Source organism: Camelus dromedarius, chromosome 6 (assembly GCF_036321535.1).
Source record: "Camelus dromedarius isolate mCamDro1 chromosome 6, mCamDro1.pat, whole genome shotgun sequence".
Lineage (NCBI taxonomy): Eukaryota > Metazoa > Chordata > Mammalia > Artiodactyla > Camelidae > Camelus > Camelus dromedarius.
Window position 1 is genome coordinate 23402985 of NC_087441.1, and position 72089 is coordinate 23475073.

The 72089-nt window shown below is 41.8% G+C and overlaps 1 protein-coding gene across 1 annotated transcript; it reads right to left on the reverse strand.

Moving 5' to 3' along the window:
• Positions 1–20108: 20108 nt before the first annotated feature.
• On the reverse strand, positions 20109–35415 carry TNFAIP3 (TNF alpha induced protein 3). The gene is made up of 9 exons (XM_010983739.3): positions 35194–35415; positions 31548–31852; positions 28052–28242; positions 27263–27410; positions 26922–27092; positions 25916–26096; positions 23855–24759; positions 23013–23194; positions 20109–22286 (listed from the first exon to the last, which is right to left on the reverse strand). Exons 2-9 carry the CDS (start codon positions 31840–31842, stop codon positions 22002–22004), a joined length of 2358 nt encoding a protein of 785 aa, XP_010982041.2. The 5' UTR covers positions 31843–31852; positions 35194–35415; the 3' UTR covers positions 20109–22001.
• Positions 35416–72089: the final 36674 nt, after the last annotated feature.

Sequence of the window (72089 nt, forward strand, 5' to 3'; positions counted from 1 at the left end):
ACAGCCCTTCACAATAAAACAGTATCTAGTCTAAATGCTAATAGTGTACCAAGGTTGAGAAACTCTAACAGAATGGGTACCCTTAGCCAGCTACGGAAGTTACTGTCTTGGACATACTCATCAGGGAGATGGTGAATCATAATAGCTATTATTTATTGAATGTTACCTGTGTTTTAGCTACTTCACTTACATTCATTTTTAAAATTAATAGTCCTTATTTTTTAGAGCAATTTTAGGTTTATAGAAAAATTGAGTGGAAATGACAGAGAGTTCCCATATTCTCTCTCACCTGCGCCCTCATTTCCCCTATTGTTAACACCTTGCATTAGTGTGGTATATTTAACACATGACAAGAGCCTGGAGACATGGAATCAGGCTAGCAGCAGCATAAGTGCTCTCTAACTTCGAGTTCCATCATTTTTAGTTGGCTGCCTTTTTGTCCTCATGCTTGTTGGATCATGATAGAAAGATGGCCAGGCCAGTCACCATGTCTACCTTCCAGGCAGAAGGAAGGGGAAGAGGGTGGCACTTGCCATATCTATTCCTTTTATCAGGAAAGGGACTGAGGCCGGCCTCCACTCAGACTCCCCTTTACATCTCATTGGCTAGGACTACCTTTAGGCATTCCAGCCTCTATGGTGGAGGGCTCGCAATGGAGAAGGGGGCTGGAAAAGGACGTTGAATATATCATTTAAAAGTTGTCTGCCTAGCTCACAGACATAGAAAACAAACTTATGATTACCAAAGGGGAAGGGAGGGAGAATAAGTTAGGAGTTGGGGATTAGCAGATAAAAACGACTGTATATTAAATAAACAACAAGGTGCTACTGTATAGCACAGGGAGCTATAGTTAATATCTTGTAATGCAAAAGAATATGCAAAAGTATACGTATAACTGAACCACTATGCTGTACAACAGAAACTAACACAACATTGTAAATCAATGACACTTCAATTAAAAAAAGTTGCCTGCCTTAGGAACCACTTCTAAAGATGTCATCCTATCTCTTGCCCCAACTCTTCCTGTGTACAAAACCGGTAAAACCTCCAGTATAGTGACTGCTTAAACTCCCCCTCTAATTCTCGCTCCTCTGATTGTTAAATACATTTTTCACACGCCTGTATATATATACTTAGGAAACCACTAGAATTATCCACAGGGTCCAAGTGAAGAACTAAATTGGCACTGATACTTTGAGACAGATGCCCTGCCCGTGGTCTTTCTTAAATCCTGGTGTGTTCACTTAGTATTCTCTTAGTGCAACAAATTCTTAAGCACTGCACTGGTGACAGGGAACGCAGCAAGGACAAAGAAGGGAAAAGTATACTAAGGGAAAAATGACCCAATTATTACATTAAATCTCAAATATGGCTTTCAATTCCTCTGCGGTCATCCTCAATCCCCAATAGCATACATACTCAAGAAATGCATTTCACGATCTTCTGACCTGATGTATACACATATCTTTTTTTGTCAGGATATCTAACAGGCAATTAAGAGTACTCCACATTGACAATAGGTGGGTCATTATATGAGTTCACTAAGAATACACGTGACTTTATACTGAACTGAGTGTCTCTATAGGTCAGAACTGGTCTATGACAGGGTCAGGTCAAATCCATCGCAAGACCATCATTTGCATACACCAATAGAATGATGAGCACATTAGTAGGGAAACAATATTGTCAAGTAGAAGGATTTCAAAGCATTACAGAACACAATGCAGTCCTTTTTTCAAGAAGCCTTTCTCTGATTTGGGCCATCACTCACACTAAATAAAAAGTCAAAGGGGGCACTGGGAATATAAATGCTAAGGAGGGACGTTGAAGGAGATCATAAAGTTAGATGCGCTTCATCAAATAAGTCTTTCATCAAGAGGTACATTTTCTTCAATTATACTGATGGACAAGACTTATTTTTGATATAGTTCCATTTGATTTCCAAGAGTTTGATTAAGAGAGAGTTAAAAGTGATGGTGGATACAGAAGGCGGACAAAATAGGAAGCAGTTGTGCTTGCAGGACTGATTCGTTAGGATGGCCTCAGGGCTGGCCCATGCACAATCTCTAAAAAGGAAATGAATTTAAATGAAAAGAATGGCCACCAAAGAAGAAGAGCTTAAGCGGCAGGAGAGAGGCAATTTGGCTCTGCAATTCTGTTGTTTCCCTAACGTATTCCCTGACTGTCCTTCTGCCAAGGGACCTGTTTTGTAGCCTAAAGGTGCTTCCCCAGCACAAATGAGCAGCAAAGATGCCAAAAAGGAGTGCAGCTTTAGCCATCAATCCTCACTTTCATTCATTTCCTAAATCTGCTTATTCTTCTGTTTGACTTGGTGGGAGGTGTGGGTTGTTTTTTTCAATTGAAGTATGGCTGATTTATAATATTGTGTTAGTTTCTGGTGTACAGCAAAGTGACTCAGTTATACATAGATATATTCTTTTTCATATTCTTTTCCCTTATGGTTTATTACAGGATATTGACTATAGTTCCCTGTGCTATACAGTAGGTCCTTGTTATTTATCTGTGTTATATATAGTAGTTTGTGCCTGCTAATCCCAAACTTCTTATTTATCCCTCTCCCATCTCCTTGCCCCTTTGGTAACCATAAGTTTCTTTTCTATGTCTGTGAGTCTGTTTTTGTTCTGTAAATAAGTTCATTTGTGTGTGTGTGTGTTTAATGAAGAACAACCTGGTGAGAGATTGTGACCGACTGAAGCCACAGAGCAACTTACTCTGCAGATGGAGTACCTGGTCTGGTTGGATCGGCTGCAACCAGCTGAAGGTCATATGGCCAAATGGGACATTTCAGACTCTTTGCTTCATTTCAATTCAATCATTATTTGTCCAGGGTCTATGCAAAGGGACCACTCTAATCTGGAGGTTAGGCTGGGCTCAGGGCTTATGAGGTGAATACAGCATGCTTGCACTGAGGGGTGCATGGCGGCGCCTGTAAAGTACAATGACTGGCAATAAAAAGGTGGAAATCATGAGAACACAGTGTGGGGCATGCAGCCCAGTTTCCAAACCTTCCGTCTTGAAACCCTTGGAGGATCGGGGAAGACTTCTTAGTGGGCAGTAAGCATTGAGTGCCCATAAAGAACACTCTCTAAGAATGAAAACAACTGAGCTTTTGTTTATTTATAGGAAAAGAAAATCAGAATAAAACATTGTCTGTTGCTAAATAGAATAATGTTGGGGTAGAGGGAGATTTTAAAGAAGTTAGGGAATTTGTGGATACATGACTAAACTGATGAAAGCAATAGGTAATCCTCCAATGACTTGTTCAGAGCTGCTGCAAGACTAGCCATAGCCACGTTATACTTGAAGCCAGGAGTTTTAAAGGTGGTAGATGCCAGGGAAGAGGCAAAGGACCTAGAAAACCTATTAGGTAAGTAATACTCCTGGGAAAACACAGTGTGGGTATTATAAAAAAATAATGTTTAAAAAATTCCTATGGATGTGCTGGCTTTTATTTTAATAGGTGGATAGTCCATAGGCTTGTGTTCCTATGAAAGGAATAGACTTTGGAAATCGTGCTTGAAGGCAGGAGGGAGGACAGGAGGACAGAAAGGGACTCTAGCCAAGAGAGGGCTGTGAGATGAAGTCCCTGTCATTTGGTTCCCCAGAGCCATTCTCAGCCTTCTTCTCCCCTTTCTCTTCCCATCACGGCAGCTGAACAGCCACAGAATCTCTTTCTCACAGTCTCTTGGAACTGAGAGTGGCCATTTGACCCATTTCCGATGAAGAAGGCAGTAAGTAGACTTGTACAGGGACTTTTGGGAAAGATAGTTTGCTTTCTGATTAAAAGGACAGAAACTTTCCCTCCTCACTCCCCACCAGCTTGAGATGCTGAATTGAGGACAAATTCTTACAACCATGAAGAAAAACCACAAGGACAAAGATGACACCTTGCGGTTGGCTTAACAGAAAGACACGTAGCTTGGGAACGTGGAAGTCATTGAGTCGCTTAGTGAACCATGGGCATGCTTAGCTCTTAAAAACAGTAACCTGAAATCATGGGTTTTCCTGTATCTACCATTACAAGCATTCTTAATTCCTATGGAAGGATTAAGAAAGATATCTGCTAATTGAGACCAAATTTTCTCACCTTGACCCTGTCCCTAAACACTTACCTTCTCTTTTACCACTTGAACTGAGGTAGCTAGATGGACGCTATATAAAAGCTACCTAAGTATATGTTGGTGCTGTGTGAAAGGAGAGCAATAGCTAATGCTCATTTCTAATTTGTGAATGCATAGACATTGTTAAAGAAGAGAAGAATTGAGGAAAATTGAACTGTAAGGCAACAGAGCACTGAGGAAAGTTACAGCATCTCCATCTATGACGTCCTAAGTGACTGCGGTCTTGTCTAAGAGCTGGCGGTTTAATTGCCTTTTCTTTTGAGACCCATTTGCACTACAAGCGTAGGAGGACATGTGGAAATGTGAAGGTCATGTCTTGGTGTCCTGAATTTTGCCCCATCTTTCTGTCTGAGGTGAGCCCCAAGCATTGGTGTTGCACATACCACGTCTTCAAGTCTCCTTCTTTCCCGTTGATTTATCACTCAATCCTGCCCGCCCCTCCCAGGGGTCTCCTCTCTGCCCTTCCTCTCTGTTCTTCTCCTTGTACTCTCCTGCTCTCTCGCCTGGTTTTACTCACACCTTCTCTCTTTCCCCTCATTTTTGCCCTTTACATTTTGTTGTGTCCTCTCTCCTGCTCTTTCCTTCCCCCATCATCCCTATACCTTCTCCCTTCCCTCCTCGTTGAAGGGAAATGAGAAATTTTATAAACTACGAAATTACACTTTTCGAAGATCCTCATGATTTATCAAGCCAATCTCTGGGCTGAAATGTGTGTTCCAAACACCGTGATGAAATGATGAAATTCTTACATTATCTAATCTAAAAGAAACCACCATGAGTTAACCTTCTAGACTTTAAAATCGTGTTTTGCTCCAAAAGGAGAGTCTTTCATGTCTGCTTCATGAGCATTCTCTCTTCAGCTCCATTGTTTTCCTTTCCTAACTCCATTCCCCTGTGCAGAGGCCGTTTTGACGACGGGAGTGGTGGAGGGCGGAATATACACACTGATGACTGGGGCTGACACCGCAGACCAGTTCCCTTTGAATCTCAGGATAGGGTTCAGAGATGGGCATTTAAAAAAGCTCCCTAAGTGATTTCAGTGTGTAGCCAGAGATGAGAACTAACATAGTAAAGCAAGCATTGTCCATGTAACACTACCCATTAAAACTGGGTAAGTTAAAGTTGGGCTGGGGATAGAAGAAAACCCCTCTTTGAGCTGAGAATGGTAAAATAAAGCAGAAAATAAAAGTCTCCTCATGAGGGTATCAGGACTTCCCAAAAGGGTAAGAGGAGGCTGAAATGACAGTGTGTGGGCGCTGCCCACGTTCAAGGGTATGCCCGATGTTAAAATTGTTTCCAAAAACCCCCGTGTAACCACAGACAGCACTAGGCTTGTCATACTTATATTTAGAAACAAAGCAATAAAGACATGAAGGAATTCCATCAGATGTGATAAAATTAAAATAAAAAGCTTCTCTCAACCTTAGAAAGAAAAATAACATTTTATACTCTAGTCATGTTGTAGAAACGTGCCTGGAAAAAACACTTTTTTTTTTTTTTTAACTCAGTGGGAGCAATCACACCAATTTCTGGGGTGGGTAATTTTGCAATTTCCCAGGTAGTTTTAGTGAAAATTTTAGGAAGTTTTTTGGTTCCATTTAATGATTCAAGTTCAGAGTCTTGAGGTGTGTGTGTGTGTGTGTGTGTGAAAGAGAGAAAGAGAGAGGATTACAGAATGGGTCAGACATACCGTTACTGACGGTTCATAATAGAGCAAAATCTCTGGAAGGCAATTTGGCAATACTATTTCTTAAAAAACATAGAATTTTGCATTCTACTCCTAGGAATTTTTCCAGAGGAAATCTTCATGGAATGGTGAAAAGTTACAGCTATTTATAGTAGCAAAACATTAAACACAGTATGTATGTAATAGAATAATTAATTTTAACATACATACATATATAAATTTCATGTACAATGGAATATACTATGCTTTCATCAACAGGAATGTTGCAGAGGAATTTTCAGTAATGTGAAGAAATGGCTACATGTATTGTTTGTAAAAAATACCAGGTTATATAATTGCATGTATGATATTACTTCATTTGTGTTACAAATATGTATTTCTCATTAGAAAAAGGACCAAATGAGTAGAACATCAAAATGTTTACTAAAAAGCCAAATCCTTGAAAAGAAAATTTCCTTGAAAAGGAGATTAAGAACTGCATTGGGATACACAGTAGGTTATTAAAATATTTATTGTTGACTTTTATTAAATTGTGTGGTAGGATTATGGATATTTTGATTTTCTTGTTAGGTCTGTTTTCTTTTTTCTCATCTAATAGATGTTACCCAAAAATGAGAAAAACATCAAAATTTATGCCATAGAAAATGTATGTATATGAACAAATTATGAAATAAATACACAAAAGAATTTAATTTTAAGTGGTAAAATAACAGAATAATGGATACTTTTTATTCTTTAATGTATCTTTACACATATGCTCAGGCACACACATGTACACATACCACTTGAAAGTCACACTTTTGATGATGTAATTGTTCTCATAGAGAACCCCAGAGAATCTATAGATAATTTATTTAAACAGAAAATCTGTACATAAAAATCAATTGTATTTTTATGTAACAGTAAACAAGTTAGAAAAGTAACCAAATTTTAAAAAAGACAGTAGTCACAAAAGCAATAAAAAAAACTAAGGTAATTGGAAATACCATTTTCAACAGAAAAGCATGAACGTAATGGAGAAATGTTGTAACATTTTATTTTTTAAATTTTTTATTGAAGTATAGTTGATTCACAACAGTTTCTGATTTACAGCAAAGCAATTCAGTTATACATATATATATATTCTCTATCATTTTCTTTTCCATTATGGTTTTTTACAGGATATTGAATATAGCTCCTTTTACAGGATATTGAATAGGCTATAAAATTTTTTTTTCCTCTCTGGCTTGTAAAGGTTTGTTTGTTTATTTTATTGATGTATAGTCAGTTTACAATGTTGTGTCAATATCTGGTGTACAGCATACTGTTTCAGTCATACATATACATACATATGTTTGTTTTCATATTCTTTTTCATTATAGGTTACTACAAGATACTGAATATAGTTCTCTGGGCTCTACAGATGAAACTTATTTTTTATGTATTTTATATATAGCGATTAGTATTTGCACATCTCACAACATTTTAATTATTGAGTCCAGGTGGTCTTACTTCAGACACTGGATCCCTTGAACCCATGGGAAAAAAAAGTCCTCACTGTTCTCTACCATATCCCCCATACAATTTCAGAGATATTCATGATTTAAATATGGGGAAAAAAGCTTTAAAAATGTTTAGATGAAAATATAGGATAACACGACATCTGGGAAGGAAAAGATACTGTGAGTAAGATTTTTGCTGATAAAGGGAAGAAAAGTTAAATTTGATAACATTACAACTAAGACTTTCTCTTTGTGAAAATCCAGCCAAAAATTTGGAGATGATATTTGCAACATATATGTTTAACAAAAAAATAGTAATAAAAATATATAAAGGCAGCCAACACATGAATAAGAAAATGGCAAACAGAACAGTAGAAAAACGATAGGGAAATGAACAAAACATACAAGCAGACTTGTCACAGAAGTGCAAACTCAAATGATTAATAAGTATATGAAAAGAATTTCAAGCTCATTAGCAATCAGGAAAGTTTATACCAAATTCAGAATTAGATATTATTTTATACCTCCCAGGCTGGCAAAAATCAAAAGCTCTTTTAACAACCTCAAGCATTGATGAGACGGTAGGCCAATGGAATACCCAAAATACTATGAGTATAAATGTAAAATTTTTTCAAAATATTGAAAAATCTGTGGCCTCATCTTGTAAGATTGAACATTCACATACCTTTCAACCTGTCAGTTTTATTCATGTTTATACATATATGGCATGTGTGTACATAGGAGACTTGGACAAGAATGGTTACTTATTTTTCATAACAGCAAACCCCAGAAACAACCCAAACGAGAGAGACTAGATACATAAATGGAGTATGTTCATTCAGCTGAATACTATGCAGCAGTGAAAATGAAGAACCACACACCATTCTTAACAACGAAGATTGTTTTGAAAGAAAAGAGCAAGTCACAAAAGACTAATTTGATAAAGTTGAAATCCAAGCAAAATAAAGCAATGCATTGTTTGTTTGGGGATAAATTCCTGTGTGGTAAATTGGGAAGAAAAACAGAAGAATCATAAACTCATAACCAAAAAAGCACAGTGCTTTTCTCAAGAAGTCTACTTTCTAACTAGGGAGATGGCTCAATCCCATGCACTAAAGCATCAGACTTTGAAATGATGAAGAAAAATAGGATTGGAGAAGGGTGCATGAGACTTCAAAAGTGTTGCTAATGTTTGATTTCTTAAGAGCAGTGGTAAGTATATACAAGTATTCATTTTATTATTATTCTTTAGATCTTATATATGTGTTATAAATATAATTTTTGTATTAAATATTTATTTACATTTTTTTGTTAAAGAATACAAAACATTGAAAATGAGAGAAAACTTTATTAGAGTTAGTTTGATGTTCCTCTTAGTGTAGCATTTCTTTTTTGAGATAGAAAAGCTATATTTTTAAATTTGGCTATGTGACATTCCTGAGCCAAATGGGGATAATACTTAACTCATAATGTATTGTTAATATTAAATTAGTTTTTTTTTAAAGCCCGGCTCATGGAGTGCTATGTAGTAAGTATGCAATATATGTGGTTTTATTCATTTTTATTTTTTTTATTTATTATTAAAATCTCATACTATAATATGGGAAAGTTCTTTATAAAGAAACAGAAATAGAAATTACAATCAGTCTTTTGAAATAAAATATACTGAGGTTTTATAATAAATTAGTGCTGCATTATTTATATTGATCTCAAATTTGAGGAATATGTTTCAACCAAATAATTCAAAATAATTGCTGCACATCATCTTAACTTTCTCACAGGTTATTTTGTAAGGGACATTTATTGACACATCATTTGCATTTTGTCCATCATTTTAGGCTTGATTACTTCTTAGTGACCATGGGTCTTCAGACAGCAGGCATTGAAGATCAGACGGGCTGGGAAGTGCTGCCTTAAATCACACACAGAAATGATGTCATTCAGGTGGAGGGCAGCACAGAAAAACCTAACCTCCGCAGAAGCGGTCCTTGCCTGCCTTGTGTAATTTAAAACGGCATTTCCCAGCCAAGTCTGCTCAGACCTGTCGCCTTCAGCCTCCTCTTTGAACTTCATCTCACTTTTCTACTTTGTCTTCTTTTGATGAGATGTGAACATTAATATGAATGATCTTCAGCAATTATTTTAAGTTTTTTTAAATTGAAGTATAGTCACATTGTGTCAATTTTTGGCGTACAGCATAATGTTTCAGTCATACATATACATACATATATTCCTTTTCAAATTCTTTTTCAGATCATGAATGTAATTTAACATTTCACTGGCATTTTGACCCAATTTATTTTATTTTTTAAAATTATTTATTTATTTATTTTATGGAGGTACTGGGGATCGAACCCAGGACCTTGCCCATGCTAATCACATGCTATATGACTGAGCTATACTCTCACACCCTGATAAAGGTTTTTTTAACAGCCTCAGAGAGGTGGGCTTGGGGTAGCTTCCACTGACAAAAGTCAGCTATTTAAACAACAAAAAAAAGTTACACTGCTAAAATTTCTGAAGCAAAAGGACACAGAATTTCCTCCAATAGCAAGGAACCAAGACAAATGTCACATTTCCTGGCTGCCCACTCGACTCACCACACCCCCTCCCCCAGCTCCCCTTTAGCCACAGAAAAAGAAATCACAGTAGTGAATTAATAATTCTGTGAGACAGACTTTCCTTCCCTCAGTGTGATTCAGCCCTGCAGCCCGGAGGAGGGGTAGGTAGCAAGTTCTTTAACTCTGCCCGCTCTGGACTGGCTTTCAGTATTAGACATTCGGAGTTTTTGAAAATTAACACTGGAACAAAAGTGACTATCATACTCCATGTCCCCTTCACCCGCCCTCAGTCAAAACTTTATTCAGGTTTCTTTAAGTTCGCTTACAAAAATAAAAAGAAAAAGAAAGAATGGGAAACACTATCTAGAAACGTAGAAATCAAACCAACATTAAAAGCTTCTTGTAGCAATTGCCACCACCTCTGATTGATTTTACTACAAACTAAAGGAAAAAGGTGTTTTACCATAAATGACACTCCTTCAACTCTGTAATCAGCCTCCTTCCCCCCTCTTTCCAGCGTATCTATCTAATCATGCATGACTGCAGCAAGGTGATGCAATAGTTTCAACGTAACTGCCTTATCTAGGCTTGGAATGAGAAACCTCGGGTGATTGAGTGAGAGTTTTTCCATTGTGGCCTTGCAGGGGTATCGGTGGCACCTGAGCCTTCTGGGAAGTGCCCCCCAATAATCCACAGACTGGATGGGAACCCCAGGGCCCTGGGCTGACTTCCCTGCCCTACACATTTCTAAGATGAGTCTAATAATAAATTCAGTTTCCAGTCCCCCATCTGCTTTCTGGGTTTTCAAAACCTGAAAAACTAACCTAAAGCAACATACTGGTCCAGGGGGACATCCTGTTTACCTGGAGTGGGGCTGAGGGCTCTCAGATGTTTTATTGACTCTAATTTTTCAGACCTCCACCGACATTCTTAGGATGGTATCCATTGGAGATCTGTTTCTAGTGGGGGAGCTTCTCACTTAATCTTCCAGACCACCAGAGTAAATTCAACACGTTGTCCTCAAACCTCACAGGACTCCCTAACCTGGGGAGGGTGAATTACTGTATTGATAACACAGCTGCGTAGACAGTTACATAGGATGGTTGTCCATCTGAGCAGAGAATGACAGAATCCTCAAAATGCAACTCTCTGGGACCACTTGAAATTTACATTATTGCTCTCCAGCCTATGGTAGAACACTCTAGAAAGTGCCCAAAGCTACTCACTCACAAAGGAGTAAAGGAACCCCAGCTATGACTTGGGGCTGAAAGATGTTTGGACAACTGCCCTCCTCTGAGGAGGAGAGCTTGGGCCTTGGGGCTCAGAGCAGCAGTGAGAGGTCACCTCACCCCCTTCTTACTTCCTCTAGACAACCCCTGCATTGGATTTTGACATCACAAATCAACACGGTCCCATCCATCACACTGTGAATTACTTGAATACAGCCTCTGCTTTCCAGTTATGAGTACGTTCCCACTGTTAAAAAATTGACCTCAACCCTTTCTTGACAATGTTAATATTTACTTGAAGGAGAAAACTGAGATTTGACCTTTGTGTATTTGATTTTTTTTCCAGCCTTCCCCAGAACTGGGGTAAATGAACAAAAAATTCTTATGATTTATTATTTCACTTAAAAATAGTAACTCTACTAGACTTGGTTGATATTTATGACTTCAGTGCCTTTTATGAAGGCATTTTTATGTGACTTTTATGTATGATGGTAACAGAGGGCACTTTTATTTTGTTGAACACACACACAGAGAAAATTATGATCATAGCAGCATGTACTATTTATCTACTTTTTCATTACTTCCTTAGCATTTTCCCAGGTTTTCTTCCAAAACAGAAATTTTAGTAATGGGATATTAATCTAATTATTAAAATGATTCCTCATTAAACTCCTTCTGAATTCTAAAGTGAAATTGTCATTTTTTTTAGGTGAGTAGTTGATGTTTAAAAACACAGTACAATAATATATTAATGTATATTTTTATTTCCTGTTAAATTTCAGGAACCTGCCAATTCTAGGCTGGACCCAGCTGTCCTGATCAAGCCTGGAAACAGGTGCTCCAATTCCAACCATAGGTATGATCTTGAATTTCTGTTGGAGCTAAGCCACTGTGCCTAGGGTGGGCTTCCCCGTTTTCAGCCCACTGAGCTGTGTGCCTTGTCCTCCTTCTTGCCTGCACTTGTCATTGTTGCCTGCAGTTGCTCAGCCCTTGTCACTGGGCAGCTCATCCAGATTAATACTGGTATTTCCCAGAAGGGCCTGGAGCCAGGCTATGAACTGGACTCAGCTTCTCTGGGGCCTTGACAACATGCTCTCCTACGGCCAGATATTTATTCATTTATTCTTTAGTCAGTTGGCCAGGTCAATAAAAGTATATGGCTTGCCTACTCTGTGCCAAGCTACCATGTGAAGGATGCTGCTGCCTGGACTTTGATCTGCTGTCGTGTTATCATTCCAAACAGATAGACCCCAGTCACCCCTGCCAAGTGCCTGATTCTGACAATCATCACTGCTTGGACTGTTCTGTTTTGCCCCAAATCGAACCTCTCAGCTATTGACACTATCTCAAATTTACTATATTCCTTTGGACGCTGTAACCAGCCATCCATCTTAGGACCTATTTCTATAGTCAAGTTGGTCCCCCATCAATTCTGGCTTCCTTTCCTATCCAAGTTTACAAAAATATCTTCACATTTATTTTCCCATTCTAGTTTTAAATCTTAAAATAACTCTGTGAGGTAGGAGGAAAGGCTTGTAAAATGTTTGTTTCATTGAAGAGGAAATTAGCTTTAGGAAGTGAAATGACTTCTTTATATTTACACAGTGAGTAAATGGTCTCTTTAGGAACACAGACCTTTTGTCTTACTGCAGTGTTCCTTCCACTTGACAGGGTTGGCGATGACCAACCTCCACTTTGAATTGACCTTATAATTTATCTCAGGAGGCAGTCAACTTTTCAGTGTGAAAGATTAATGTATTAAGCCTGCCAAGGCAACATTTTAATTTTCAAATAATTATTCAAAAGGTGTAAATATCAGATCCAGTACAGTTAGTAGGATAAAAACCGACAAAGGTGAAGGGCCTTTGAGAAATATCCCTTGACTCTCTCCTGGTCTCTTGTAACTAGGACCAGCCCCCATGTGAGAACATGGTTCTTACTGGGGACAGATCCGTCAAGAGGAAAGATCTGTACTGCATTTCTGCAGATCTAAGATGACTTGGCTATTTCAGAGTAGAGAAGTTATCCCAACATACATAATGGACAGGGAACGTTAGTTGCTACCATCTTCGCTGGCCCTTCCAAGCTCTCTCTTCTCTGCAGGGGCTGAAGGACTGGAAATGACATTTCTCAGTCAGTCTTGCTAGCAAGGTTCTTGTTTAGAGTGCCCCTCTGAGAGAACACAATACAGATCTAAAAGCCACAGACAAGGAGAAATCCTCAGGTGACAGCTGTCGGTAGGAGACACAGGCAGAATACAAATGAAATTCTTGCATTTTCCTACTTTTTGAAAGTCAATAGCGACTTTTTCTGAGCTTCTCTCCCTCAACAATCCTATCAGTTGTGTTAGCATTGCATTTCCTATATTAAATCTCTTCCGGCTTAGAATTCCTAGAGTGGTAATATTTCTCACCTGACCTAATTTTGACCGATTACAGCACTTTCCCCAGGGTGTTGTAATTTTGGTGTCCATCTGTGCTTCTTTTTCTGCATAGGTACTCTTGGAGACATAGAGCATGTCTTATTCATCTCTGTATGCCACTGCTTGCAATATGGAAGGCACTGTATTGTTAAATGATGTTAAAAGAGTACACAATACACTTGAGTTGGGAGAAGGTGAGATATTTTGGAATAAGCCAAGAAATGTACATTCGGAGTAGGGAAAAAAGGGAAATCTTCAAAGTGTTAATCTTGAACGCCAGGCTTATTTTGTATGGGTCAACTAGCTGGTTCACATTTAGAGCACTAACTTGATTAAGAAATTCTATGCAATGAAAGTCTCTCTCTAACAAAGTAGGATCTCTTAAGAACTGACAAAAATATTTGTACATCCTGCAAATTAGCATCGACGATCTTGTTAGGGTTCAGCTCAATGGTGACATGCCTTCTCACTGAGGCTCATTAGACCTCAAATACTATCTCAATATTTGCTTCCAAGAGAAGGTTCAAACTGTTTTAGACATTGGGTTAAGAATTTGGGACAGAGAAAAAGAAAGTTTCCTTACTTTAAGAAAATCACATTGATGACAAACAAGTTAACCAACATTTACAAAACAGTGACAGAAAGTACATTAAATGGAAACACCGAAGAAAAGCAGCTAACTCAAACTGGAGAGTATGAGACAGAAGGTATTTCTTGGTGTATGGGTACCTTGGGTTGAGTCATGAGGGCTGCATAGGAGTTGGCTAGGGAATAAGGGTGGAAGGGGCAGGGACAGTGGCAATGGCAGGGGTAGCTCTGGGCTGTGGGCTCATGCCTGCTGGATTCTATAGGGGTGTGCACGTATGCAGAGAGCTGTGCATCCACACTACAAAGGGACTTGTGGGCCACGGAAAGGAGCTAGGACTTACTTGAAAGCCCATAGAGGGCCATAAAAAAAACAGTCCTATGATTCAGTGAAATTCTGTTCAGAGTTTAGGGACTATGAGCTTCATTCAAGTCCTTGACCCTAAAATCCTCCTGCTCTAGGGTGTTCCACAAGCCCCAAGGTAGGGGGGCATGATTTATAAAGACCCCACTGGCTACACCAGGATGGTGCAGCAGGGGTCATAATTGAGAGCAAGAGGACCAGCTACCAAGCTGTGCAATGGTCCAGGTGAGAATCAATCTGGTTGATGAGCGTGGGAGCCTAGAAGAGCTGATAGATTCCAATTCCTTTAACCCTTCTCCTCTTCTTTTTTTTTTTTTTTTTTTTTTTTTTTTTACATTTTTTTCATTAAAATTTTTTTCTGGTTCATTTTACTTTCATTTGTATTAAATAATATTTTATGGTATATTCCTCTGTTTATCTAATGGTTTGGAACATATGCCTACTATATTATTATGACATCTGTTAGCAAACTCTTTGAAAATTAGGTTTGATCACTAATATATTTTGGAGATGGAGGAGACATTAATATACTTACTTGGACATGTAATATCAAGCTGTCCTTTCCTCAAAAATACAAAATTCCACATAGACAACAAAAGAAACATAAAGTCAGCCTAAGTAAGATGTTTCTAAATTCTGCGGTTAAATGATTGTGGTACATTTTGCACAGACCTACAAACTCTTCTGCTGCCTTGCAGGGTGTGTGTAGTTTGTCCTGGGCCAGTGGGGATAATTCTTTTGTGGATCCAGAAGCCTCTGTGTCAACAATTTCTGTTCCATGTTTCAAAACTACTCCTGTTTTTTTTTTAAAAACTGTGAAAAAGGCCATTTTTTTCATATCTATTTATTAAGTGCATTTTTTTACCAGCCATAATTTTGCATGCTTTCTTTCCCAGTCTGTTTATGGCTATTGGAAAGCTGTATTTCTCAGACTTAGATAAAAATATCAATCTCCTAGTTTGAAAATGGTCTCCAGTTTGAATACAGTGTTTTAAACAAAATGTAACTTCAAACTTGAGTTAGAAAACATAATCTTTTGAAAACTGAGGAACAGGTGGCTAGTATTTTTACTTAAAAGTACCTGCTTTAAAAACCACAAACCTGATGATATCTTTAAATCCTCAAAAAGGCATAACACAATCACCACCTAGTCATGTTTAGTTTAAGTTTACTAGAGACGATCATGAAAAGTGTGAAGTGCTAGCTTCTTCCTATTTTATGACTCATTATTCTACTGGAAAATCTAACTCTAAAACTGGAATTCACAGAGAAGCATTATATGCTCATGAAACTAATTCAACATTCAACTGACAAGTTGATTTCACATTCATTGAACTGCTGGGTGAGAGGGGACATAGGACACCTTGGACCTGAAGGATTTCAGGGGCAAGGACTTAAATGAAGTCCAGGTCCCTAAAACCTGAGCAAAACTTCACCAAGTCATAGGACTAGAATAAGTTAGAATACAGGTAAATAGATGAGCATTGTTGTAAAGGTAGGTTGGTGGTGGGCGTGGACAGTGAGAGAGGGATTTATTCCACTTCTTTCCTTGTTATTGCAGGGCTCCGCATTTCTTAATATTAGGAAATTCATGCTTGTATTTGCTGTGATTCTTCGTGCTGTAAATAACATCTTCTCTTAGTTTAATTCCTGTCCAGACTGATAGCTAGATGTCTTGTTTAATACAATAAAGTATTACAGTAATATTTGAAAATATCATGTCAAGTCTTCTTCTAACAAGCACTAAGGATTTTCCAGATTACCACCTTTAAACTCAAGATTCTTAGGTAGTAGCTGGTGGGGGTTGTAGCTTGGAAATAAGATTTCCCTCTGGGACTTAAATAATAAAGCAGCTCGGAAATGTACAAAGTCACCCGAAGAGACAGAGTGTGGCCTGGTTGAAGGTGTTTACATGATTAGAGGAGAGCAGACCAATGAGAAGATGCGGGTAGTGACACAAAGAACAGGCAGGGTCTCAGGAGCAGGTGTGGTCCATCCAGGCGCCATATGCGGGAGACAGCATCCTGGAGAACGGCTGTGTGCAGAATGAAGACTCCACCTGCTGGGACCTGGTGATGGAAATATCCCACCACTCTGAGGAAGAATGCATCATTGCACAACGTCAGTCACCAACCCCCACTTCGATAATGCTTCCCATGGAGTGAGCCTCTGAGGAGGGGGTGCATTAACTGGCATTGCAAGTGTTTGTACGTCTTTGATAGTAAATTTTTCTCACATGAATTATCCATGCGGTAGCATCTCTCTGATCTTGGTTAATATGATGTTGCCTCTGGAAGATGGAGTTTTTTATGCCATTTTATGCCAAAGAAGACTCACAATGATAATAAATGCCACCTAGTCGGGGTGCAGATGACAAGCTGGTCACCTGCATAAGGCGCCACCTGAAAGAAGTCACCTAGCCTCTTCAGGTGCCCCAGGCTCACTTTAATTGTGTTCCCTTTCTCTTCATTGCCTCTGTGAAAATAGGCCTCTTCTGACTACCAGTGATTTAAATTTCCAACATGTTATGCAATGCTTTTTACAATTGGAACCAACTTTATTCTTATCTCATATATGGGCAAAAGACAAGAATGAATAAAGTTGGTTCAAATTGTGAAGAGCATTGCATAACATGTTGGAAATTGGACCCCAAAGGCTTTTAATCTCATGCTATCTTTAAAAACATTTTTGAGTACACATTCACAATATATGTATTATTTTAAATCAATTAAAATATAGTATTATATGAAACACTAAAAATCACAAAATATAGGAATTTTAAAAGAGATAAAGATGAATAAGGCAATATTTTAAAATAACTATTTTTATTAATGGTAAAACACCTTTTGTTCTCAATAAGAAATAATAAAATTAAATATGTTTCATTATTTAAAAAAATCATCATCTATCCCTTTATAACAAAGTCATTCCAAAGTCTGATTCTAAGATCATTTTGTTGTGATCCTTGACCATCTGAACTGGAAGAGATACCAACAGACAGACAGAAAAACTAGAGAAGATGCAGAGAAAGGAAAAAAAATCATTGTGCCTCCTTATTCATGATTGATTAAATTTCATTTCCAGCTATCGACTATGTAAAAGTTTTTGTTGAATCTCAGTTAGTAAATTCCACTCTTCTTTGATGTCAATTAGTTGGAAAGTTGCAAAGATACATTGATATCTCCATTAAATAGGTTCAAAAATTCAAAACCCCCTGAAACTCTTCATTTGGATAGTTTTTAACCAGACTCTAGAATATTTGGCTTCCAAGTTTGATTGTGTGGGTAAGAGAGGTTATAGGGGGCACAGCTATACCAATTTTGGTAATAAAATCATGTAACAAGGTGTAAGTCCAATGTTGTTTGTCTCAATATGTCGGATGTGAGTGAACGAAGGCACCATTGCTACCGCTCTTAGCTGGGTAGCTCACTGTGACTTTAGGGTGGCTCAGGTGACAGTGACCCCCCTGACACTGACAAAGGGAGAACAACAGCAGTAGTAACTCATGTATCAAATACTAGCAAAATGAACTTGGAGCTTTCTGATTTTCTTCCTGTATCTCCTGGTTGCATGCACCCAGCTTTGGGAAGAGTAGAAAGTCCACCAGGGAGTTTTGATTAGAGGAGAAACATCACCAGGCCTGTGATTTACAAGCAGAGGTAACTAGCAAGGGAGTGGCCTAGGATGGGGAGGCCAGAGGCAAAAAGACAGAAGGAGGCTGGGGTCCAAGCTGGAGCAGCAGAAGGAAAGGGGGAAGGGTGGATTTGAGAGATGTTTTGGAGATACACTGCATGGAAGTTTGGACGTGGGAGGAGGGGGAAAGTCTAGAGGTGGCTAGGAAGCTGATACTGCCCTTCTCTGCGCATGGAGGGAAGAGGGCAGGGGTAAAGTATCAGAAGCTCAGTCCTGGATGATCCGAGTGTCCACCCCGTGTGGTGTGAAGGGGACATTCCGCCACATCGGAAGTGGAGGCGTGGGCAAGCTGAAGCCAAGCCAGTTCCTTCCAAGGCTTATTTTTCAGCTTCCATGTTAGGTTTTTTGCCTTTTTGGAAAGTCATCAATTTTTTTGAGACTCTGCCAAAAGCCGCTGGTCCCACTTCAGAAAGATAATGTACCCACCGCAATATAAAATTGTACCTATGATTTCTTTATAGGGTCCCCAACCCCTGAGGTCCACCCACTGCTCCAGATTGGAGATCTGCCCTCAGTGGCAACCTCACTGCCCTCCAAACCTGCCCTATTTCTCTTTCTGTGTGCCAGTCCTCTGAGTCAGAGCTAATTTGCTAATTATAAGTCACTTCCTATTTTAGACATCCTGATGACTTATGGTCAAATGCTTATATTCATCATGATGATTGAAGAATTGTAGTGTTTAAGCCGGGTGAGAGATGGAAGAAGAGTGGAGAAAAAGGAAAGAGGTCAAGTGGAGGCTTTGTGATTTCTCTGGGTAACTGTTCATACAGCTCAGACAGGATGGGGCGCCGTGGGACACACAAAGCACCACCTGAGAACTATTCTTGCCTAACTGATCCGGAATCTAATAAGAAGTCTGGAAAAACAAGTTAAATGAGACCAAAAGAAAGCGATCAGCCAAATCCAGAAAATGAGCTAGTCCAGATGACCTAATTGCCTTAATGAATAGCATGAAAAATTAAAATGGAATATTACCGAATAAGAGAGTTTTAAGAAATGTTAGCAATCAAAAGCAACAAGTGTCTGTATAGTTGACAATCTGAGAAATTAGAATACATACTTAGGATTGGATTGTTTAAAAAATCATTTAGCTAAGTGTTAACAGTGGTGGTTATGTAAAAAGAACAGATTCTTATCAATTAGAGATGCACACTGATGTATTTGTGTCAGGACACAATATCTGGAATTTGCTTTGAAATAACCCAGAAAAAAAAAAAGATGAAAAATGAAATAAACTTGGCAAAATGTCGGTAACTGTTGAAACTGGATGATGGATATATGGGGGTTCACTGCACTCCTCTCTACTTTCTTGTACGTTAGAAGTTCCCACAGTAGGTTTAAAAATACTATAAATATTTTTTAAATGCATTGTTCTAAAATCTGGCTGATGGTCAGAAGCTTCTTGGGGGAGCTTAAAAATAAAAAAAGGTTCCAGGAGTTGCACAGCCCTCCAGAATCAGTCCTCTGTGGGTACATTTGTATGGGGTGGAAGAATGAGCCACTTATAACTAACTTCCCAGGTCATGTGCTGCCAGTGCTTGTGGCCAACACAGCCATAGGTCATCTCTTCTAAGGTCTGACCCGAGAAGTCTCACATCACTTCTCCTTCCTCTCCCTCTAATTTCTTTCTTTCTCTCTCTGCTTCTCCCTCTTGTCTTCTCTTGCTGCACTTTACAAAGGCTCAGGGCAGGAACCATCTGAGGAGCACAGGTACCTAGCATCTTGCAGGAACGGGCACTGGCAGGTGTTCCCCACTCCCCTCTGGGCCTCTGTGTCCTCATTTTTAAACCAGATGCCTTACCCTTCAAGGTCAGGTCTCTTACTATCCATGGGTGAGAGATGTATCCCCTGCTCGGGTGTAACTTGAAATAAAATTATTTGAGAAGCATGGTCTTAATATCTGGGCCTTTTCCTTTCAGCATTCATAAACAAAACACATCAAAATTTGTTCTTAAATAATTTATTTTTTTTAATATTGACTTTTGTGAAAAGTTACATTTCAATTTAAGGAATCTTGAAAAAAGCCAACACAGAGCCGACAGTTTTCTATCAGACAACTAAATGTGCAAATTTCAAATGCTTTCTATAATAAGTATAAATATTTCCACTTTTCACATTAAGGATGAAAATATTGAAACACATAAAATAGTAAAACAGCAACTTTAAAAGAACTAGGTGAAGAAAACTGATGTTTATTTGAACAATTTAGAAAGAAATTATAAAGGTTATGTGAAGGAAAAAGGTTTATGGTGTTCCAAGGGGAAAACACATCACATAGTACAAGTAAAGACCATGGAGAGTTATAGAGAGCCAAGACTTTCAGGTCAGAATACCAAACACACAAACAAACACAAAATAGCAGCCTTTACCTCTGGGAAAATGTGTTTCCCCTCCCTTTTTTCTAGAACAAGTATGACAGTAACACAAAGCACACAGAGAAATTATAGGCTAAGCACAGTAAGAAATTTCTGCTTACTCAAGGTATTAAGACTTTGCTATCCCAATGTTCAGGGGCCACTGGACACAAGGTCGCTGCCCAGCACCCCAGGACACAGCAGTGACATAGCAAAGAGAGGCAACATCTTTTCCAGTGACTTTGTCCAATCTCATCCCGGTTCCTTCCCAATCATCTCTCTAAGGAGGTAGGATACACAGAAGCATTTAAACAACATGGAGTGAGGTTTCTTATTGAGGGCCTGGGAGGTGGCACTAGCCAAAGTTTCATGAAGAAGCGTGAGATTTTAATGAATTTCCTACAGATGCAATTCCTTCTTTCCCAGGGAAGGCAATCGAAGTGCAAGGAAGAGCCCGACTCCCCCACTGTGGTCAGGAACTTGCCTGGGTCTGTGATGTGACTGAAAGCAAATATGATGTCTCAAGAAAACAGTACAGCATGTTGCTCAGACCAGAAGAGAGATCTTCACTTAAATAACCTTAAAGTTTGCAATAAAATAAATAAAGTGACTGACAGACATACACGGAGCTCCTTTTAACAAGGTAGCTGGTTGAGTTCATGTGTATAGAAGAGGTGCCTGCCCCAACAACAACCAGAAAATAGGTTATTATTATTCAGTCTTCTTACTTAAACCTCTAGGGCAGCATCTCGACATAAAAAAATTCCCTCATACATAATATAAGGGGACATTATATATGAATATATCTCTATGCACACCTCAGTTCAAGCTAACCTTGAGAAGTAAAGACAGTGATAACCAAAAGAGGTACCCTTCTGCCCACTGACTTATTCTGAGTCTTAAAAGGTGCATATCGTAAAGAGCAGCAGGTTGGCTTTTCATCACAAATGTGTTTGGTCTCAGCAGCGTCAGAATCACAGTCCGTGGATGGTTCTGCTTCTGCCGTGTCTGTGGGAAAGGAACAAGGCAGGCAGGGAAAAACCACCACCGACTGACCCCGGAATCTGTCCACTTTGCCTGGGCTTCCCGAGCTTCTGGCAGAGGGCCTGCGGCCCCGAGGCTCCGCCTCCCTGTCTCTGAGAGATGCTGATGGAGGGCAGGGAACAGCTCTGAACTGTGTGTCTTTTCCCTTTCCTCGGAAGGTGATGAAGCAGTCCTGGCCCTGGTATGAAGTCCATGAAGTTCCTGGCCTTCTGCCTGGGAGGAGAAGGGGAGGACCCCGGGCTGAATCCGACACCACCTGCTGCCGGTCACATGCTTCGCTCAGATTCCTGGCCGTGACTGAGTGTGTCTTTCCTCCCCTGTTTAGAGACACTCCATGCAGGGACAGACCCTCCGGTGGCACCGGGGCACTGAGAGCATAGCACCACGCTGGCTAAGGCTCCAGGCCGCTCTGGGCTGGGGTGGGCCTGCCAGCTTCGGGTCAGCCGTACATCTGCTTGAACTGAAAGCACTCGTTGCAGTAGCCGTTACACTTGGCATTGCCGAAGTGGTCGCAGGCGGGGGCCCGGCAGCGCTGCGTGGGGGGCTCCTCGGGGACGAGCTCTGGCCGCCGGGGGCCCGGGCCCGCTCGCTGGCTGAGCGGCTGGCACTCCAAGCAGAGCTCCTGGCTGCGGCAGGCCAGGACGTTCCTGCAGGTGGCGCGGGTGCACTTGGACCTGGAGGCGCTCTGGGGGGCTCGGGGCACGTCTCTGCGCTGGCTGGATCTCTGGGTGGAGAGAGAGCAGAAAAAACCATTGCTCACTTTTCTCAGGGAGAGCAGTGCTGTCTCTTTGAACAGCGGGGGTCCTACAAAGGGCTCTGTGGGGTGAAGAGTGTCTGCCTAACCAAGGGGACAGGAGTCTCCAAGGACCTTTCCTCACCAACCCATGAAAACAGATCAGGCTCCTGGGAGGTCAAGCGGAAGCACCAATCCCAGGAGGGAGGCTGGCAAATGCCGGCCCAGTTCACTTCCATTTGTATTAACACTATGCTGCCTTCATCTAGACAGAGTCCCTACCACTCCACAGCCAACGGAAGAGGTGCTTCTTAATTAGTGCCTGCTTTTCTCGTAAGTCAGTAAGTGGAGGCCCTGGGATGCCCTGCGCCTCCTGCTTCCATCTCATGATAGAGGGTTACTTAAGAAAGGCTGCCGGCCACTTAGATGTCTGTGCTTCTACTGCAAACCCAAGAAGTCTCTCATGGCCATCTGGCTCTTTGGAGGCCTTAAGAGGTTTTATTCTACAGATGATTTTATATGCCACTTAAAATGAATTCTGTAGTAAACTTAGGCCATGAAAATCAATAGGAACTGCTGTGCTTCCAATCCTGGGGGCCACAGTGACTTCCCCCCAATTCTTCCCTGGAACTTGGCAGGTAGGAGAGGCTGCATATCACAGCCGGAAGAAACTGCTCCAGCGAGGAGGCCGGGCCACAGAAGAGGGGAATGTCTTACCAGTTGTTCTTCAGTCCTTTTTGCTTCATGGAATCTCTGATTCTGAGCTTCGATGAAACACTTCTGACAGTATCCTTCAAACACGGTGCTTCCCAGGGCACCACACTCCCTCCCCAGACAGGGGACAGCATTCTGGAACCTGGAGGCTGTGGGACTGGCTTTCCCTGAGGCAGCGACAAAATCTAGAAGAGAGATGAGGCTAATCAGCAACACATATGGGTCACTGAGCAGAGAGACACTGACACAGAGAAACAAACAGGGTCCTGCACATACAGATGAGGCCACTCTTCGCTGTACCCATGAGAGCAGCCTCCTAGAAGCTCGGCAAGTAATACACAATAATAGTACCATTACTGAAACATCTCTGACTTTACAAACTTCTTGCTTATGAACCTGCTACACAGTTCGACCACAGTTACAGAACTGAGATATTAACTGCCTGTCCTTCTTTCAAAATCTGCAATTTCTAAAAGCACGCGTTCTTACAATGTCAGCGGAGACCCCTTCTTTCTACCTACTGCTCTTCAGGTTTTGCGTTTTCTCTATGATGCCGAAGTTTCAAAAGAAGTCTAGCTTAAACTCCATCTTATACACATGACACCGTGTGACTTTATAAAAACAAATTCTCTGAACTCTACCTACTGGGTGCTTTTGGGTCTTAGCGCATGCTAGTCTGGGCCTTTTGTCTCCACGTGCACTGGCAGAGCCACCGTGACTGTCTCCCTTTGCCAACCACACTCTACCCTGCGGCACAGAGGGGTTCCCTTTTTGAGGTTCAGGAGCAAACCGCCTTCTGGATGGGCTTTGGAATGGGGGTTAGGGAAATCCATTATCTTACTCACGTTTATTTTCTCTGTACTCAATGAAACACAGCGTGCAAAAGCCTTTGTTCTCTGGAGTCCCAAAATACATGCACCCCGCTTTCCTGCACTTGCTCGTCCCAGTCCTGTCCCCTGGTGTCCGCGTGGCTGGGGAGTGGCAGCCGGAGGGGGCCTCGGCCCCGGCCCGGCGGCAGGAGTGAGGGGAGAGGCTTGGGATGAGCTGTGAGGGGTCGGACTTGGAGCGCTGGTGACAGGCAGGTGGGATGCTGGAGCCGAGGTCTGAGGTGGGCTCGGCCGTAGCCCTTTTAAAGCAAGTGCTGCAGATCCCGTTAAACGTCCTGGTGACATCCTGGAGGCAGGCCCGGCACTTGCTGGGGTCCAGGTGGGGTGCGGGGTCCAAGGGTTGGCCGGTGTTCAGCTGCCGGGCGTGGTGGCAGCGCTCGCAGAATCCGTTGTGCTGCACGTTGAGCGTGAAAGGGCAGCCGGGGCTCCTGCACTTCATGGCCGTAGTCTCGCTGAACAAGAAGAGGCTGGGCGCCGTCGGAGGGGCCGAGTGGGGGCCCCCGGAGGGCTCCTTGGGGCTCCAGGCTTCGCCCCGAGAGGCCCCGAGTGCCAGGCCGGGGAGCGCCTCGGGGCCTGGCTTGGAGTTGGGCTTCGGGGCTTTGGTCTGGTTCTTCTGCCGCCGCTCCGAGCACTCGTGGCAAAACGGCTGGGTGTTGACGGACATGAAGAAAGGGCAGTTGGGTGTTTCACATTTTATGTCCATGAGAGAAAGCTGGGGGATGGAAGGTTCCAAAGGATTCGGAGGGTGCGTGTCTCGCCGCCCCTGCTCGTTATTTTCTTGCCACTTCTTGTACTCATGCTGGACAAGTTCAAAGTAATCATCTACCAAATTTATTTCTTTTGGTAAGTTCGCTTCATCCAACCTAAAGACCAAAAGGGAAATGTGAGACTACGGCTGTGCACAGACACACACACAGACACACAATTTTACATCATCAGCTCAGAGAGCGAACTTGTAGAATGTGGATCGCAGCAATAACCTTGTAACTGTTCACTGAACTGCAGCCTGTGATAGAGCTTACATCTCTAACACAGCACAGGCCAATCCTGCTGAGAAGATGTCATTATTTCCAGAATCACAATTTTATTTGATCAATTTTGGTTCACCCCAAATTACAGATAATTCTAAGGAAAGAGATGTGCAGGGGCTGCCACCACACTTCATTACTCTATTCTTTTTTGAAAATGTCACTTTTATTTTCTAACTTCTCAGAGACTAAATTTCTAGTGAAATATTATTCAGGGTATTCATTTGAGACTAGCCTACTTTATAGCACTAACTACGCTGGAACTTTGTGTTCTGAATTCTGCTGTTATTAATTTTCACCGTACACCTGGTTCCTATTAGCGTTAACTGCAGGAGCGGTCACTAAGAGGTGGACACACCCCCAGGTGCTACGTTCTGACTTCTGACTCTGTAATTTGTCCATCTCCACTTGGAGAAACCGATTCTCTTAGGCCTTCTCGGTCTTTTCCTGTGTCTTTCAAATTCTAGGAAACAGGCATCTCTTTATCATAAAGCCAGTACTGACAATTTCGATACCTGTACAACCTGCACCCTGGGTCTCTCCTCCCTTCTCCCTGTGGCAAAGTCATGTGTCTGCAACCTTAAACATTTGACAGCTCAGTCTGTGTCTGACGCGTCTGCCTTACCCAGAAGCCAAGAGAAAGAGGCTTTTGTTTCCAAGAATTTTCACTTGCTGGTCTAGCACTAGGGCAATTAAAAAAAAACCACCCCTTGATGTAAACACCCTTTTAGAAGCCACAGTTCCGACTCTCACATCCAAACAGGCAGGAAAATCATTACAGATAAGCTGCTTGTTCCCATTTGAAAGCAAAGCCAGTACTGCCTGAAATGAATGTCTTTCACTCTCATACAAGCCTCTGAATTTGTTTCACATTGGAGGAAACTGGCTTCAAATATCTTTACTGTTGAGCTTTGGGGTGGCAGCAGCCTCTGTGGCTGAAGTAAAAACAGCGGAAGATGACAAACGATGGTGCTAAAAACAAACTGCTTACTTTGCAGCGTTAATTAAATGGGTGGTGCCATGGTCCCAGCCTTGGACTGGGATTTCTATCACCGTCAAGTACTCTTTGAGCAGCTTTTCCTTCATCTCATTCTCAGGATCTGTCAGAAAGTGAACTTTCAAGTCTTCGAATCTTCCCCGCTCTCTGTTAACGAGTGGGACAGCTCGAATTTCTGAGGGAAAAAAAAGTAACACATAAGCCAAATACAATCCTACTGCATGAGATTATGTGTGAGGCCATGTATATAATGACTACATTTTGAAAATGCAGAAAGGATATAATTACAGAGTGGAAAAGTATTATCTAGCCACAAAATCAAATGTGGAAACAAACTGTGCTGAACTCTAATAGAAAATGTACTGTTTCCAGGAAGCTCACAGAATATTTAGAGGCCTGGAGGCAGTGAATCGTATTGGTCAAATTCCCACACTTCAGAATCAGATTGACCTGAGTTCGAATCCTGACTTGCCACTATCCAGCTCTGTGATATCAGGCAAATTATTTAACCTCTCTGAGCTTCCAGTGTCTTATCTGTAAAATAAGGTTACCAGTGCTTACAGCATCCACGGGGATTCTGTGAGGATGAAATAGATAGAATAATGTATCCAAAGTACTTACCCAGTGCCTTATTCATTCCACATTAAGCTATCACAGTAATAGCTAAACCACCATTTACCTGCCTCATGTCAGGCACTATATTAAGGGTTCTGTGTGCCTTAATATGCCATACACATGTATCTCCTACTTGCCACTAACATGCTGAAAGTACTTTCCAAACTAAACACAAAAAGGCAGGGAGGGGCATTATGATTACTGTCACTGCTTTACTGCTGCTAATCAAATAAATGACAGATTACTATATTTAAATAAAACTAATATACTTAAATGACACTATTTCAATTAGGAGCAAAAGAGTGAACCCTGACGTTCAGTAGGCACAGGGTGTACTGGTATCTACCAGCAGTTACAAATGTGAACAGATGCTCAGTTTTCTCACCAGGTCCACTGTCCTTCAGGGTCACCAGGGGTACGAAGTGTTGGCTGTCATAGCCGAGAACGATGGGGTATCTGTGGCATTCCTGGGCAGGCCAATGGAGTGGCAAGTAAATTCCGCCCACCTTCACAGGAGCGAAATTGGAACCCGATTCCAAACTTCTCAGCATTTTGTCTGTTTAAGGAAAGAGAAAGGAAAAATAAGGCCCTCCGTGACTTCCATAGGATTCCATTAGCTATAATCGCCTACAACTTCGGTGGTGTGGACCTTCCCAAGAGCTAAAGCAGCTGAAAATAAATAATAAATAAACTTAAATACAGATAAGCCATCTGCAAGCATCTCACCTGAAATGACAATGATGGGCCTTCTTAGGATGTTGCAAAGGACAAATACATGTATTTCTTCCAGTGAATGATACTGAAGCCCACTCCGGGCTGCCGGGGCGTCTGTGGATGCCATTTTGACAAGGTTGTCCCACTCATCAGTCCAATTCTGAGGGGGGAGAGCGAAACGATTGAGCGTACTCTGCACTCTGAGACAATTCTGGCTTCACTCTGTAATTGTTTATTTACAGCACTCAGCTTACTTTTCCCCTTTCTCTAAATCATCATTCAAACAGTCACCCTGTTTTCCCCATTTTGGTTTTCTTCCTTTACTTTTTTCCACTAGCAAGGCAAATTCAAAAGTAGGGGAGGATGGGGACAGCACCTGCTTTCAGAAAAAATCCCTGATGAGGCATGACCTCGAAGCCCCCCATCCGAAGGTGCACAAAAATCCCAAACTTGTGACTGAAGATGGGAGGCACCACCTGAATTTGATTGGCTGGCTCAGCAAAGCATGCAAAGGGTAATCAAACTGAAAGCCAACCAAAACACCACAGGGAAGGCCCTGATCAGAAAGAACGTGCTAAAATGACTCTCCAGCTGGGAAGCTCCTGCCTGGGAGTCTCCCCGCAGTGTCAAAGCCTGGGGATCATCCCACAGGAGGTTTCTGGTGTTTTCCATTGACTCCGCTTTGCCAAGTTCACATGACCTGGCAAATCAAACGCTCCCTGAGAGCAGGGACCGGCCTAAGGTACCCTTTTCCCTCCATGGAGCTCCGTCCACAGATGCTGACGGGGATACACAACATACCCGGGTATCGTAGCAAAGTCCTGTTTCCACGAATTCCTGAGACTTTAGAGACTCCAGCTGCCAGCGGAATTTGAAGTTGCGCGTGTCAGTCTCCTTGAGGGTGCTGAAGAGCGCCTTCCTCAGGACCAGGTCTGTGTCCTGAACACCCCACATGTACTGGGAAGCAGCGTGCATGAGGCAGTTTCCGTCGCCTGCGGACAGAAGCGGGGCAAATTCAAGCCATCCACATCTAAGGCCCGGAAAAGCTTTCTGGAATAAATGAGCCTTACTGCTACCATCAGGGACCCAATGGGAGGCTTGGGAGAAATGCAAAGGGCTTCATTATTTAGTCAAAGGGCCAAGTGGTAACATTCCACAAGGCAATGACGGCTTTAAGGTGAATATCATTCTTCTCACTTGTATTTTAAATGAATGATCCTAACAGAGCCAGGGAACCAGGGACTGAGAGTCAGGAGACCTTGGTTCCAGGCTGGCTCTGCCCTAACTAGATTAGATGACATTGGAGGGAAATTCCTTAACCTCTGAGAGTATTTTTCCTCTTTGTGAAATGAGGGCATCGGATTATGATCTCTAAAGTCCATCCCTTGCTAACATTCCTTGATTTTCTGGCTAAGACGCTGGCACTATTACTCTGTGACCCTACACAGGGCAACACGCTCAAACCAGGAAGCTGGTTGGGCTCCATCTACTAGACAGGGACAGTCTAGCTATGACTGAGTGGCTTGACCATCCCACTGCAGTTCTGGGGGCCTGGGAGTTTCCTCTTCTCATTTGTAAGCTGGGACTGAGAATACACAGTTACCTACTGCCTGCTGGCCCCCGCTCCCTAGCAATGCCTTGAGTGAACCCGTCTGTCAGCAATCATGGAGTTCTTTCACAGAGCTAACGAGGGCCTGGGTGGCTGCATTTCAAACATAATTCATTGTTTACTGGCATTTTCAGAATACTGAGCATTCTGAGAAAAAGACAGGTCTAATTTTATTCCATCACTTTGTTACTTTCATAGCTTAAAATCCACAATTCACGAGCCTGCATTCTTTGACCTCCAAAGAATAAACGTTTTGGAGGGATGTTTAACATTAAAAAGTTAACTCCTTAGTCTCCTTTGGCAAGTGCATAACTGTTTTTCATGAAGAAAAGTTCAACTGGTTTCTTACACTGCTCTACAGGGCAATAAAGTTACTTGAAATGTTACCATATTTTAATTATAGTCAAACAGAAAAAAAAAACCCAACCAAAAACAAAAAAAACCCTCAAATATATGGCCACAGCCAGTATCCCTTCAATTTACGCACTTAGAAAAACCAGCATTTAGACAAACGAACAAAAAAGATCGCTTAAGCCGTGTGTCTTGGCAGAAGTGTGGCAACAATTGCACTGTTGAAATTTCCCCTTTGCAAAATCTAGAGCAAAGATAAGGCTTTTTTTCTTCTTCTTGTGCTTACTTTCAGTTCTTTATTGAGATGCAGCAGCATAAAATTCCCTAAGTAACATCTGGAATTCCCCAGTGCTAAGTTATTTGACTAGCAATTGAGCAACAGCCATTGTACTTTTTGTTCTGATGTGTAGACATTTAAACTGCGAAGTGCACCCTGGACTTTCCAAGTGGGTGTGGTCAGGGTGAGCTGGAATCAGGCTACTCATTATACAAGTGAAATCGCGGCAGCCAATAGACGCTGGGATTTTTCACATGAAGTTTCAATTTTATGCCTCCTACTCCCTTCCTCATACACCACAGTCTCATATCCTCAAATGCGAACTTGTGAATCACCCCTCCCCAAACAGACCACTGACTCCGTAGAACCCTCCTACTGGGGGCAGGCTTAAAAAACAACGCTGCTAATAAAATCAGAGAGGAAAAGTCATTTGTTTTCCTCCCTCCCCTAAATACCTTGTCTTCCTTTTCCAGAATTTTAAGGAATTTTCGTGCAAGTGGGGAAATAAAAGGATTCTGAGCCTAAAAATCTCGATTTCCCAGAAAACGATATCAAAATGCACCTGATTTCGTAGTCTTATTTGTAGCATGAATCCTGGATTTAAGTGACATATCTTTGCAAAACAAGTGTTTACTCTTTACATTATATCCATTTTTCTTTAAGGGACTGCAGCAAGTTAGACCTAAAATCTCAGTTAATTCTGTTCATAATATGGATTTTCTCTTTCTACCATATTTCTAATTTGGAAGAATCTCTTTGTTTCCAACTTTCCCAAAGCTGACTCCACCTCTTTTTGCAACAAAATAGGAGAGAGTTAAAACCATAAACTGTCAGGAATACAAACTCCTTGATGATGACTTAACATAATTACCTGCTCCCAAGCATCACTTGATTTAATGCCAACAACAATGTAAACACTAGCAATCCCCAGTTTTCTTTCTGTGTTTCTAAGAATCTGTGCTTCAAAAATAAAAGTAATCTTGAGGTGTTGCGCCTGACCCCCAGAACCAAAGCCAAAAGCATGTCCCTCAATCATGCCACGTTACCCAAGTCAAAAATGGCCAAAGGGAATGTACAAATGAATTTCATTAAGTTAATGTTCTTATCATCTCATTGTCAACTAGGATGTATTATTTTGCCCTTTGATGTATTATTTTGATTGGGATAGCTTAGGACTGTCACTGATCTAAGGACAAGAGACTCCTGCTTTTACCTAGACTGTAAGCATTTAGTTGTCTACGCACTTCTTGTAATAATTAGCTACATCTATAAAGCAGAATTTTGACCTGCATGAAACAGTATGCTTGAATGTTTCTGTGATGCACATACTTCTGCTCAAAGGAAATAATTAAAAATCAAAACAGTAAAGCTTAGAGCAGGAAACAGCTATCAGTCATAAATGGCCATTGGGCAGACAGGCACACGTAGCAAGAAATTCAGTACTAGGAATCCCTAAAAATAATGAAGTAGAGGCCTAAAATCTGCACTAAGAAACTCAAATATCTTTTTAATGCATTTCATGGGACCACAGGCAACCGAACGTAGGTAAGGGAGGAACTGACAACAGCTATTGCTTAACCCATAAAATGCCATCGATTCAAGAAGTGTAAGCATTTTCTAAGGACAGTGGGGAACAATACCAATTTTCACACGAGGCTTTCCTTGTGAACTTAAAGCCTTTTAATATTTGCATTACTGGCTAGGGAAGGGCATTTTACAGATGATTAAACAGTCAAAAAGAATTAGATACCGAAGTCATACATACATACCAGACATATACACTTAATGGGTGCATGGTGTCTAGAAATGCATTCCCCAAGCCTCAGTGTGCTCTGCTTTCTAATACACACAACTAGAAAACAGCCTTAATTAAAACAGCCATAAAACAAGCCTGCTCTCATCACACGCCCCTTATAGAGTCTCTGTCCTAAGGTGTCTATGGCCTGGAGAGATGTGATTTGGGGCTGGGCTGGGGCTGTTACCTTTTAATGAATGGGGACCCAGCACCCTGGGAGTCAAACCCCTGCCCCCACCGCCCCCGGGAAAAAAGCATGTCTTACCATTTGTTTTCAGTGCCACAAGCTTCCTGACTTCCCGACACCAGTTGAGTTTCTTCTGGCTTTCCAGGGAGGCCTGGATGTTTCTGTCAATGAGAGCCTTGTGGATGATCTCCCGAAATTGTGGACAAAACTGGCAAGTTCTGAACATTTCCAGCGTGTATCGGTGCATGGATTTAAAATGGTGAATGATTCCATTGGTAGGTTTAAAAATGTCTTCTGGAGTTCTCTCTCTTATCTTCACAGCTTTCCGCATATTGCTCAAATACAAAGCCAGAGGAAGAAGTTGCTCAGCCATTGTGCTATATCTGAAGAGGAGGGAAAGAAAACCCCACTCCGTTAGCTCGCCTTTGATATTACTCTTATACACCTGCCTGCAGGAAACCCCAGCGTCTGATCTGGTCATTACCCTAATTGGTAGGCAAAGGATCTTAGTCACCTCTACTCCCAGGATACTAGCTGGCCCCAAAGATTAACTCACACTGGACTGTTTTAAGTTACATCACTTTTAAAGATTAGTCTAAACAGGAGAAGGAAGGCGGGGAGTGGGTACTGAGGGGGAGGGGAATAACCCGTGTTTTCAGTAACGTTTGTCAGGGAGCCAAGCCTGTCTGTCAGCAGCAGGTACTCTGCCCCATAACCCGAATGAAGCTCCCATGCTACTCTGATACTACTCTGGGTCAGCAATTGAATTTTAAGAGCCCTGAATGCCAGTTACAGGCACAACGTAGCCCTGACAAGTCTGGCTCTTCTTCTAAGAAGACCACCAAGCAATCGTTGCTCTTAGGCAAAATCTTGATTTATTGCTTTTAAGCACTCCCTCCCCATACTGGAAAGACAGTGAATATTTTGCGGAAAATCTTGCAATTTTATGCTGCCACTGAGGCTGTGGACTGGAGTTTCCTCTTTAGTCCCAGGGAGAAATATGTATAAAGAGTTTATTTATAAAATGTATTAGTAATATAGAGCTAAAACTGAATGTTTTATAAACAACAAAAAAGCCTATTTCCAGCAAGATGCTTTGCAATTTTCAGAGCAAACGGTCAGCAGGCTTTCAGAACCTCTCCACTGAGCTTTACAACATAAGAAAAGGAAATGTTATAATAACAGAATAATAAATCCTACTTGCAAGAGCAGATATTGGAGCTGCACTGCTTGAACAACTGCCAACCAAATTCTATTATCGTCCTCTATGTACCAAGACTGATGCATTTCCCACTCTGTCTTCACCCTGAAATCCTCAAGCATAATCAGCTGGTAGAAAGAAAGGAAAGGCTGGAAGCAGACAAGAAAAGAAATTTCAGCCAGAGGGGCCACTCAGGGCAAATGAAAGAGGAGTGGGGCAAAACCCAGCATCTCCAACCGATGCTGTGAGTTGACAGAACCTTGGACCTCTACATCCTAGAGCTGTGTGGAGAGCCGGCTTGAATTCACTGGCCCTTAGCAGGGTGCTTATCATCCATCCTAATTTCCAGACAAAGACAGTTTCAGAGCATGAAGAGGGTCCCTAGGAAGTTTTACCCCAGTTGTCAATCCCACTTCTGTATCATACTTTTTGCCAGGGCAAGCCTCTAGCTGAGAAAGAACGTAAACCTATGTAAGAGGGGGAAGAAAGAAACCTAGGTTATTGGGAAGCCGCTCCTAGGTGGGTCTAGGCTCCCTGATAAAATGGTCTAAATTCTCTAAATTCTCGTAGCCCACTCAGAACAGAGACTTGGGCTAGATGACTCCAAGGTTGCTTCTAAGTTTTCTGGTGGTAGTTTTAGATTGCGATTCCTCATCTGATTGCTGGATGATGCCTGGAAGAAGTCAGTCATTCTCTGGGTCAAATGGTAATCTCTCCTTTGATGTCAGACATTCCCTGCAGGTGGATTTGGGCAAAATCACGGCAGGCTCACAGACATAACAAAGGGACAAAACAATCACACGCACTTCCCCTTTGTGACACGAGAAGTCTCTTTCACGATGTCATTCATTTGTCCATCCATCACTTGACAAGCACGGCCTGACCACATACTACCACTGCCTGACCACCGAGCGCTGTGCTTGATGCTGAGGCTAAAAGATCAAAGATGACCTCATTCCCCGTCCTGAAATCACGCGACCATCTCTGTCTCCAGCTACGGCAGCTGAAGCACCTGTCCTGCTCAGGTAGGAACCACGCCATCCAGGGGCAGCGCTTGGCCGGGAAGCCAGGTCTTCCAACACCCGCCCCCTTGCCAGTCTCACAACACCACACCTGTGGTTGTGGTGCCTGTTGCTCTCACATGGAAACAGGCAGGCAAGAGGAAGATTTGAAACAAGCCAGGTGCAGCCTCTTTTTGCTTTTCTGATTTTTCTATTACTTTCTTCTGCACCTAAGATCTTTCAGCAAAGTTCTCAGTGAGAGCCGTAACCATAGGCAAGACATGCAAATGTCAGGATTTGATAGCCCAGTGTCATCTCATTCATAGGTTCAGCCTTGCACAGCCTGCAGAATGGCCTCCTTAAAATAAATAAAAACTCACTGCACAAGTGCCCAAGTACCCAGTACTTGGACTTCTCCACATTTAAGATTAAGGAATAATCTGACCTATGATAATTTCTGAGCTACGATTGTAAAGTCCTTATAGGCAAAGACATACAATATTACTTGTAATATTTCTTTCACATTTCTGTTACCTCACTGCCCTTTTATCAACAAATATCTCATTGAATTTTTAGAAAGTAACCCCCCCCCCCCGCCAAATTCAAAAATTGTACAAAGAATTGGGGAAAAAAAGCCAGGAGCACCGTAGACAACGAGAATAAAGCAGTAACTGCCTGTTTAATACTTGCGGTCCAGAGGACTCTTTAAACAGTGTTTCTCCCCAGAGGCTACCCTGAGACACTCGACCAGAGCGGCTTTCCAAGGAAAGGAAATTGGAAGCAGGGAGAACTGAAAACAAAGTGGTCTCAACAAGAGCTGAGCTCCTTCCTTACTTAATACCACGGCTTTCCTGAAAGGCCAGGTGGCAGGATGTGGGACGACCCCGGCTGACAAAGGCAGTCTGACTGGGGGGCAGGGGCCTGCAGATGCTCTAAACTGGAGTAACCCACCCCCCTCAGGCAGGCCGACGACCTCCTGCGACATGCACACTTCTCCGACGCTGCTGAACTCCGAGTGTCTGCAAGTTGTCCCCGCAAAGGTTAGCTGACAGGCCCCCCACCCCATCAGGCTTTGCTGCCCCTGCGACATCCCACCCTTTGGGCTGGTGCTGCACAATCTGGAAAGAAGCCACAGCGATTCTGCAAGGTCTACGTGGCCATAAGCATGCAGCGTTTGATTCTAAAAAAGCCGCGCCGCAAAGACATCAACGACCACCCCCAACCCAGCGGCCCCGGGGCCACTTTCCCCAGGCAGCTGCAGTTCAAGCTCTCTGCCATCAGCTGCAAGCAACAGCTGGCTGGAGGAAGCCTGGCTGTCACCCCCCAACATCTGGCACGGCAACCTCAACTCCCAGCAGTCCAGAACCTGCAATGGGCACAAACGGCCAACAAACTCCCCTTCAGGAACGCTGTAAACTCAAGGCCTGGTCGACGGGGCCCGCCTGCGGGTCGCTGCCAAATTCGCAGCCGCAGCTCCTGCCCCTGGAGCCGGTGGCAGATAGCACGGGGACGAGGCAGTTACCTCTCTGAGCTGCGCAATCCTCTCTCGAAATCCCAAGGGCAGGTCAGGACAGGCGCGCGCCGCAGGCTGGGGTCCGGGTCAGGGTCGGGACCGGGTGGAGGCGGCGCCCCATGGACGCCTGGCTCGGGGCTCGCTCGCCGGCCGGGCTGGCCGGGGGTGTGGATCTCGCCCGCCGCCGCCGCCGCCGCCGCCGCCGCCGCCGCCGCCGCCACTGCAGTTCTCTCGGCGGCCGCTCTCGCCGCTCCGCCCCCGCGGCCTCCTAGCTCGCTGCACTTGGCCGCCGAGGAGGCTGCAGACTGCCAGTTCTCTTTTTTCCCTTTCTGTTTTACCGCCCGCGGACAGCCGGGGATTTCCACCCAGGGACTTTCCAGTCACGTGACGCTGGGCCCGGCTCCCGGCGCCGGGACTCGGGGGTATTCCCGCCGCCGCCAGGGGGCGCAGGAGGCGCGGGAGGCGCAGGAGGCGAGGGAGGTGACCTGCGCCCCGCCCCGCCTCGCCCCGCCCCGCCCCGCCTCGCCCCGCCCCGCCTCGCCTCGCCCCGCCCCGCCTGCCGCCGGAGAAACTCCTGCGCCCCGCCCCGGGGTGTCCCCGCGTGAGTCACCTGGGCATTTCGGAAGCTGGGCCCAACGTCACATCCATGTGGAAATCGCAATGATGGGAACTGGAAATAGGTTCTTTTTCGCAGCCGTTTTTCTGCAGAAAATCATCAACTGTGGAGAACAAGAAGGGAAATAATAAAGAGAGAAAACCCTAAAAACCACCCCGGAGCCCGGGACCGCAGGCCTCCGCGGGTTTGCAGCGCTTGGGCTGCGCACGTGATGAGTTCGTAGGGGAGCGCCCTACTCTGGGCCCCCAGGGGGATTTCGAGAAAAAGTTGCAGTCACAGCCCTTGGCCCCTACTTCCAGCGTTCCTGCCAGTCCCGGGCCCCTGGCTCGTGGGATGCCGCTCCTAGGTGACGTCAGACCTCGTGGCCTTGAAATTTGCAGGGGCAAAGCCAGTCTTAGGTAAAATTAGGAATCAGAACATTTGCCAGCCTCGTCCCTCACTTGATTGATTTCCTTTCTACATTTCTGCACACCAGGCGCCCAGCTGGCCTCGAATTCAGGTAGCATTTCAGTTTAGAAATCGCTTCTAGCTCCTTCTGTCCTTGCCACTTGCTTCTAAGACCTTATGAGTCTGATAGTAGGTCGTGCTAGTAGTTCACCCCACGGTTCCAAAGGCTGATAATACTTATTACCCTCCGTTTCCCGCCCCCACCCCCTTATTAAATAGCATGTTAATGGCACTGTCTTCACCCAGAGGGTGTCCTGTGGAAATAGGTGTCAGCCACTGGGCAGTGCAGGGACATGAGTTGTGGAGGGAGGGGCACTAGGCTCTTTTACTGCCTTGGTGTCCTCCTTGGCTCATTTTCTAGAATGACTAAACTAGAACCAGACTAAAATATACCTTGTAGACTTAGGTATATTTGTCCGGCTAGATATCTCAAGTTTTGAATTAGAAAAACATTCTCCTCTCTCCAGTAAGGGCCCACAGAAACGGGGCTGGGGGCTGGGGGCTGGGTGGAGGGAGGTACTTTTTTGGTGACTCTAACAGCAGAGAATCACCAAGGTCCCAAGGCTGGTGCTGATCATTTGAAACTGATGGCTGGAATTTTTTCCAACTCCAGAACTCCTGGTGTTTGTCTTCTCATTCACAAATATTTTCAGCTGCCAACAGGCAAACAATAGATAGTCAAGCTAGTAATATAATAATGATAATAACAGTGATGATGAAGACATTTATCAAGCCCTTACTATAGGCCAGGTTGTAGGCTAAGTGTTTGCAGCGCATTCTGACATTTAAACCTCACAGCTCCACTTTGCGGCTGAAGAAACTGAAGTTTCAGAAGCTTAAGCCATCTGCCCAAAGTCTACACAATCAGCAAGTGGCCGAGCCGCACCTGGCACTGGGCCCGCCTTACTCCAAAGTCCACACCATTAAGTCTTAACCCTTAATCATTACTCTCAGAAAAGATCTGACAAGATTTAAATTCTCATGGCCCCTGTTTGTAACCTTGGTCCCAGCCTCCCAAACATACGGCAGTCCCCTAGCCAAATACGGACCCTGGGCTGGGGCAGAATGTGGGCTTGGGAGCCAGACATCCTCAGGAAACTTCCTGAGCTGGTTGAGATGATAAAAGATGATGTATATAAAAGAATATCCTCAGTCCTCAGATCACGCTCCCCTTGTGCTACTTTGGAAACAGAGTTTGCCTGTTCTTGCTCATCTCTGTCTGCTCCTCACCCCTCCTGGAACTTCCATTGCCCTTTTTCTGGTTTACATCTGCTCCCCGGTTTCATGAGTTAGGAATGCAATAGCGGGAGTAACAAGCCCGAAAGACCATGCTCAGATCTGTCACTTCCAGTTGTCCTGAGGTCGAGGCAGCACCATCTTGCCTGCCAGGATTCATAATAGCAATAGCAAAGAAGGGAGTAGCAATCAGATGTGCGGGAGCAGTCCGTAACGCCCAGTTTAGCTCTACCCCCATCTTCCATAATTCTGCCCCTGGAATGATGGTCTCTATGAGGTTGCATTTTCAGGCTAGCCCTTCTCTAGTTTTGACTCTTCTTTCTGCCTTCTAAATCAGAACTCTGGCGTTTCCCTTTCTAATATGTAACACATGGGCAAGACCGGTTGGGAATTTCTTGATGGTAAATCAGAAGAGTGGGACAAGAAGGGGGAACATAGAAGGAGAGACTCCTAAGGAAAAGGAGATCTAAAATTTGGGGAAATCTGTGGAATGAACTAAACTCAAAAAAGATATCAAAACCTTGCCAGGGACTTTAATTTCTATGATCTTATTAAGATGAACGGAACTCTGCAAAGAGAAAGAAATATATATTAACATCGAGTGGACACATAGGAGAAAAATACATGTCTCCTTATCAGAGAGAAGAGGAATTCAGGTAATGTGGAGTGTTTTGGAGAGTTTCCAAATTATGTGCCGTTTTTATGGTGAGGCCATCATTCACACGTCAGGAACTGCGTACAGTAAGCACATATGATCTCTTGGAGTTAGACAATCTGTGGGACTGTGGCCTGTGTGCTTATGCCACAGAACAAAAAAGATGTATGCCCCAAGGTAGCGAGGATGGAGTAGAGTGAGGGGTCGGGGAGGGGACAGGAGAAACCCAATTAAATCGAGGCGGATGTAATTGGGAAGAGGACCCCTATCTGGCTCACTTCAAAACTCAGTTCATGAGTCTTTCTTAAGAAACAGCCACAGGGTATTTCTTAAGGTGTATGGAATTCTGCCACAAGACAATCAAGGGTTGAACTAAAATCGGACGTTCTGTGTCTGTTGAACAATTGCTCCCCCTTTCCCAGCATTGTGCTCTGTTGAAAAGGAAAATCCATGTTAAACATATTTTGAAACAGCCTTATGTAAGAATGGCAGTTTAGTTATTGCAAGGTAGCTTTGAATCCTGCTTCAAATTTTAATAACCCTGGGCTGCGTTTTGAGATTACTAAAGTGTAGTGTTTATGCTTTCGAGGCAGCTGTAAGGACTCTTTCTGGGAGGACAGGAGAAGTTCTTTGTGGGCTGTAACTGCAGGGAGATCTGGGATAATGATGTCATGGATTTTGTCACCCTATGGATGCCAAATTTTCCTGAAGTGCTATTTCTTATCTAGGGACCTCAGATTCTTTACAGGTGTTATCTGGGGTGAATGGAGAAACCAAGACCCACCACAGGGAAGGGACTTAACCAAGGGAATCTAATGAATCGCTAGTAACAGGAACAGAGACCCTCCACTAGAAGGGAGGAAGTTGGTTCAGTGCCAAGTACAGCTCCTCCTATCCCAATTTGCCGGAAAGCATGGGCTGCTGAAATCTGAAACTGGTCAGAAAATTCATCCCGCCACAAATTCTGGTTTAATTTTCTGTCAACACTTGGCTGAAACACTTGGCAAAGTAATTTGATTTTACATCATGAAGATAAATATTCAATTCTTGGTTTCATTTCTGTTTCTGGGGAGGCTGCTATTAATGACCAAATATGAATAATGACATAAATATCTTAAAAAGGGTGTTATTAGGAACCAGCTGGTGTGCAGTGTCGGGTTGAGCAGTAAGCTGGATGTGAACTGAAATAAATCAGTTCCTGTTATTTGGGATAGTGCAAGCCATTATGAAAACTTGCCTTTTCTGCTCCCCCCTTTTCTTCATTTGTCTCTCAATTCCCTTAGTCCAAGGAACTGGGGGGCCCATAATCCTGTCTTTTTTGCCACCCCTGCCTCCCAGCTTTGCCTACCCCCCATCTCCATAGCAAGGGAGTTCGGCTTTCATTCTCTCCCACGGGCCTGTTTTCTGGGACTGGCTAATCTAAGAAGGTAATTCAGGTTCATTTGCAAAAACAGATTGCAACATGTTATGTTATATTTCTTGAGAAACATTCCTCTTGAAACTAGAACTTCCTAGAGCTTAAAGGTGGAAATTCCAAGCACCTTAGCAGGCTGGAGAAGAAACAGCTCTATTTCCATGATTCTGAGAGTCCATGGTTGCAAGATGTACCATGGATTTAGTAACAACGTGGTGGGTGGGGAGTTGAGGGAAACAACCTCATATTAGATGTTCACGCGATCCTTTTACTCACTGACCATAGCCTACATTTACTGATGTAATTACAGTACCCTTTCTTCACTGTGTGAGGGAGGAAAGACTTTAGCTCTATGCTCCTAGGTTCAATAGCTGGGTCTATGAGATAAACTGACAATAGTCAGATTAACAGGAGAAAAGGTATACAAATTTATTAATTTTTAATATTACATGCATAGGGGCATCACAGGAAAAAATTGTATGTCCCTGAGATGAACCAGCCAGTTTCCTCTCTCTCTCTCTTTGTTTTGATTTTGGCTTTTTTAGGGGGGAGGGTAATTTGGTTTATTTATTTATTATTGTTCTTATTAATGGAGGTACTGGGGATTGAACCCAGGACCTTGTGCATGCTAAGCACTCACTCTACTGCTGAGCTATACCCTCTCCACTCTCTCTTCTATGAATGAATATATATCAGCAGCACAGAGAAGCAAGGCCCCTCTACTTACTATGTATATTTTTGCATGTCTGTTATTCTCTTGATTATAGGAAGACTCACTAGTCTCCCATATGAATATTTAGGAGTTTTGAAATATTTATCTGTTCACTTTAGTTTTAAAATTCATGTGTAAATGAGTTTATCATATGTAAAAATATTAATCTTTTGTTGGTTTTATGTTACTGACAAAAACACTCTTATTTTTTGAACTGGTCCTATTCTTTTAAAGTCCTAAGACTTTAGCTTTAATAGATTTCTGGTTTTCATTAGAGAAGCTTTAAAAACCTAGAAGAAAATTTTACAATTGCTGTATTTTTAATATATGTTTGGAGGCTACCTGGGTTTTTCATACTTGAAATAAATCCGCTGAGTCTGTCCTGAGACAGGTTCAGTTCTCTAGAGAAAATAACTAGATAGACATCATACTTCATCTCAGAATGAAATGCGGCTGTTCTCCTGGAACAAGTGAGTTTCATGGCATCTCACAGAAGTACCCTTCCCTGCCCACTCCAAATGCAACTTGTTGCCTTTCCGCTCTGAAACAAATTCTTCAGAAAAAAAAAAAAAAAAAAGCCTTGACTCTTGAGGTTTTCCTGGTTGGTTCTTGGCTTATTTGGTTGAACCAAATAGGCATTCTTTAATTGGTTCTCAATTATGTCAAACATCCAAACTTGAGCCAATGTGGGTAAAAAAATTTCGAGAGTAAAAACTGTTTTTTAATGAAAGAACTTAATTCATATATACCTCCCTGGCTTTGAACTTCAGCAAAATTATGGTACTGCTTGGGTGGCTGAAAAATTCTTGGCCCTGGGCATTTTAACTGTAATTACTCAGAAAGTCACAGCCTGTCATGTCTTATTTCCTAACTACAGTGGTTTGCTTTGTGATAACTCACCTATCCATGCAGAGCTCTGGATGCTGCCATACCTTCAAAGTGCCTTTCTAGAGTGAAGTCACATGATGTGAATGGAAAATTCACCACGAGAAAATGTAAATAACCTCCTAAGCTGATGATCATTTACTTTAAGTCTTAAAGCTTCTGTTTGTCTGATGGTCTCTGAGCTAATATGTATTTAACTTTTTGTTTTGAATTTAAATTTTTTAAGGGGCCGTTTCTGATGGAAATCATTTTGAGAAATGTTAGGAAAAATGGTAGAACTTTCAGCTGAGCCAAGAGATGGTTTTTTCCCTTCTTAAATTGGTCTCATTGTGCTCATGTGTAAAGTGAAAGGTTGGGATGCACTGGTCCCTGAGAGTCATTCCATCTGTAACATTTGATCCTTCTATGGTTCTATCGAGAAAATTGTATATGAATTAATGTTCCAGTGGGTTACATTTACTACTCGAGAAAATTGTATATGAATTAATGTTCCAGTGGGTTACATTTACTACAGAGATCTGTGTATAGGATCTGAATCAACGCTGCTGGGTTCAAGGCTCAGCTTGGCCACTTACTAGCTGAATGATCTTAGGAAGTTGCCTCATTTTTCTGCCTTTCATTCTGCACTGGAAAACCGAAGATAATAATAAGACCGAGGGTTACTAAGAGGATTAAATAAACTAATATGTGTGATGTACTTAAAACTGTGACTGGCACATAGTAATGTTAGTTATTATTCATTGTTCATTTTCTTGACAGGACAAATTGTTTTATTTCAAGATTTGCTTGGAACTAATCATACTAAAAGATACAAGTCATTTCATGGTTATTTTCCATATTTGGGTGAAAAGTATTACCTTTATTTTGCAAGGGAGTTCAAGAATTCCTTTATACATTTATCTTAAAAAAAAACAAATATAGAATTATAAAACTATTGAATGTTAGTACTTGATGGGACTTTAGAAATCATCAAGTCATCAAGACTAGTAATTTTCTTCTTTTTTTTTGACAATGTCTTAGTTCTTTTAGTAAACATTTTTACCCAGCTTTATTGAGGTACAATTGTCAAAAAATTGTGTGTGTTTAAGGTATGCAGGATGATTGCTATATGTTTACATTGTGAAGTGAATACCACACCAAGCTAATTAACACATCCATCATCTCACATAGGCACCATTTTTTGTGTTTGGTGACAACCCTTAAGGTCTACTCTCTCAGTGAATTGCAAGTAGCCAATATATTAAAACTACTTTTCAATAAGATGTTTCTATTTTTGGATTCATTGTAGAAAATAGCACAGTCAACCAATTTTAGTTCATATACTTTTATTTTTAATTCACTTAAGATAATGTATTTTTATCAGGATTCATTATTTTATGTAAATGACTTGATTTCTTGTCCACATCATAATTTGCTTTTTTAAAAAAAATAAAATTGTATATATTCAAGGTGTACTACGTGATGTTTTGGTATATAGATACAGAGTGAAAAGATTACTACCATGAAGCTAATTAGCATGTCCATTTCCTCACACACTTACCTTTTTTCCTTTCTGTGATGGGAGGACCTGAAAGCTACTTTCTTAGCAAGTTTCCACTATACAATATAGTATTATTAACTATAGTCACCATGTTGTACATTAGGTCCCCAGAACTTACTCATCTGATAACTGAACATCTTTACCCTTTGACCAATATCTCCTGCTACATAGGAATCCTAGACTCCCCTGGAGATGATTTGAATGTCATCCTCAAGGCCCTGCAGGATGGGTGAGGAAGGATAAGTCTCTGTGGTACTTCTGATTCTACCAGAATGGCTTTGCCTCCATCTACTTTGTATATTGCAATTCTTGATAAAAAATTATCTTATTTTTCACATATCCTCATTTTACAGCTAGGGAAACTGAGCCTCAGTGAGGTGCACTGAGATGCCCAGGGGTACATAGCAGGTTAACAGCAGACCAGAAATAAACCCCAGGTTTTCAGGTGTCCAATAGACCACATTCTATACCATGCTGCCTTGGAAACTTTCAAACAGATTAAAGTAAAAACAAACAAATTCACAAACAACAACAACCAGAAAACCCCAGAGCATCTCTAGGAATACCAGCCCGTTTTTGCTAAATAGGGTTTCTTCCGCTTGATAAAAGCAGTAAAGACCAAACCAAGGGAAATGGAATTTAGAAGTTAAATAAGATACCAGAGATTGTGCCTTTAGATTGTTTTGTAAAAGCTTCAGCATCTTAATCAAATTCAACTTCCTTATCTACAGAAAAATGAATAATTGCTTTTGAAGGAAGCATCTCAAGGGCCAAATAATTTATATGTGTCAGCCACCATGGGATTTAGGGGTGAAAAATTCCCTACAGCTCTAAAAGCAAGCATTATAATTTGAGGTTTCCTGACAGTTATTGAAAGAAAAAATAACACTAACCCTTCTTTTGCGGGCCAAATGCCAAGTTAGGTAATTACCCTTTGCCCACTTTCTTTCCCCAAGCTGTTTTAATTAGATAAGAACACTGCCTTCATTTCCTTTCATAAACTGACTTGTGATGTTGCCACATGCCTTTCAACAACTGTTAATGCTCTCGTTTGCTGAATGCTTTTCCTTTCAGGATGGAAATGCTTTTGCAGTAAGTTCTTGTCTCTCCTTAGGGTACAGAATGCTTTCCAAGTGTTAGGGTGCAAACTTTCATGTTTCCCAACACGGGATTCCTCAGCTCCATTTCTGCTCCAGAGACACAGAGAGGAATCTATAAGCTATATCTTCCCTGCTAGTCCTGGTGTATTGACAGATGGTAAGGGGAAAGCTTTAATTAATTGCTTGAGAAACAGTTGTTAACTAGAGTGAAGTCTTGCAGCCAATACTCCACTCCCCACCCTCTCCCCTCCTCCTTGAAACACTGTCCAAAGAAACAGTGGGTCCATAGAGTCACAAAAGATGCTCAGTCCATTGACATTGACATCTTACCAAGAACATGACTTTTTCACAGCATCAGAACAGTGGGGCCTTGTACTCAGAAAGAACCAGGTTCCAGTACCAACTGCCCTATCACAACAAGGTTATTTTAGACAAGTTACTGAATTTCACTATGTCTCTTTCTCAGGCTTACATATTTTTTTTTCACTTTAAATACCTTTGAGCTCTCCCATATCAGCACATGTGATCTCCTTTATTATTTTTTTAATGGCTACACAGCATTCCATGATTTAACTGTTGATGGATATTCGGCTGTTTTCAGTCTTTTGCTCTGGGAGGCAATGCTGCAATGTGGGTGAGCCATTGTCCACATGGGAATACATCTCTGTTAAGATACACTTTTATAAGTGGAATTGCTGGGTAAAAAGATCTTTGTATTTGAAAGTTGGATAGATAGTGCCAAATTGTTCTGCAGTGTGGTTGTTCCTTTGTATTCTTACTAGCAGTGCCTGGCAGTGCTGCTTCCTCATGGAGACCTTTTTGAAACTGTTGGGTGGAAACAACATCTCATAGCAGCTTAATGTGCAGTGCTCTTGTCACGACTAAGGGTATGCATTCTTTCATATTTTAAAGAACCATTTTTATTTTCCTTCTGTAATGCTCAAATCTGACGTGTTGGCTTTCTTCTTATTAAAGTATCAGAACTATTTATATGCATAGAAATTAATCCTTTGTCTGTTGTATGGATTACAACTACATATATATATATATACACACACATACACACATTTGTCTTTTAACTTTGTTTAGTTTTCCAAGCAGAATTTCCAAAAATTGCTGTATTCTTGGGTTTTTATTATATTTAGAAAAGTCTTTCTCTAAGATTAAAAAATTAAAATCTCCCAATTTTTTTCTGAATATTTTATAACTACATTTTTCACATTTAAATATTTGATCCACCTGAAATGTATTTTATTTTAAGCTATGAAGTGGGGCTCTAATTTTACTTTATTTTTCTAGATGGACACCTCGTTTTTCCAAAGCCATTTATTGAATAATACATCAGTCTCCAACTGAATTTATCATAGCCTAAATTTCTGTGCATATTTTGATATATTGTTGGACTTAATACACTGTTCTACTGATTTTTATCTTTTCTTATGCAAAGAAAATGTTGTTTTAATAATTAGAATATTATACTTTAATATCTGATGCAATTACTAGTTTCTGATTTTTTCAAGAATTTTCTTGGCTAATCTTGCTTGTTTTTTTTTTCATAGGAGGACTCCACTTGTCTAGTCCCTATCCTTCCAACAAAACTGATTAGTTTTTTTGAGGGGGGGAGTGCATTAAATTTATAATTTTTTTAGGAAGACAATATATTTATGATGTTGAATTTTTTTATTCAAGAATATGACATGTCTTCCCATTTAACTATTTTTGTGTCCCTCAGTAGGGGTTTATACATAAAGATGTTGTAAAGAGAAGATAATGTGAAGAGGGGTAATAATGAAACTTACTCAGAAAGTTATCATAAGTATTAAATGAAGACAATATGCAGTACCTGGCCCTGAACATGCTACAAAAATGTAATGTATGACAAATGGATGCTTTATTGCCATATCCTGGAGTACATGTGGCTAATCTAGTAAGATAAATCAGTCTCTCAATAGTCTGAAATTTCCGTGATTATGATTCATAATTGGCTCTACCCTGAAATAGAAATGATTTCCCTGTCTTTGCCACTCTTCCCTCTGTCCTGCTCACCTCTGTGGCAGGTTTCACAAGGTGACTAGAAGTCCCCACTGGGGCATCTGTGGCATCCTTGTTGGATATGAGTTAATGATACAGGTTATGGCTGCCCTGCTTCTCCAAGGATATAAAATAGGAGAGAAGCAGACAAGGCACAGTACTTAAAATAATGGCACAGCAACTAACACCAAGATAGATGAAGATTCAACCCCCAGTAGACCTTGAGGCTCAAGATGATGGGAGATTTGACTTCCAGTAGACCTTGAACTTCATTATGCGCTCACTGTAATATATTAGCATGATAAATGGCATTCCCACAGGTGCCATGACAGTTCAGAGTCTGACTATAAATGGCCAAAAAGTGGGTGGTGGCCCAATTCCTGGGAATCCCAACCCCTTCTCCAAAGTAGTTGGAATAATCCTCCCACTTCTTAACACATGAAGTTACTGAGCCCATGGAAACTAATGACTTCGCACTTCATGGTCACTCTCTCGGCTCTCTCTCTCGCGCCTTCTGAGAGGGCCTGCACTGTATCTATGGAGTGGGTATTTACTTTTACTTTAAACTAAACACCCCCCCACAACTCGTGGCCTCTCTGGCCTTCTTGCACTCTGTCTGTGGAGCGTGTATCTCTCTAAATAAATCTACCTTCAGTCTACTATGGCTCGCTCTTGAATTCTTTCCTGTGTGAAGCCAAGGACCCTCACTTGATGGGGAGTGTCCCAGGGACTCACCTGGGACATGACCATTCTCTCGTGCCCCATTTTCCTGTATCAGATAGGATGTACATTTCACATCTCTCTTGACAACTGTGTCCAGGATGAAGAAAATATTGCCAGATACTATATAGATTTTCTTTCTATTTAGAAGGTAGAGAATCTCTCTCCATAGGGTAGTAGAGGGTTTGATTAAGATTGGTCAGTTGTCAATCAGATGGACAGTCTTGACTATCACCTTCTGACGTGCAGTGTCCATATCCGTGTATTTTATACACTTTTATGGCACTCTCACAGTATGCTCGGTATTGAGCTAAATGTTTTCTTTATTTTATCATGTTTAATCTTCACAAGTGTATCATTATCCCATCTTCCAGATAAAATAACAGGGTCAAAATCACGGATCGAGAAACCAACAAAACTGGTACTGGAAACTTGCTTGTCTCCCAAGTCTGTGCTAGTGACCCCAGTGCTTAATTTAGCAGATTTTGAACAAGCTAAACAAAATCAACTGTAAGATAAATTGAAACAGTTTGACTGTGTGTGTGAGCATGCTCCTTCCTCTGGAACGGGAGCATTGTCATGTTGGACATTATTAGTGTAAGTGTTCTTTTTGTTGCTAAAATCATAGTTCCTGATCCTTCTTGAAAATCAACCTGAAAAAGCCCTGGGGGAAATTAGTGCTCTTTTCAGCTGCATTTGCTTTCAGGGAACAAGATTTACATTTTCATGTGATCTGAATGTACCATAGCAACAATACCCGAGGAGTAAGCTATTCAATTATTTGTCTTCCTTTTTTAATGCCATCATTTGGTAGGAAACTCATTTGTGTCACACCTCCACTTGGCCTTTCCCAGGTAACCTATCCAACCTCTGAGAAATATTTCAACAAATAAAAAAAGATGAGCCGGCGAATTACTTACTCCCCAGGGGAAAAAGCATGTGGCCCGTGAATCAGGGGAAATTGACTGCCCAGGGAAGAGCACACTCAAGGCACTTCAGCATGAGTCACAGAACACAGGACTATCCCATGATCATAAAAGGTGAATGAACAAAGCCAGAGTTCCTTTTATAATTTCCGTGGATGTGATTAGCTTGGGCTTGTTTCTACACAGGCTGGTGGGGCCTGGCATGGTAGAGAATGAAGGCTTGTCACTAAAGTGTTCAGAGGGACGCTCTGTCAGAGGGGAGATTCCTTCCAGGTGTGGAGGGCCTGGAGCCTGGGGGCCACCATTGGGTGAGTGGGGCAGGCATCTGGCAGGTTAGCATCGGTGAGGTCCCGCAGGAGGGAAGGCCTAGAGCCCGGGAGGGGTAGCGATGGAGACCCACAGAATCACAGCACTGTCAGGAGGTGCTGGCTGGGGCTAGGTGCCGGAGGACCTCGGTCCTGGGAGAGCTGGGGAGATCAAGTCTACCAGCTGAGGTGTAAGGGGACCGCTTGTCCCTAGGAGCTGTATGTCTGTCCTTGGGAGGCCCTCTGCTCGGCACCTAGGAGCCATCCAACTAAGTATTTGTTGAGTGACTATAGAGTCATAAGGCAGGCACCTAGTTGCTGAATGGAGGGCACACGGTGCCAGCAGGTCTCCGAGTGGAGCTGAATTCTCGTTGAGTCACCTGAACACTGACTAAGGCCATGGATATCCCAGAGCCTACAGTGGGGCTGAACCTGCAGGTGGCGGTCAAGGGCCCAGGTGGGGGAAATTCGAGAGATGAGGAGGAGGCAAGTAGTTCCTTACTCATTCTTTGTCAGCTTTACCTTCTGTTAGGTCTTCACTTTTGATCAAATGCCCTGTCTTAGCCCATTCAGGCTGTGATAATAAAAATGCCAAAGATTGGTGGCTTATAATCAACAGAAGTTTATTTCTCATAGTTCCAGAGGCAGGGAAGTCCAAGATCGAGGGGCTGGCAGATTCAGTGTCTGGTGAGGACTTGCGTCCTGACTCACAGATGGTCTTCTTGGGGGCGAAAGTGGAGGGGACGGGGATAAGGGGTCTCTCTGGGGCCTCTTTCATAAGAGCACTGATCTCTCCCAGGAGGGCGCCTCCCTCTTGACCTAATCACCTCCCAAAGGCCCGTCTCCAGTTACCAACACATTAAGGATTAGATTTCAACCTACGAATTTGGTGGGGGAGGAACACAAACATTCAGTCAATAGCACATACTGAAATGGTCTGCACGTTTGATCAAACACCTTGAAAAGTTTTGTCGGTTTCCTCAGTTTCCATGAAGCCAAGATGGCAGAGTCCTTTTAGGTAAGTCACATGCCCCAAATGTCCAGGGTTCATAATCTTCAGAGCTACCATTCAGTTTCAATTAAACGCTTGCGATGTGACTGTCACTGGGATGAGTCCACAATAGACAGTATCTCTACTCCTCTATCTAATTCTTAAAGGTAGATGGTATTGGACCCCCGTTACAGATGAGAAACCTGCATTAAGGATTAGCTTCAGTGTAACATCCAAGGCTGCATGCACAGGAAGTGTTGGAGCAGGAGTGTCAGGCTCAGAATCCAACATCTTTCTCCAAACCTCTCTGACATGGCCCCCTAAGACTCTCACGTGCAGACAGATTACTGGTTAAAATGCAGCTTCTGGTTTAGATTCTAAGATGGGGCCCACGTCTTTGCTTTTCCAGTGAGCTCCCTGGTGAGGCTGACGCTGTTGGTCTCTCAACTACACAGTGAGTGGCAAAGGTCTAGAGCAGGGGTGGCTGGAGAGTCAGCACGTTTGGCTCTGTGGGCCGCCGGGTCTTCATTGCCTCTAGTCAGCCCTGCCGGGGTAGTCTGAAAGCAGTCATCAGCATTATGTAAAGAAACGCACGTGGCTGCATTTCTGTCACCTTTTTTTATGGAGACTAATGCTTGAATTTCATATAATTTTCCTATGTTACAAAGTACTATTTTTCTTTTGATTTGTTTTTAACCGTTTAAAAATGTAAGAAGCATGATCAGCTCTTAGGCCATTGTTTCTTGTCTCCCGGTCAGTCTAGAAATATAGTGGTCTTGCTCTGACAGAGGTAAAGAACTTACCAAGGAGGATGGCCTGGGGTCTGAGGTTTTGTGAGATCGATACCAACCACAATGGTTGGGAGACAGGGGGCTGAGACGGGAGAGCAAAGGCCGTGGGGATAGGTCCACTTCCGTCACAGACCTTGTCATTTTCAGTGAGGGGGACACAGGGAAACCTTTTAGTCTTAGTGTCTTGGTTTCCTAATGTGCAAAGTAGAACTGAAAAGAGTACCTTCCTCCCAGGGTTATTGTGAAGATGAAAAGAAATGAGATAACGCACAGAAAGCTTTTGTGATATCCAGCAGAGATGCATTGTGATGTTAGAATTACAATGTTAGCATCAACGGCTGAAACAGGATGTGAGGACAGGTGCCCACAGAGCCCATTAGCTCAGACTACGTGAGAGGGAATTTGCTGATTACACTGTGGGTGTAAACAACTGTCCAATTTTGAGGAAAACACAGTGAGGAAGCAAGAACAAAATTCAGAAAGTGGGGGCAAGGTCAATGCAGAGCCCGCGTGAAGATGTCTATTTAAGGCAGACAAGGGAAACCCTCTAGAGAATGTCCGCATGGCTGGCATGAATTTAATAATAACACTTAACACTGGCACAGCTCTTACCATGTACTTGGTGATGTTCGAGGGCTTTGGTATTAATTTAATAATGATTAATGGCTGACATAGCACTCACCATGTGATTGGTAACGTTCTAGTGTTTATAAGCAGTAATCTATTTAATTCTCATAGTCACTTAATAAAGTTGGCACTAAATTATCCCCATTTGACAGATAAAAAGCTGAGGCAAAGAGAGGGTAAGGAATATGCCCAAGGTCACTGTTTCTTTAAGTGGCAGCACAGCCTGGTTCCGGTGTCCTGCCTTTCCTTCATCACGCTGGAACTTTGCACTCCTGGAGCATTAGGTTCTCTGGAAAAAATTAGCTTGGCTGGGCAAGGGGATGTGGGGAGGGGGATCTTCTCCCAGGGAGCAAATGGGGTTCCTGGGCTTTTACAATTTTATGCCACTGGGTTGTGAGAGGTAGCAAATCTGATACCTGTAGAAATGGAAACACTTTCTTGGTCTTTGTATTTCACATTTACTAAGCACCCAAGCCAGAGTCCTGTTGAAGCCAAACGGCATGCAGTACAAGTTCAGACTAGTCTGTATCTGGATGTAGATTCATTTTCAAAAGCAGGTGCGGGTGGCAATCATATTTTGGCCTGTTTTCTGTGTGGGTGATGCCCCTGGTCTCATATGTGGACTGTGCACAGGCAGCATGAAACAGAAAGATGCTCATTACGGAGCAGAAGGAAATGTCACTTGAACCAGGTCTTCTGAAATTAGTGCCTCGGATTACTTGGATCCGATGAGTCTATAGAAAACTTTGGGTGATTCCCCACATCATGATTATTGTTTTTCCCATCAGTTGTATTCTAACAATTAAACAGAACTTTTTATATTGAATTTGGAAAAGGAAATTTTAATAAGGGTATTCCCAACGCTGTGTACCTCAGAGAATTTGCACTGGAAAATTATCTCACTCTGTGTGTCCATATTTGGTAGCTTCCTCATCTGTGAGATCAGAGTTCCTGGATATTCCAGAATTGCTGTTACAGCCTTTTTTTCCCCTTTAATTTGCAAGAGGAACACTGAACCTAGAAATGTTGTGTTACCTCTTCTCAAAGGATAAAGAATGATACATGAACCACCTAGCTTTATGGTTATAAAAAACTATTCATAAGCTTTGACCATGATCCAGTGTCAGCTTTCCCAGTTAAGCAAAACAATCCCAGATTCTCTGAATTCTCCAAGAAATCCTTCTAGCTGATTCATGACTGAATAACTTTGCATTCTAGCCCTGCACATAATGAATGTTGTATTAATAGAAAATAATAAATTACATTAATATGTTTATTAATATCATGGTTGTCATTAATAGAAGGACTTCACGCATAACGCATTTGTGCTGTAGACTTACTTTCAGGTTTTTTTTTTAATTGACTTAGTACTTAGAGTTTTTTTTAATGGAATCTATTTCAGTTTTGTAAGAAATATTCCTTCAGTGGCTAGAAGGCAGAGCTTACTTAATTTCTATGGAATATGCAGCCAAGAAAACCACTGGAAAGAGTTGTTTAGCTAAATGAGAGTCAGAGAAAAAGTCCTGAGTTGCTTTAAACATGCTTTGGAGCAACTTCTTAATATGTTATGAGAGTGCAGCCAATTGTAAAAATACATGGAATACCAGGAATTCCTACCCTCCGTCTGGCCTCGCTCATAAACACTGGATGACCTTTGGTAAGTAGCTGGGGACAGATGCTTACGGCAGCAAAGTGTTGATTTTGTGTTCTAGAAAGAGATTGTTCATAATTCAACTCCAAAATACCCTGTCAACTAACATTTGCTTACAGGAAACTAGAAAAGAAAAACCACAGGGGAAAAAAGGTTGCTCAAATACATTTTCTAAAATGTTTTTAATTTGAAAAGAAATTCTTGAGGCAAATGATTTTTACAGGTGTTTGGACATCCAGTAAATAGAAAACCCGACCAACCTTATGGTCTGGGGGATACAGAGTAATTTAGTAATTTTAAGTTTTGGTTCCCTTTGGTTAGATAAGGAATTTATTAGCCTTTATTAGGAGATATTGAGATATAACTGCTAAAAGTCTATGCTGAGCAATCCAGAACAGTATACAGCTAAGTACTATTTTGTGGTCCTGATTATCAAATGCAATCAAATTCAAAGGAGGATACATTAGCAAGGCAAGAAATGACCCCGTCTTGTGGAGCCAGGTCTTAAACGACAGGGACAATGACAGATGGGTTCTGGAGGAAGGTAAGGGTCTTTGGGGAGAGAAAAGTTATGTAGGCCAAGTCACTGAGGTGGAAGATGAGCTCAGCAAGCTAATTGGAAGGTTAAAAAACCCAGCCTGAGTTGAGTAGGAAAAATCTGGTCACATAGAGGCCACTGCAAGTCACCAGAGGACGTTAGCTTTGTTCAGGAAAGGAGAAAGGAGTCTGAGAACATTTTTAAGCAGGGAAGAGCTATGATGAAAATGGTGTTTAAAGAAGAACAATTTGGCAGTGGCATACTCTGGCCAAGACTGAAAAGCAGTCCTTTGGATAGAAGCTTCTATTTTTACAGACTGTAGCATCTTAATTTGAAAGATTAGCTCTCTTGACAACCAGTGAACCATTTTCCTCTACCTTTATTTAGACAGTTTACCTAATAATTTAAATTTATTTAATTCAATGTCTTGGATCAAAATACTCCATACAATTGTACTGTGCCACTTCCGGTCCTCTGAGCCAAGGGTAGATAAAAACACATACATTGGTACCCTATTAGGAACGGAGTTGTATTGGTAGACAAGGTGGATATGGTGTTTGCCCTCAGACAGCTTGCCCATTGGGAGAGATTGGCTGTAAGCAAACCATTAAGAAATAATGTGTTACAATGGTGGCAAGTGCTAAGAAGTGCGAGGTAGTTTGGGGAAATCTAACAGAGGGTTCTAACACAGATTTATGGCCCGAGGATTTGGGGAAAGTCTCTCGGGGGAAGTGACATTCAAAATGAGATCTGATTGGAGTGGAGGAAAGGAGACTAGGAGCTGAAGTGGATTCGAAATTCTAAGAAGAGGAAATTACCCTTGTGGGGGCCCTGGGGTGAAACAGAGTCCAGAATATTCAAGGAACTGAAAGAAGGCCAGCTGGACCCGAGTGGCAAGGCACAGCCTGAGCTGGATGGAGAGAGACTGGAAGGAGACAGATGGCACCCGGTCTTAAAAACCACAATAAGGGCTTTCAGGGCCCTGCTCCATCTTCCTCAATGGGCGCCTCCCCTCCCCCTGCCGAGAGTCCCAGTGACTTCAACATCCACATTTCACATCAGGTCCTCGTACTGACTGCATCACTTTGGTGCAAATAAACTGCAGCTGAACATGGCCACACCTTGAATTGAAAGTCACCTGCCAGTGCTCCATCTGCGTTAGCCCAAATACTGAAATGCTCTGTGTGACCATAGGCACGTCTCCCTCATCTTCTCCTGAACTGCTGTTTGACCTCAGAGCACTTTCTGTGCTTCACTCTTCCTGATCTCCTGCTCAGTCCCTGGGCTCTTCTCTGACTTCGCACCTCACAGCCCAGCCTGGAGCTCTACTGCACTTTCAACCAGACCCTTCTTATTCTCTCACTGCTCTTTCCACTGGGCCCTCTCTGACTCATATCCCCACACCTCACTCCAGAGAAAAAATGAGCCTGTTTTCTCTGCTCTACTCTTGAAATTTGCTGGGAAACGTAGATCGCCTCCACGTTAGTTTACTGCTCATTCATGTTTCTACTTGACCCTCAGGTCTCTTGACAACCATTTTTGGCTGATTGCTTATTTCATTCCTCCTCACCACCTTCAGACTTTCACACTTTAGCTTCCTACCTCAAGCCTGCTCTCCTGTCACATTTGCTTCCTGTTTCCGGGGTTGGCACCCCATCTGTGAGTCACCCATGCCAGGAACCCAGAGGTCCTCTAGACTCTCCTTTTCTCACGCTCACGTTCAGACAGAGGCCAAATCCCCCTCATTTCACCACCTTAGCCTCTCTTTTCAGTTTCCTTCTCTCTATCCCACCAGCTGTTTCCCAAATGCAGACAAACACTTTCCTTGTCTTAATTGTCTTCCTTGCCTCTCATCTGGAATTCTTCCAATACTTCTTCCACATGGCCTCAGAGGTGACATCTAACCTTGTTATTGCTTTGTTTCAAACTCTCCAATGACGACCATCACGTATAGGAGCAAAGTACACCCCCCTTAAATAAGTGCCTTCTGCCCACCTCTCCAACCCTTCTGTTCAGGTGTGTCACTCTGTTCTCCTGCCTTGTTCCACCCTTGAACCTGATAGTCTGTCCATTCAAATTTGCCCTTCTAACTCACTGTGTTCTGAACATCCCTCTGGACATGGCGCGTCTCTGTCCAGAGTGTCTTTCGCCATCCAGGTTACTTCCCAGAGATTTGCTATCTTTTGAGATTCAGCTGCCAAGTTACAGGAAGCCTTTTCTGCACCCCCGTCTCTCCCTCCTCCACAGATAGTCCTGACATGCCCTCCCTCCAGGCCCCCACTCCACCTAGTGCATCTTTCTATCAGGGCCCCTATTACACTTAGTTGCAATAATTTGTTTTCAAATCTCTGTTCTTCAAGATGGTTATAAGCTCTCTGTGTTACTTGACTCTGCAGGTTTGGTCCCCAGCACAGTTCCTGATGTGCGGTGGCAACTCAGGTCAGCAGACCGAAGGATAGTCTCTTTGTTTTGGCAATGATCTTCCAGTCTACCTCACTGAGGTGACTTCTCCTGTAGGACCCTCTCCTCTCCTTCCTCTTCCTTCCTCTAGAGAAAATTATTTACGTCTCCTCTCTTCCCTCAATCCTGTTTTGAGGAAGAAGTGTCCCTGATCCTTTCAAAGATTCATCTCAACTCCAAGGCCCTGGATCTAAGACGGTCCCATTTCCCTTGCACTTTCCTCCATAAATTACTGCTCCTCTATCTTACACATTTTGTTTCTTTTTCTCCTTTGATTTTTCCTTCCAACCTACAAATGGGCTCTGTCTCTCCTGTGAAAACAAAACACACCCACATTCTTCAACTTTCCCCTGGTCATCTGGTCCATGATGGTTTCTCTTCCACACAGCCCCGCCCCAATGCCACTCTCACTTGTTGAGTTATCTTCTTACCTGCACTTATCACAACACTATTAATTTATTTTCCTGTTAACTCATTTTTTTTGTCCTCACTAGAATGTAAGCTCCACGAGGCCTGAGATGTACCCCCAATGTCTGGTGCAGTGCCGAGGCACAATTTAATTTATCTGTGGGATAGATTAATGCATGAGTAAGTGAATGAATAAATGAAGATATGGCTGTCTTTGCCGCCAATGCAATTTGAATTCTGCATTCTTCCCGTGCTCTTTCCTGCCTATTCTGGTTTTAGCCTCTTGCTCTAGTGAAATTCCTCTTTCAGAGTTTGCCAGTGACTCCTTTATTACTAGACCCAATGTCCTTGACATTTCTGTGGCATTTGATAAACCTTTCTTGAAATTCCATCACTGGGTTCTGGGAGAATGTCCTTACCTGGTGTTTCTCCTACATTTCTGGTCTCTCCTTCTCTGCCTCTTTCTCTGGCTCCTCCTCCTTCACTTGGCTTCTTATTTGTTTTCTGGGAAGTAGTTTTTTGGAACACTACACAACCCATCCCAGAAATGTCAGTGTGATTTCCAGGTGAGGGAGCCACAAATCTGCATCTCTATCCTCAGCATCTTCCTGAGCTCCAGGTTGCCTGCTTTATATTTCCAAATGAGGGTCCTACTGGTTACCCCAAATCCACTGTGGTTCAAAAACAAATCTATAAATAGCACTCTTCCTGTGCTCCATTTGTCAGCCAATGAGAGTGCACCCTCATCCCCACCCTGTTAACATGGACTTATATTGAGAATCAGCTCTGTTTGCTCTCTAGGGCTCCTCCCACTAATGAGTCACCAAGTCCTGTCAGCTCTCCTATTGCAAGATCTGTCTTTAATCTCCATCCTTTCTCTCCCTTTGTAACCCAGCCTTCACATTACCTCTAAAGGAATCTTCCTGAGATACCAATTCTGGTCACCTCAAGCTTCTGCTCAAAAAACTGATTGTATAGAAAACTTTTGGAAGGATTAATAAGAAAGTGTACTATTTGAATTTTGTACCATGACCATGACTTAGTATTATAATTTTATAAAAATCTACTTTGAAATTCTTTTTCTTGTCTACCAAATCAATTTACAAGATTCTCCACTAAACCTTCATGTCCATCCACAGTATAATCCCAGCCTAACTTTCCACCTTTATTCTTCACTTACTCTATGTTTTACCCAAATGGATTATTCATTATATATGCTCACGTGTATTTTTTTGATTCATGGTTGAACTGGTATATATATAGGAAATTTGTGGAATAAAAAGATATGTTTCAATACCTTAAAGCTTTTGTCTTCAATAATGTTAATCTTCACATACATAGCTCAGAAAAATAAACCTGAAGTATCCATTTACAGCTGTCCTCTGTATCGGAAATGAAATCATAACTCTCCCATAGCACAACTCAAGTTCCTTGAGATATACTTACCTCTGAAATGGGAAGACTGGCGGCCCCTCAGGACCTCCATGCGTGCCATTTTTCAGATGCCTGGGAGCCACCACAGCAGTGATGAGTTATCTCCAGCCAGTTTGCTGTTGGGCTGCTGTTTTCCCAAATCACTAGATTCCAGGATCCAGGGTCCATGATCCAAAGTATGAGGGACGTTTTGCAGTCAGTCATTCTACTTTCCCTGCTATAGGTGTCAAGTCTCAAGTAGGCAGAGCAAACAGTTTGTTGTGCCAGCCAACCGTCTGGAGTGTGGACCTGATCACTTGCTTTCCTTTTTCTCTCCCCACTTTGCTATCCACATGCCCTACTTTTTCAGGGTGGTAGGTTTCTCAGTTAGCCAGAGGCTGACTTCAGTCCACGTTTGCTCAGCTTTGCTCCCATCGCAGGGGGAGCATCCATCTCCAAAGAGAAGAACAAGCTGTGCTCCTGCCTCTTTCACTAGCTCTGGGCTTCCCTTGTTCATCCCCAACTATAATGTTATCAAAGGGAAACAGAGCTGCCCATTCCACTGGCGTCTGGTTAACATCTATTCCTTACCCAGCCCTGGGCTATATATAAATTCCCATCTCAAGGATGAATGAGCATTTGGAATATATTTTAAAAATATTTTAAAATCATTTTATTGTTTTCTTTTTAGCTACAGAAATGTATTAGAAAAACAATACATTTTTCTAATTTACTACACAATTACTCTACCACTGTACAACCACAATACTACAATAGTAGAGTGATTTGTAAATCATTAAATAGGCTATTCCAGGAAAGCTAACAACCTTTAATAATTTTGTTTTTATAGGAAAACATATTTTAGGTTTCAAATAGCCAAAAGTATGCAAACTTTTGGAGCATACAATTATAGATGTTATGATTTCAACTTTCTAATATATATAGTCTAATATATGTATATTATATACAAATAAATATAAATGTATATTTACCCATATGTGTTATATATATTCCTATGTGTATATGTTATATATTCTAATATATGTATATTGTATACACATAAATATATATTATATGTTCTATATATGTAAATATATATTATATGTAAACATATATTTACATATAGACAAAAAGACTGTGTGGGAACATAAGAAAAGTTGTTAATGTGCAAAGTGCTGAAAAAATATCCTTCTTAATGTTATATTATTTGTAAATTAAAAAATAACTTTAGCAATAGGCTAAAGAAATGATCATCTCCTCTCTAAAGGTGACCCCACCCCATCCTCACACAATACATTTTTCTGTGTATCTTACGTACACACCTTAATATCATTGTCTTATTGTGACATAATTACTTGCTTATATGCCTATTTTTCCAATGACCTGTGAATTAGTTAAATGACCTGTGAGGATTATCTCTGACTAGTCTTTGTATACTAGCTCACATACTAGGCCGTGGCACAGAGGAGGCATTTGCATTGTGTCAATTATTGAATGAATGAAAAATGAATGAACAGGTAAATTTCTTCATGTGGTCCCACATTCGGGGGAGTAACACATTTACATATCTAGCCAACTGTGATCAGAATACATGAACATCACCTACAATGTCTTAAACTTTGGCCTAAGAAGAAAATAACCTCCTTTGGAGTACGAATGTACAAGTAATTTACAAGTGAGTCTGGAGGAAGTGTGGACAAGAGATTTGGGGTTTGTTCCTTCGGTATATTCCCTGACTTCAGGCCTCAGACATTTTCAGTTCCTCAATTTTTTTTTTCAAATTTTCCTAAAGCTGTTGAAGTGATAAAATTGTTTCCTTTCTCCAAGGTTTTAAAAATTCTTGAAATGAACATGTATTACTCTGACCATGAGGATTCTGATGGAAATGTTATCAATGATGATTGCTTCCGTGGCAGTGGAACAGAGGCTCAGGCTAGGAGTGAAGATTAGGACAGGGCTGCAGGGCCCTCATTTAAGGGAGCAGATGAAACTCAAAGAGAGGAAAAAGTAGGGGTGAGGACTAAATAAAGGTCCACTGCGAATGATAAAAACAAATAAAATGAAACCCTCAATCAAACAAGTCAAGTATTATAAACAGAGCGGCGAGAATCATTTAGTTTAGTATTTCCTACACCTGTTTGATAACAAGAATCACCAGGAGCTATTTGTTAACAATAGAGATTTCTAGATTTCTCTCATATCAGAGTCTTTGGGGCAGAAACCTGGAAACTGGTACTTTTAATACATGGTCTCTGGTGATACTTAGAAGCAGGCAAGCTTGAAAAGTGTTGAATCAACTCATTATAATTTCCTGATGCGGAATTTAAAAGGTAAAATCTGCTAGTCCTCCTGCCCATATATCCACACATACATCAGTGCCTATAGAGGCATTGATTCATTGATTGATTTATCCATCCATTTGTTCATTCATTTCTTTCTTTCATTCAAAATGCATATTCACTAAATGTGAATGTCTGTGATGGGAGTAAGACTGTATGCACCACTGTTGCGGGGAGTCAAAGGAAATAGAAAATTCATTTGCACACTCTACGTTCCACTACTTGATATAATTTATAAACTAACAAACTTCCGTGGGTGTTTTGACTTTGTTACCTAACTACATAATCAGGCAGGTTTTGTGTGTGTGTGTTTTGTCTAGTTTGCTTGCTTGTTATTAAACACTCATCAAGTAAAGTCAGATAGTCAAACTGAGTCATTAAGTTCCTTAAGAAAGTCCCTAATCCCTCTTCCAGTTGGGAATTTTGAATCTGAAAAGTTCAAGTATTTTATGTATGATATATTCTTCCTAGAAAACTATTTGCACAAACCCCTACACTCCTTCAACCTGTGTATTCAATGTATTGACACTAAGCCACACCTGGGAAATCTTTGGCTTGAATAGACTATAACTTTGACACTGATGATTTTCCCAGCACCTCTTTAAGTTTTGGTTAGGCTACTTTTTGATCCCAATTAGTTTCTTACTTTTTGAGCGTTAAGTTTCTGGGTTGAAAATAAGTCTGTTGTATTTTCTGGGATGCACACACTGTACCTATAGTATTATTAATAAATTAATACGCCTCTACCTGAAATGGATTAAGAAAAATAAGTGTAAAAACACGAATGGATGCCTCTACTGAGGATGTATATTGCACTTGGATTATGTGCGGCATTCACACATTTCTGGATCTTCTCATGTGCTCATTCTTAGGGCAGAGCTAAGCGTTTAGCAGGCAGTAGTACCTAATAACTCTGATAATAAGTACTGAAAAGTTTGTGAATATGGTAGGAATTCCTCCACTGGATGGTAAACTTACTGAAGGGAAAGACCTTGCTTTACTCACTCCACGATACCTGATAACACAGGATGGCGCTTAGGAGGTATTCATAGATATTGATCAGACTTGAATTTGATTAAGAAATGCCTAGGAATGATTGCACTCTCTGTGTCTGATGGCCAAAAGTGGGGTAACCAGTCCTTATGCAGGTTATAATTTATATTTTCTTTATTCCTCTATTTCATTGGTTAAAAGCAACCATGACAAAAATCTTTGGTAAATAAGCTTGTAAGCTTATTATAATAGTGTCCAGTTTACTTCTTATGAAGCTTTTGTCAGTCTCCCAGGCATCATTTCCTAACATGGCAAATAGTGGGTTTTAGAGTAAGTTTTCTTGATTTGGTTTTACTATTAGTTACTTCTAAAATGTCCCATTTTCACTACCAGAAGTTGCTCACTTCTTGTTGGGAGCTGTGGTTATTAAGGAAGGGGAGTTCCTCTAAGGCTAGTAGCACTTTGGAATCCCCAGGGATGGTCCATGACAAAGGAGATTAGAATTCTGAAGCAATGCCCTTCAAACCACAACCAGTCAATCATCTGAGTCATAGTCACCAACCAGATCAGCCTGAACACAGAGAGGAAAAAAAAGGATGAAATCCTCATAAAAGTACAGCATAACCAGTAGAAAATCATTCAGTCATGCTTTAGAATTTTGAGATCGCCAACCCATTTAAATATTTCTAAACTTTTCCAAAGAGGCTGCTATATCAAGGATCTGCTGTAAACTTGGCTACACTGTATCAAGTATTGTTATTTTTATGTATTTTGTTGAACACATACTCTTTTAAATTGGTTTCTCTTAGTTTTTTTTTCTTCAAAAGAGATTTTTGCTGACATCCTAAGCTTTAGATTAGTTAAGTTAATTTTTAAAGATGTCTACATGTCTAATGTAATTGTAAAAAATTGAATTTATTTGAAAAATATAAGCCATCATATCATTTGTCAGAGGTCTATGTGAGTGACAGGTCTGCGTGGACATGGAGAACACTGCCATGCACTTTGGTCACTGAAGAGTTTCTAGCAGGGGACCTCATGTTACCATAGAGAGCAATAAAAACCAAGGGATAGTCAAATTAACCTTGTCTTTTTTTTTTCAGAAATAACTTAGGAATTAGTGTTTATGAAGATAGCTGACTATTTCTGGCTGTAACTGTGAAGGGTCTTCTCTCTGTCCTGCACTATGGCCCAGTCTCCGCACACACAATTTACCTGATCATGGATGTCTTGCCCAATTTTAGCAGCTGTCACTGCTACCTGCTCCAAACTTGGCTTTAATTTTTTGTATTACCTTTTGCTCTCTCGAGCAAAAGTTCTTAACACATAAGGAATATAGTGCAATACATAGAATTCTGGTTTCGTGACCTTCGATTTGTATGCCAACTCTAGATTCCTGGAGGTGGGATTTGGGGCAAATGAGTTAACAGGCTCCCTCCCTCCCTAGCCCCTCCTCATAAGGTCATCCTGATCTCTAAAATGCAGGACATAAGACTTACCTTCCAGAATTGTAAAGTGTAGGTGAGAAAACATAGTGCTACTTTCCCAGCATAATGTTGGCAATTAATAAACCAATGAATGTTAGCATCCAGGGAGGAAAAGCAGGTGAGGGAATCCTAAGACCCCAAAAGTCCTGGCTCCAGCATTTACTACCTGCCCCAATTCTCCTAACCACCCCTTTCTCTCTCAGCCTCAGTTTTCTCATTTATAAAATGGACAGAATATTCCTTAATCTTCCTCACTGAGTTAAGTGGCTTAAGGAAATACTTTTTGTGAAATTACTTTATAAAAACTATAAGACGTCAAAATGATTAGTATGATTACAGAGTTTTGAGGAGTTAATTTTTAGGGGGATTCTTTTTTTATTCAAGTATAGTCAGTTTACAAAGTTGTGTCAATTTCTGGTGTATAGCATAATATTTCACATATACATACATATTCGTTTTTCATATTTTTTTCATTATAGGTTACTACAATATACTGAATATAGTTCTCTGTGCTATATAGTAGAAACTTGTTGTTTATCTATTTTATATATAGTAGTTAGTATTTGCAAATCTCACACTCCCAGTTTATCTCTTCCCACTCTCTTCCCCCACTAGTAACCATAAATTTGTTTTCTATGTCTGTGAGTCTGTTTCTGTTTTGTAAGTAAGTTCATTTGTCTTTTTTTTTTTTTTTTAGATTCCATATATAAGTGATATCATATGTATTTTTCTTTCTCTTTCTGGCTTACTTCACTTAGAATGACAATGTTCAGGTCCATCCATGTTGCTGCAAATGGCATTATTTTATTCTTTTTTATGGCTGAGTAGTATTCCATTGTACAAACATACCACAACTTCTTTATCTAGTCATTTGTCGATGGACATTTAGGTCATTTCCATGTCTTGGCTGTTGTAAATAGTGCTGCTGTGAACACTGGGCTGCGTGTGTCTTTTTGAGTTAAAGTTCCCTCTGGATATATGCCTAAGAGTGGGATTGCTGGATCATATGGTAACTCTATTTTTAGTTTTTTGAGGAATCTCCATACTGTTTTCCATAAAAGCTGCACCAAACATTCTTGGGGAGTTAACTTTATTCCTATTGGGAATAGTACTTTTTTAACTGGAGCTCAGTGGTTCACTTGGCACCTTTTTTTTTTCCTTGAATGACTTGCTGTGAGCTATCTTGCAAGTTTGTCTTCTCTTCTCTTCTCTTTTCTCTTCTTTTCCTTTTTCTCTCTTTCTCTCTCTTCTCTTCCTTTTTCTCTTTCTTTCTTTCTCTTCCTTTCTTTCTTCCTTCCTTCCTTCCTTCCTTCCTTCCTTCCTTCCTTCCTTCCTTTCTTTCTTTCTTTCTTTCTTTCTTTCTTTCTTTCTTTCTTTCTTTCTTTCTTTCTTTCTTTCTTTCTTTCTTTTTCTTTCTTTCTTTCTTTCTTCCTTCCTTCCTTCCTTCCTTCCTTCCTTCCTTCCTTCCTTCCTCTCTTCCTTCCTCTCTTCCTGCCTTCTTGCCTTCCTTAACTCTGTTCCTTGCCTTAACTCTTCAAGAGCAATAATTCAGTTTTAAACTTGCGGGCTGCAGTGCTCAGAGCTAATAGCAGAGGCTGAGGGGAAGTCCTGCCTGGGGCACCGCAGCGCCAATGAGAAGGGCCAGGGCTGAGGAGTGGAGCCGACGTGATCTTCTGTGTCAAGAGCACAGAAACATGAGAACCTTGACAACCTGGAGAAATTCTGAGATGAAAAGGAACACTGAAGGGCTTCCATTGACTTGCCTTGATCTTAGCAAAAAGAGAAAAGGCCATGAAATGAGGGAAAGCCAGTGGGAAGGAGATGGGATCTTCAGAGAATATACATTAGAGTGTTATGTCAACTGTAAATTCTGCACTTCTTTCTCCCTGTGTGATGAACAAAAACTAGGTCTTACTAATTTTTTAAAATCCTAGTACCTATCACAATAACTAGCATATAGCTGGCATTAAAAAAAAAAGTCTCTTGACTCTGAGATGAGTATAAAATTATACAATTATTATTTTATCATTATTTATGTTATGTAATAATGACAGCATATAATATACAATAACATATACATAATATAATAATTGTAGTGTTTATTAGGTACTTATGATATCATGTGTTTATAACCACATGCTCATTATTTTCATTTACGACTAGAACAGCTTCACTAGGCAGATGCTATAATTATCCCCCTGTTAGAGATGAGAAAACAGCAGCTTTGGAGGAAGTTCTGAGACACTGATGTAGGGTATAGGGCAGCAAGGAAGTAAAAAACAATGAAATAATTATAGTGGAGAATGGAAGGATGTTCCAGCTGAGGATGGAACACGTGTTTGAGATGAAGCTTTCAGCACAATTACTGGGTTTGTCTCAGCAATGCTATGCAGCCTGGAGTGATTGGTGGGATCCAGTGGTTCCACAGACGTTATCCTCTTCGTGTTTCCTTGGACTTAATGGCTATGAGTCACCTAATAAAGTGGAGACAAGTTAACAACTGGAGTTAGGAACCACTGGGATGTGTTGTGGTTAAGACAAGTAATTGTCATTGGCTCTGAAGGATCTGAGAGACTTGAAAGCTTTGTCTGCGTGTGCTTCACCCCACCCTCTCCAGCAAAACTCCCTGGCTTCTGGCCTATGTGATCTTAACTTTGTTCAGGAAATACTGGCTGAGAGGACTCAGGAGGGACCACTTGGAGGCTGGTGACCTTGACAACCTAGACAGCCTGTGTTTTATGCAGCTCAGTTGTTTGCTGACTAAACAGGTGGAGGGGTAGAGGAGGAGAGAGGAGTTGTCACCAAACAAAGAACTGGGCCATCTGGGTGTAGCTGTGTGGGTCATTCATCAAAAAGCATCACATCTCTCAAAGTCCCAGTTTATCCCTTTTGCCCACTGGTAACCATATATTTGTTTTCTGTGTCTGTGAGTCTGTTTCTGTTTTGTAAATAAGTTCATTTGTGTCTTTTTTTTAGATTCCACATATGAGTGATATCATATGGTATTTTTCTTTCTCTTTCTGGCTTACTTCACTTCGAATGACATTCTCCAGGTCCATCCATGTTGCTGCAAATGGTATTATTTTATTCTTTTTTATGGCTGAGTAGTATTCCATTGTATATTTATACCTCAACTTCTTTATTCAGTCATCTATGAAAAGGAATACATGTTTGTATATGTATGACTAAAATATTATGCTGTACCCCAGGAATCGATACCACACTGTAAACTGACTATAATTCATTAAAAAATTCAAACAAAACAAAACAAAACAAAAAAACCATCACATCATCCACCTCTCATATAACCCAGGCAGGGAAAATACCCTAACTGTGAAGGTGAAGGCTGTTCCTTTTCACCAAAGCCAAGTCTGCTTAGAGAAAGGTAGGAGGACTTGTCTGATCGCTTCTGGGCAGGATAAGGGAAACAGGTGGGTAGGACTTAAATGGTTGAGTCATGAAGAAATAGAGATCTTTTACTTTAATTACCTCGGACAAGGAAGCATTTGCTATTATACCAGCCCAGCACTTACAATTTTTGTATTGCCTACAAAAACAGCTAGTAGAAATAACTGTACTATTATGACTTGCATTTGGCTCCAGACGATGGAGCGCTCTGACAAGAAAGCAGAGAGGATGGCAAGAAGTTTCAAAACGGGGTCAACTCAGGATCAGATAGAAGAGGTGGCCACATCTGCCGGCAGGGAGGCTCCGGTACAAACGCTTATCCTTAGCCAGGGCTGCACGTTATATCTACCTGAGACAATGGAAAAGTCCTTCTCCTTGGTTCCACCCGAAGAGACAATGAATTATTGATTTGGAATGTGATCTGGACATCAGGAAATTTTAAAATCTCTTCAGATGATTCTAACACACAGTTGAGCTGAGAACCAGTGATTAGGGGGTGGCAGGCCTGATAGTGAATTGAGAAAAGTCTTTGAATGGGAAAGGAACTAGGTCTCCTCTCTTTAGCACCGAGAAGAGAACTAGCACTCGTGGTGAGAGGTGAGAGCAAGGCAGATTTGGCCTCAGTTGAAAGACGAATATGTGAAAGCTTTGAGCTGTACTGAGAATGGAAGTGGCTTAGTGGTAAAGAAGCTTTGATCACTAAAGGGGATCCCAGAGAAGGTGGACAACCATGGCCTGGGAAGGCTGAACTTGGCCAGAGAGCGCCCACCTGCAGGGCAGGTCAGAAGCATCATCCAGCCATCTCCCCCTTCATCAGAGCAGCTCGATTTCTCTTTTTCTCTGTTGGGTTTCCCCATAAGATTTCCTTTGAAGAAAGAGATCTGCTTTAAAAAGAAAGTTTTTAAAACCGTTTAACTTGTTGACCTTTATTACCAACTCTGAAAATCTAGAGTATTAAATCCTGTTTGATGTTTTCTAAGAAATCAAGCTACTGATTGATCCCTTCTTCCGAAGTCTGAGGTGGGGAGAAGAAAGAGCGTGTGAGGACGATGGAACGTGTGACAAAAGGGGGGCTGCTCACAGCTGAGGGTGAGAAGCAGGAGTCTTTGACCCTGCGTCAGTCTGCAACCGCCTGGGAGCTTTCTGAGAAAGATAACAAAACAAAACAAAACCTGCCCAAAGCAATTAAATCAGTCACTGGGGGTGATGCGTGGTGAGAGCTGTTCAGGAAACGCAGTGGGGTCGTGAGCCTCTGAGCCCGTGGGTGAGCGGCTACATGGTGCCAGCAGTGCCAGGGGGCCCCCGACACAGCGGTTCTCAGACTTCAGGTGCATCGGGATCACCTGGATGACTTGTTCAGGCACAGATGGCTGGGCCCCGACAGTTTCTGTTTCACTAAGCCTGCCATTCGGCCAAGAATTTGCATTTTTAACAAGTTCCAAGTAATGCCGATACTGCTGACCTGGGGAGCACACTTTGAGAACTGCTCTCTGACAACAAGGGATTTACTTTTGACAGGAAAAGAACCTCCTTCCCATGGGAAGTGGAGTCACAGTATGCAGTCCTTGAAAGGATGGGATGGGGTTCACTACGGTGATCCTTCTCGTGAAATACATTAACCTAGTCTAATCATAGGAGAAACGTCAGACCAATCCCAACTGAGGGATGTCCTACAACATATCTGACCAGTAGTCCCCAAAACTGTCAAGGTCATCAAAAACAAGGAAAGTCTGAGGAACTGTCCCAGCCAAGAGGAGTCTCAGGAGACATGATGACTAAATGTAATGTGGTGTCCTGGATGGGATGCTGGGACAGAAAAAAAGACATTAAGAAAAACATCAGGAAAACAAGATATCAATACTGGTTCATATGTTGTGACAAACGTACTGCACTTACGTAATACAACAGCAGGGGAAACTGACAGCGGGTTCCTCTGACTTTATCACTGCAGCCACGCGGTAGGAATACAGTCCTAGGTAACAGAGGCTCCTGTTGCAATGCCTTAAAATTCTTAGTAGAAAATTTCAACCTTTTCACTGTACTTATCTGGAAATCATCTCAGAGGTGGTCTGTCTCTTTCTCTTTCCCTGCCTTCTTTTTTGAGGTTCCAAGAGAATCTGCTCAAGTTGGTCAAAATGGACAGTCGGAGTCCTTTCCCCAGGCAATATTTTGTGCTGGTTTGTAGTTGTGGACGGCCTTATTTCTCAGGCTTTGAGAGTGAACTTTATCAAATTCCCTATGTATCATTTAAGTGTTTTTTTAAATTATAATTTTTTTTATTGAAGTATAGTCAGTTTACAATGTTGTGTCAGTTTATGATATACAGCATAGAGATTCAGTTCCTTTTCATTATAGGCCATTTCAAGGTATTGAATATACTTCCCTGTGCTACACAGTGAGACCTTGTTGCTTACTTTATATATAGTAGTTAGTATCTGCAAATCTCAAACTCTCAATTTATCTCTCCACCCCCTCCCCTTCCCCCAACCCCGGTGACCACAATTTTGTTTTCTATGTCTGTGAGCCTGCTTCTGTTTTGTAAATAAGTTCATTTGTGTCTCTCTTTTTTTAGGTTCCACATATAAGTGATATCATATGGTATTTTTCTTTCTCTTCCTGGCTTTCTTCACCTAGTATGACATTCTCCAAGTCCATCCATGTTGCTGTAAATGACATTATTTTATTCTTTTGTATGGCTGAGTTGTATTCCATTATATGTATATGTATATGTATATGTATATGTATATGTATATGTATATGTATGTATACACACACACACACACACACACACACACACCCCACATCTCCTTTATCCAGTCATCTGTTGATGGACATTTAGGTTGCTTCCGTCTTGGCTATTGTATATAGTGCTGCTATATCATTTAAGTTTTAATGTGTCCTTGGAACACTGTGGGCTCACTCTGTGTGTGTGTGTGTGCGCGCACACACGTGTGGGAGGTGGGTGTGCACAACCCACCACTCTCTGGACCTGTATGTTTGTTAATCACCCAATATTCACATTGTTTCTCCAACTTGGCTTTAGGTCCCCTCAGCCTTTTGGGTGTCAGTTGTTTACAGTTTCTGCCATAGTTTCTGGCAAGATTCAAGATAATAAGTAGCAATCACACTTGGTAAGGAGAGAATCATAATTCAAGAGCAAACTGAAGACGCCATATATAGTTACAGCAGATTGATTGGTTTGGACCATTTTTCTTTTCAAGTGACAACATACCTTTGCAGGAGTTTAGTGAGGAACTCAGAAGCACTCCTGGGGCTTGGCAGTGGCTTTATAGCTTTAGGGGAGAAGCTTAGGTACCTGATCCATCTTCTGTCCAGGCAGGAGATCCCAGGGGATAAGACTGCAGGGTTACATGTGAAACTCAAAATTTGAAGTAAAAGGCTCTCATCACCTGGACTTCTCTCTTCCTAAGACTGAGCAGTAATACTAGGAATAGTGACAACTAAGCTTTAAAGAGCCCTTCTAGGGCATCGGGCACCATTCTAATGAGCTCAGTTCATCCTCACGGAGGCACAGAGAAGGTAAGTTACTTGCTCAAGCTTATACAACTTGAAGTGGGGCCAGGATTCTAATCTGGGTCATCTGGCTGTGGGGCTCACGCTATAAACAATAGAGCTTGCCTTCCTCTCTTAAAGAGGACACCAGGAGAAATCCCACTACTGACTAGCATGGCTAGAGGGTCCAGGATCTGGACTGGAACTTCCCAGAGACAGCCACAACAGTCTGAGGCTAGAAAGAGAATGTCCCATCACTTAGCTGTACTTCATACAACTAGCACCACCATAACCACTAGCAACTGGTAAATATTGATTAAGTTTCTGTTCTATGCCAGGTACCGTGGATACGAAGATGAAAAAGAGACTGTAGTTCTGCCCTCGGGAACTTTTGAGATAGGCACCTAAGCAAACAAGTCAACAACATCCCAGACAGCTTCCAGTAAAAGCCAAGAGAAGGGGTGGGTCAGAGCCCAGATGGGCAGGGACCCGCCTTGCCTTGGGGAAGGATTCACAGTAGATGACTCCCTACCTCTGTCATTTCGTTTTCCTCCAGTTACTTCCCTGAATTCTCCTACTTCCAACTGATAAGCCTGAATGGCAGAGGTTTGAAGTTCTATACAGGATGCTGGGATGCTGGGATGTCGGCAAGGGACATACTCTTTCATCCGATAAATAATTTACAGATGAAGAGAGGCTCCAACTCAACATATGCCCGTCTGCCTTCTTCCCCCAGGAAACAGGGAACATTTATATCTGCTCTGTTCCCTCTTCCAGGGCAAGAATCTTACGTTTCATACGCAAGCTACTTGGCAACCCCTCCACATGTTCCTGTCTACCGCAACAGCAAACAGCCGTTGCTGTTTGGACGAGTTCCCCTTGAAAACTTCCCCTGTCATGGGATCAGCCTCTTCCTGCTGATAGAGAGTCATTATCTGGCCCTGTTGCCATGGAAAGCGGATGGAATCAAGTGTGCTTTTCGCCTGCATCACTCCCGCCTGGGGTGAGACAAGGACCCTTCTGTATGTACGTCATGCGCGGCGGGCCTGTGGCAGGCTGTGGCCTGGCTTTTCCTGCCGGTAAAATCTAATCAAGTGATCAGCTGCAGATAATATCAAGACCTCTGTTGGATACGTTACCGGCGACAGACATGCTTCCACGATTAATAACATAAACACAACCTCACGTCGCCGCCTATCACCACAAACTGTTTTGTTCTCGAAGATTGTCTTTGTGCTCAGTCTCTGATCTTGATTTGTCTACAGAACAACTTCATATGCCCTTTGGCAAGTGCGGCGAGCACCGTTTCCTGTTTCTAAACTTGTAGACCGTCATCCATACATCTCGCAGTTGTCAATTTTACCAGATAACAGCCGCTCCTTCTTGCTGCTTTTTTAAAATCTCTAGCTTAGATTAAGAGGACCCTGGAAGTAAAAGTTTTTGATTTGGGGGCCTAGAGTGTTTTTAATTAATTTCACTAAATTTTCACATGACTTGTAATCTAAAAAAGAAAGTAAGTAGAAATCTGTGCTTCCATTCCTCAGGCCAGAAAAATCAGTTGTGACAAGACTCCAGACATAAAGATTTTAAAGCAATCAAAGTCTTTTAGTTTTTCTTCTGTGTTTGTTGAGAGCAAAGGCGTTGCATCAGCATAGTTTCAACTTGACCCGCACACAGGAAAACTGTAGCAGGTAAGTCACTGGTCAGAATCAATGGGGCCCATCACATTTTATAGGTCAAAATCATTTGAATAGTTTTTACAGTTTGTGTACACTCTTGTGATGAAGTTGACTCACCTGATTCATTGATGAATGTTCATGTGTGGTGCTACTACGTGCCAAACACTAAACTAGGCTTATCTCTTAAAATCTTAACGTTCTCGAACTATCATAATTATACTAAGCACTTTTAAAAGTGAAATATGCTTATCCAGCAATTTGGAAAATTCATTAAAGCTGAGGAAGACATGTTACTCAGAGTTGACCACCGTAATACGTTCTTGCATTTTATTGACTCTGTGTGTGTATGTGTATTTTAAGCAAAGCTGACAATACACTGTTACACAATTTGTCATTTACTTTTTTCTTTTGCGTAATTTTTATTTTTGCAAACTCTTCGTAAGTAAAGTTATTATTGGTTATATAAAGTTTATCTTATTTGTAACATCATGAATAAACTTATTATGGGTTATATAAGGTTTATCTTACTTGTAACATTAGACGAACATTCTTATATTTTCTTTTTTTTGCCTTTCATGAACTTACTGCGTTGATCACAGATTTCTAGGTCAAAAGTCTGTCTTGACCACATTAACCAAGGTTCTTTGGAAAAGTTAACCTCACTTGTGTTTTGAGATGGCTCTGCCGTCCTCTTGGAGATATAAACACACACACACACAAGCGCGCATGCGCACACACACACACACACAACACCCTGGAGTCTGATGCACATTAACACCAGGGATGTGGGCCTCTTGTTTTCAGTCCAACTTGACTGTCATGCCTGCGCTGTATTCATGCCCTTGTGGTGCATTCGGAAGTGGAGCCGTCCTCCTGGTGGGGAGGTTTTCATGTCTTTACTGATGAATTCAAGACATGGTACCTAACGGTCCCCCACGGTCCCTCGGCACCATCACAGTCATTCTCCCATTTGGGAAGACTTCTTCTCCCTGATGGGGGGTGCTCCTCCTGTCTGTCTCTCCCTTCTCCAGGAAAGCAATTCTAATTTGGTTCCTACGAGGTCATAATCTTCTAATAGAGGCTTGGATTCTCTTTATTGACGCTTGGAAACACAAAGGTATCTTAACTGAGTTGGGAAGGGTGGGAGTTTCCTAAGAGGGGTTTGGCAAGCTAAGTCTGGACCGGGAGACTTCCATGTCCTTGAGGAGGTAAAGAGAATAAAACTACCTTTTTTTATTCTTTTGAGTCTCCTCAGATGATAGAACAACATAGAAACTATTCTCCTAATGGCCTATATTTTCATGTAGTGGATGTGGTATAATTTATCCAACCATTGCCCTCAGCATAAAATCAGAGATTCTAAAGGTGATTTACAAGCCTGTCGCTCCTGCCCGCATCTCCCAGCACCGCTGCTCCAGCCCTGCTAAACTTCCAGGCTCTCTAGCCTGCGTTTTCCTACAGGTCTTTGCATGTGTTGTTTTCTTTTGCTGAAACCCTCTTCCCTCTGTCATCCCCATCTTCTGCTTAACGTCACACACTTTTCGGATTTTAAGTTAAATGCCACTTCCTCTGGTTGGGTTCCCTCTGCTATGAAGTCCTGTGGAAAATGTTGTAATTACTCCATTAGCTGCTTATCTCCTCCCAGATTGTAAGTTCTGCGAGGATGAGGATCTTGTCTGTTTTCTGTTTATCTAATTGAGCACCTACTATGTGTCTGTTCTAGCTCAGTGTTTGACACATAGTAGGTGCTCAATGAGATACTGAAATGAGTAGAGGACATTTTAGGGTGCTTTGGTTTTTATAAGCAATGATTGTCCACGTCCTGGAATTTTTAAATGACATTCTAATGATAAATTCTTGGAAGTAGGATTACTATGTCAAAGGATATAAACATTTTTGGGGCCTCTTGAGAAAAAGATAGATTGCTTTCCAGAAAGTTTTACACTCCTACTAGTAGTGAATGAGATTTCTGGTTTCATTGTACTCTTATAGGAACTATTAAGAAAAGAGATCATTTTTT

What these genes read in the sequence shown, in the direction of transcription:
- TNFAIP3 (XM_010983739.3), bottom strand. Translation starts at nt 31,842, where the DNA reads ATGGCTGAGCAACTTCTTCCTCTGGCTTTGTATTTGAGCAATATGCGG. An exon ending in CCTGAAGGACAGTGGACCTG is followed by an intron (nt 26,097 to 26,921) that starts GTGAGAAAACTG and finishes TTTTTCCCTCAG; the next exon opens with AAATTCGAGCTGTCCCACTC. An exon ending in TGAGTACAGAGAAAATAAAC is followed by an intron (nt 23,195 to 23,854) that starts GTGAGTAAGATA and finishes TCTCTCTTCTAG; the next exon opens with ATTTTGTCGCTGCCTCAGGG.